Source organism: Ochotona princeps, chromosome 26 (assembly GCF_030435755.1).
Source record: "Ochotona princeps isolate mOchPri1 chromosome 26, mOchPri1.hap1, whole genome shotgun sequence".
NCBI classification, from domain to species: Eukaryota; Metazoa; Chordata; class Mammalia; order Lagomorpha; family Ochotonidae; genus Ochotona; species Ochotona princeps.
Genome location: NC_080857.1, coordinates 21,611,165 through 21,670,728, shown reverse-complemented (window position 1 = coordinate 21,670,728; position 59,564 = coordinate 21,611,165). Strand labels below are relative to the sequence as shown.

Genomic DNA, 59,564 nt, shown 5'->3' with positions numbered 1-59,564 from the left:
TGGAGAGCAGCCTGAGAGACTTCAGGGACCCTTCTTGAAGGCACTGTCTTATGTCCTTGCAGTTTTCTTGCTGGGTTGGTTTGACTCTGTTGCCACAGCCCTGACCATAAGCACTCCAGCTGATATTTTCCCAGCCCTGTGAGGTATCACAAACATCAAAAGTGAAGCCCTGAGGTTAGTACACTGTTTATCTTTATGCCTTAAAGTTCTGTTTCTTTTTAAAGTTTGGATTATGGCACTTCACTTTCACCACAGTTATTAGAAGGACTCTTGTTCTTCTAATTTTGATCGCTTGAGTTCCTATATTTTAATGACCTAGAGCGGGCATTATTTAAAGGCTCACTCCCTGGTTCCCTTTATTCATGCTTACAGATATCTCTTTAAATATTTCAACTAAGGACATCCCTTAAATCAGAAACTGAAACCAGAGCAGCTGCCTCACCTCCTCAGTTCTCCATAAGGCATCACAATTACACTATCAAATACACGTATGTATATGTACTTTATAATATATATTTGCTTTGTAAAAAAAATAATAAAAATGCTCTTTTCAGTCTCCTTTGTTTGATGTAGGCACCCACTTACACAGTTAGAATTAAAGGCCACAAAAACTTCCCAAGGAAGATCATTATGAAGAAAATTCCTTCCTTCCTTCCTATCATTTCATACAACTGGCAGTCAAGGCATGCCAGCTTAGAAAAAAGTTATCATCCAGGAAGACAGGACCTTCCCTCTTTGGGTGGCAGCTGAGAATTCTAGCAGGTCTAGTAAAGTAGGTCACTCTTCTTCTGTTTTAAGCAATCTTTCCTTCAACTTTCCTTCAAACACTACTTTTACTCTGCCATTAAAACTCAAAAATCTGAAGACTGGCAACAGCAAGGTTGTGAATGGGCTCTGGTCACTTTAGTGTTGACTATGTAGAGCAGGGACAGAAGGGAGGACGGGGAGAAGGGCTAGAGAAGTGCATCTTCAACGGGAGCACCGGAAGGAACAAGCTTTTTCACAGTCGTTGCCGGTATCTCATGAACGCCCAGGCTGCGACCACAGTGAGGGCAAACAATGGTGCCAGCACCACAGCCATGGGAATGCCGCTTGGTTCCCTTTCACCTCGGTGTCCAAGAGGTCCGTTCTGCGCCGGTAACTGGAAGAGAAAGAAAACGATTAACTCCAGTGATTCATCTGTTTCCCACAAGTAAATGTCCACCTTGACTCTGGACACCCAAAGCTCTAAGCCCAAAGCACCGCTCAGCACAAGGTCAATTTTTGTCCTGCTGCATCAGTTTTATACATTCTTCTGGAAAAAACGTCTGAAGGGGTGGTGGCGTTTCACTCTGCTGCACTACCGACCTAAAAGGGCTCCTCAGCGCAAGTCAGGTAGCCTCACTCAGTACTGCTTCCTTCTCACTACGTGTACGTCGTACCAGGAAAAGGAAGACAGGAGATGAAAGCTACTGATCATATGGGGGATGTGGATATTACAAGGAGGAGGGCTAGGAAAGATTATCTGGCATCAGAATGCAACAAGATCCAAGCAATGTCAATGTAGGTGTGATACGTTCACTTGGAAATGTTTTCAATTCTCAAAGGTACCCACTCTGTCCTACATAGGGTCCTGTTCTTCATTTCCTAGTCTATAACATTAGACAAGGTGAAACCTACATAGAACAGAGAAATAAAAATTAACATAAAGAAAAGAAATTAGGGCCAGTTTAACAGGTTAATCCTCTACCTGCAACTGCCAGCATCCCATAAGGACACTGGTTCTAGTCCTGGCTGCTCCACTTCCAATCCAGCTCTCTGCTTGTGGCCTGGGAAAGCAGCAGGGGATGGTCCAAAGTCCTTGAAACCCTGCATCTTCTTGGGAAACCTAGTGGTGGCTCCTAGCTCCTGACTCCTGGTTTTGGATTAGTTCAGCTCTGGCCATTGCAGTCAATTGAGGAGTGAACCAGTAGATGGAAGATCTTTGTTTCCCCTTCTCTTTGTCAATCTGCCTTTCCAATAAAAACTATAAATAAATCTTAAAAAAAACAGAAAAGAAATTATACACTGACAGCTATAACTTTCTATTATGTGAAAAGGAACTTGATTTTTCTTTATTTCAATCACTTTTTCCCAGGATGGCTTAATACCAATTAAAAAAAGTATTCTTATTGAAAAGTCAAATTTACAGAGAGACAGAGAAAGAGATTTAGTTCTTTTAGTTCTTCGGTTTACTCCCGAAGCTAAGCTCATCCAAAGCCAGGAGCCAGGAACGTCTTCTGGGTCTTCCATGCGGGTATAGGGTCCCAAGGCCTTGGGCTGTCCTTGACTGCCTTCCTAGGCCGCAAGCAGGGAGCTGAATGGGAAGTGGAGCAGCCGGAACATGAATCAGTGCCCATATGGGATCCCGAGGCACATGTAAGGTGAGGACTTTACCCTCTAGGCTATAGCGCTGAGCCCTAATAGACTTTTAATGACTAACTGGCAATAATCACTGTGCCATTATACTTTAGCAAAAGACTTAGAATTATGTTGCCCTCTATTCCATCTCTAGATCTTTCATTCATTTCTGGGTAAGATGCCCTAAGTTGGCATACTGAAAAAGAAGACATACTTGTTACAGCAGAGCCAGTTGCTTAACCAAAAGAATCTGTTTTGCTTATAGCTGTTTAAAGAAGCTTCCTAACAAATGAATATTGGAAGCCACTCCTATATACCTTTAAAATTAACTTTGTGCTTGCTTTGGCAGCACATATATTAAAATTAACTTTAATCATATTCAAGTGCATGCCTATAATTACTTACCTTATCTATTGCATAAATTCTCCTATGTTTTAAAAAATAGAGAAGAGCCCAGACAGAAACAGCTGATGGTTAACACTGTCACCTGGCAAAACATTCTGTAACCCATCACATCCAGATTCTGCTTGTTACTCTGGCTATTTTCATAAATATCCTTCTTTATTCCTGCCTTTTACATTTTCCCACTATTTCATCTCAATCTTTTTCAGCATCTGAACCTCCGCTTAGCCACGGAATGAGGCAAAAAGTGTACCAATTTGAGCAGGAAAAATGTTACAGGTACACAGAACCTGTGCTGTGAATACACTCAAGATCCTCAGTACCACATGAGAAACTGTGTCTATCCAGACTTCCTCTCCTATGAAGTCAACTCTAAAACACCGAAACATAAGATGTGGCTGCAGAGATGGATGAAGTCTTGATCGAGTTCTGAATTCCACGTTGTTTTACTTACGAGCTCCCCTGTTAGCACGGGAGCTTTGGTCAAGAGTGTGACTAAGCTGCTGAGAGAAGGATTTACAGATGGGACAGGGAAGATCAAAGGTCTGTGTTGTGGTATAGTTCATTAAGCCACCTGGGGAGTGAACCAATGGATGGTAGATTTCTGTCAGTGTGCCTTCTAAATCAATCAATCAATCATTAAAAAAGAAATCCCACCACTATTATTGGTAGTTTTAGCAATTATTACTATGTTTCAAGAGATGATCTTTCCACTATCAAAAGGTGAAGCTGCTTCTGTTTTTCCCCCCATTAATACATTACCTTGAGGCAAATACATGCATTTTTTTTTTTTTTTTTTTTTTTAGATTTTATTGTTATTGGAAAGCCGGATATACAGAGAGAAGGAGAGACAGACAGGAAGATCTTCCATCCGATGTTTCACTCCCCAAGTGAGCCGCAACGGGCCGGTACGCGCCTATCCAATGCCGGGAACCTGGAACCTCTTCCGGGTCTCCCACGCGGGCGCAGGGTCCCAAAGCTTTGAGCTGTCCTCGACTGCTTTCCCAGGCCACAAGCAGGGAGCTGGATGGGAAGTGGAGCTGCCGGGATTAGAACCGGCGCCCATATGGGATCCCGGGGCTTTCAAGGCGAGGACTTTAGCCGCTAGGCCATGCCACCAGGCCCTTGTTTGTTTTCTTAATTGCAAAGTCAGATACACAGAGAGCAGAGACAAAGATCTTTGTCTGTTGATTCACTCTCCAATTACCCAACAGCCAGAGCTGAGTCGATCCAAAGCCAGGAGACCACAGCCTCTTCCAGGTCTCCCATGCAGGCGCAGGGTACTAAGGCTTTGGGACATCTTCGACTGCTTTCCCAGGCCACAAGAAGAGAGCTGGATGGGAAGTAGGGCTTCTGTGATTAGAACCAGCACCCATATAGGACCCTGGTGTGTGTGAGGCAAGGACTTTAGATCTGGGGTTGGAAGCGAGCCTGGTAGGGAAACCGTGGGCACTCTTATTTGCTAGGCAAAACTCCTGCAGGTGAGCACAAGAGCCAGGGCTAGTGGCGGACCAGTCTAGGCAAAGTGATGGCACCCAAGGCATGTGTGTGGGGCAGGTCTGGGGGCAGATCAGGCTGAGCTAAGTTGTAGCACCTGTGGATTTTCACAAAAGCCAGATTGAATGTGGGATTGCACTGGGCTAGTCAGCAGCTCATGCTGGCCAATGCAAAAACAGGCTGGGGTCTGGCCTTACAGAGATTATTGGAGCTTCCTGCGGCACCCGCTGATGTGTGTGATGGGCCTGTGGTGGGCTGGCTGCGCTGGGCCACAGCACCCATCAGCCTGAGAGATGGGGCTGGAGGCAGAACTGACTAGGCAGATGTATTCACTCGTATATGCACTGGGTGGTACAGGTAAATGAACCAAACTGGATCTTGTAGTGGCTGGTGCACACAAGATTCAAGTCTGAGGTCGCCCCAGGCAAAGTTTCTTCGGGGACTCCCCAACTAGATCATTGGACTCAAACCCTGGTCTAAGGAAAAATCACAGTATAAGTGGTCTGACTTTGGAGAGCATGTATTGGGACTAGACTTCCTCAGTTGCTGATGTCTGTACAGTAGAGGGCATGCCCAGATGCACATGGGGGACATGACAGCCAGCACATCCTGGCCAGCAGAGGATGTTGAGTGCTTCATTAGAGGATGGAAAGTAGAACAGATTGGATAACTCTGCTGGCCAAGCTTTGCAGCAAGTGTCTGGATCTATGGATGCACTCAGTTGGACACTGTCAGCCAAACAACCTTCGAAAGATCTTCTCAATGCTGGAGCAATGAAACCAAAGCCTACTCAAGAACTATCAAAACTACTCAAGTAATACCCTCGGAACATTCTTCTCCACATGGGGGTCTCTAAGGCATAATGAAATGTCTGTCCTCCATCTCTGGGTGCTGAAGTAGTTTGGCAGCAAGGAGCAGTCCCTTCTCCTCACCCAGCAGACCAGGAGAATAAAAAGGAAAGAACTGAAACATTTCTCCACTCACCTTCCTCTGTGCCTCAACCCTCCCCATCCTCATTGGGGACTCACATGGGCGTGCATCCCTCTCAACAATGTAAACAATATTAAAAATAAAATTAAAAATGTAAAAGATTTTTAACTAAAAATAAGTATATTTTAAAAATGATAAGCAGAAGTACAGTAGTGTTAAGTTCTTCAAAAAAGAGGGAGTAAAAGGGAAAAATGAACACCTATACATGTGCCCCTGAAGATGACACCCATGGTGTTTAATCACAAGAATGGTGCAAAGGTCAGACGCCAGGTCTCCAGCTCCCAGTGACACTTACCCTGTGCTGCACTCTCAGGCACACGGCATAGCCTGCATTACGGAAGAGGTTAACAGCATCCTGATGCAGGATGTTCTTTAGGTCATGGCCATTTACCTGTCAAATACAGAAAGGGGGAATAGTAAGAGACAGAAGGTTAGTTAATCCCCGTAAGTCTACAGACCATTTTTCACGCAGTCAGACATTTAAAAAACTAACTCCCATCAGGCATGTTTTAAGAGTTAGGAGTACAAACCAGGGTTCCTGGAACCTAGAGTGACTTTTTCATTTTCAAAGCTATGTTTTCCTAGAACTGAGGTTCCATGGGCTAGCCAGAGGCATTCTATGTTAAAACAGTTTCTACTTTCTCTTAGCTTCTATGCCTTGACTCATTAACCTGTTGTTGTTTTTAATCTTCCCTATAGCTAACATGATCTTCCAGCTTACCATCTTATTCTTTGTGTTTTGAATCCCCTAACTGCCATTTTCAATTCTAGAAATGAACCACCACAAAATTTTCCCACAATTTACTCCAATGTGATGCACACCAATGTGGGCACCTAGTGCTTATCCAATTGTGAATTATTTCCCATAATTACATGTACATTTCTATCCTCCTCACATTTACTAAAAGCTATAGTTCTGTGATAATATAAATCCTTAAAAAATTTCAACGTAGGTCACTTCTATCATCACATAGAGGTGAGACATATGAAGGGACATGGATAGTAAAACTCTGTGATATTAGCAGACATTGCCCAGAGGTGGTAGTGATCCTATGCCACACTCGTGGATGCAACCAGCCATCTGGTGCAAGACTGCATATCTTTCACACATGTCAATGCTGTCATCAACAGGAACAGTAGCAAGAACATCTGATATATCTAAAATTTTGGTAGGATCCGTTGTACCTACATCATCTTATTTCTCACAATAATCCTATGAGGTTGACACTATTTTTATCTTGTTTTTAAAGATGAAGAAATTGAAGTTTAGTGAAATCAGTGAATGTAAGAGCTGGTGGGCCTAGGGTTTCTAAATAATGGAGGAAGACCAAAGTGTGCTGGCATTTCACTGTTCTGTCTACACTACTCTTTCACAGAGACTCAACAGTTATCAGTGCAGTTAAAACTCATGCCTTTGGCTTTTCCAGTCTTATTCTCCCTGTCATAATCTAACGTTTCCATGAGTTCATATGCTTCCCTCCACTCTTCTCTCCTTCTGATATCCTTGGTCTACCAAATGAGTCTACCAACATCTTTTACCTAATACACGGTCTTTCTTCTCAAATGGTTTTGAACTTCACTTCAGTCCACTAAATATGTTCTATCTACAGAATCAATCCAACTACAATTCCTATTCTTTTCACACTTTCCAAACCTCAATCAAATTCTCTTTTTATCCTCATCAAAGCTTTAATCTTTTTGTACTTCATGTGCATTCTTACCCACCTAGGAGCTCTGGTTGTTACTGCGACAAAGCCCTTGGTAAATCATTAGAGTCCCTTGTCCCCATGATTTTCTGCCATCTTTCCAGTGCTGGGCAATACACTGCATCTACTTTCTTTGTCGTCAGTGAGTCGGCTATTCCTGGAGAAAGATACAATCACACTCTCTACCATGGATTCAAGCTGACTCCAGCTTACCCTTAAAAGGTCTCCATTCATCTAAGAAACTCCCTACAACCCCATTAACAGCCGGCTCAGATCTTTTCCCATCATCCAATTGAAACCTCAACTCCCTCTTCCTTCAAGACTCCTCTGTTTCACTTTTTGAGATTGCTACTTCTGATGTCTTTCTTTTCCCCTTAGTTTTTGGAGTATCTGTGCACTGTTCATTTCGTTCTCCAAATCAGGAACTTTCTTTATCAAGAATAAAGTATCCATGGATGTTCTTCATCACATCCTTTCTATTCATCCTTACAGAATTCAATTTTTGCTTGATTACTTAATTATTCTTTAAAACCATCCTCTTCTAAGGAAAAAAAAACACAAAATTTTTTTGGAACCTCTTTTACCCTCTTCCCATCTTCTCTCCTTTTTCTCTATAAAACTGTTCATATGCGCTTTCACCTCCTCAGCACCCATCCACTCCTTACTCCCTTGTAATCGTACATTCCGTAGGTGTGTGGAAAGAACAGACACCTGTGAAGCTTAGCAGTGACGTCCAGTCACCAAACGGTATGCAGTCCTTTCTCAGACTCTGCCCCCCTCTTTTGTAATTTTCTGCTAATCTGGCTTATAACTGAGTTCTCTTAGTGTTTAAACTATTTCCCTAATTCCTCTTCCTTTTCCTCCTTCTTAGGCAAGGAAAAGATCCTGACTTGCCACTGCTTCATTTTCTTCTCTCCCATAGTGGTTTTCACATTCTCAATCATAATCTCTAAATTTATATTAAAAAACAAACAAAGCTTTTATTTGCCAATTTCTGTTGGACATCTACTCCTGAATATTCTGTTAAATCTTTTTTATTTCAATATATCAAAAGCTTCTTTATAAGTTCCCATAAAACCAAAACACGATGACTTTAGTTCCTATTATCATTCCTTTAGACTAAAATTTATAATTTGTAACACTTTATTCTGGCAATAATAATTGGGATACTACAAAAAAAGTTTGTGAAAAACAAAGTTAAAAGAGAAATTTTGGTGTAAAAATGTTGAAGTCCAAGCTAAAGGTTTATGAAAGATGTTGCCAAAAGTATGCATGGATATAAAAAATATTCTGCATCAAAATAAGCTAACCTTTTAACTACATTTTTTTATGAACCATGGACTTTTTTGGGGGAAAAAATGTATTCATTTACTATTTAGTTGAAAGGCAGAGGGACAGAGGAAGAGAGCTTGCACTTGCTGGTTCATTCCCCCAAATGCTTGCAAGAGTCAGGGTTGGGCCACGCAGAAGCCAGGAGCTGGAACTCAATCTGGGTCATCTACATGGGTGGCAGGGGCCTAACACTTGTGCCATCACCTCTGCCTGTCAAGGAAGCTGGGATTCAAACCAAAGGATCCTGAAATGGGAAGTGGGCATTGTAAGTGTTGTCTAAATTGCTATGCCAAAAGCTCATTGCCCCTCCACTGCCCTGCCCCAAAACCAGTTTTAAAATACAGTCTGCAGTGTCAACAGTTATATATAAAAAGACTTATTTATTTGAAAGGCAGATTTCTCTCATAGGGCATTTTCTTTCCTATTGCTTATCTATGAAAACAGCTATGGATAATCATAACTCGATCACCGATTTGTCTTCTCGATCTACATTCCTCAACATCTTCCTCCATTCCAACCTATCCTATCTACCACTACCCAGGTGCTGGTGTGGTTTCACAGCAAGAATAGGTGGTTTTGGCATTTCCCTGATGGCATTTTTGATATATCTGTTGGCCATTTGTACTTCCTCTTTGCACTGAAGTCCTTTGCCCATTTCTCAACTGGTTTGGTTGTTTTTATTTGTGTGTTATTTACAAGTTGCTGGTATACTTGCAATATTAATCCTTTGCCAGGTGGTTCACAATAAAAAAAAAGCTAAAGAAATGTCTGTATGTTCAGTATTACTGGAAATATAGCTATGTAAAAACTTCCACACCTTTATCAAACCAATGGCTAGAATGTTCTCCTACTAAAACTGTGACTGTGATTACTTTGCAATGCACTATAAATGGGTTAAAGTCATTTTTCTACAATTATTTATAGCCACTGTCTATATTCCCACTAACTGAGGTCTTTCTACTTTTACTTGTTAAGCTTCCCATTTGATTAAGTATCACGCCTTCCACTGTGCTGCACATCTAGAGTATCTCAAGGTTAAACACAAAAAACGAGAGTTGGGGAAGGGGAGAATGGAAAGAGGGAGCAGGGAAATAGCTTTGTGTTCTTATAATTGTATCTAGGCTGGTAAACATTCACTAAAAATAATATTAACTTACAGAAATTTAAGATACCCAGTGATAAAAATTTTCACTTTCTATGAGAAAAAGGAAACTGTATTAGTTATTTAATTTTATAATGTAAAAATCAAGATAATACATGGGCATTATTTAAAGAGAATGGGAAGACTGAAATGGTCACTGATAATGACTCACAGAAAATTTACAGATTGATACTTCTGTTTGTTACCTTAGATGGCAACTAACAGAAGCGATAAGGAAGAGACACATTTATAGATTATCTAGCAAAAAATTACTTGAAAAAAAAAGATATATTTTACAATAAAGAGAAATAGCTCATGTGAGGAGAAAAAGTCCACTTCAGTATGAATATAGGCTACTAAATAATTAAACATAATTTTATACGGACTTCAAAGTCAAAAAACGAATACATGAAAAGGAAATGAGCTAAATACATGGGGCCGTTTACTGTTTATAGTCTGACAGGTTCATTTAAAAAATAGATATGCTGTGGATGAGAAAACATTGGTTGTTTAATAACATTTCCTAAGGAACAGAATCTGTAACGACTAATTTTGGAGCAAACAGGCCTAATACAACAGACAGGATTTGTTTCTTTTTCACTTGCAGATACTCCACTTTTTACTTGGGCCATCTTCTGCTGCTTTCCCAGACACGGGAGCTGGGTATGAAGTGGAGTATCCGTGCATCGAACTGGCGGCCATATGGGATGCTGGCACTGCAGGAGGTGGCTTTACACATTATATCAGAGAGCTGGTTCGAAACTGAGGCTTTCAGACACTAGCTTTTTCTTCACTGACTTAAAGCAAAAGTATTTATTTATTTACATGATGGGCAGAGTTACAGAGAGAAGATGAGACAGACAGATCTTCCATGTGCTGGTTCACTCACCAAATAGTCACAATAGCTTGTGCTGGGCTACGGTGAAGCCAAGTGCCTGAAACTCCATCCAGTTCTCCCATGCAGATGGTAGGGACCCAAGTACTTGGGCTGTCTTTCGCTGCCGTCCCGGTGCATTAGCAGGCAGCAGGACTGGAAGCGAAGCAGCCGGATTCAACCAGTGCTCATCTGAGACTCCAACAATGCAGGAGGCAGCCTGACCTCTCTGTTACAATGTGTGCCCTTCAGCCTTGACATTCATCTTCTGCCATCTAACACCACCTCCCAAAATCATTTTTCATGACACGCCAAGTTTCCAACACTTGACAAGTCTTCCAAAAATTTCTGTGTGAGGCAACCACTCACATAATGCTCCTTATTTCAGTCCATATTTAATAAATTATTTCACAGTATTATTTATATCCTGCTTTCTTCTCTTTACATTTTTACATAAAAACTAATTACAGCTTTTATATAAAACCACGCATATAATCTACTGTAAAGTTGCCAGTTTGCCAGTCCATGTTCTTTTTAGAATAATTCTAGCTCCTCATTTACCTTTTAGGGGGCAGTATGATATACTGGTTAAAGGAAGGGGCTCCAAGTGCAAATATATCAAAGTTTTAGCCCCTATCACGTAAAAATTGTGTGACCTAATGCATGCTGCTTGGCTTCCGCGAGGCTCAATTTCCCTAGCTACAAAATGAATACAATAACCATACTAACCATATGAGGTCACTATACTATTAAGAAAAACAAATGGAAAATTCTTAGCATTTTACTATCTTGGTTTGAGTGCTTAAAACATTTCTTACTGGGCCCCGCGGCGTGGCCTAGCGGCTAAAAGTCCTCGCCTTGAAAGCCCCGGGATCCCATATGGACGCTGGTTCTAATCCCGGCAGCTCCACTTCCCATCCAGCTCCCTGCTTGTGGCCTGGGAAAGCAGTTGAGGATGGCCCAAAGCTTTGGGACCCTGCGCCCGCGTGGGAGACCCGGAAGAGGTTCCAGGTTCCCGGCATTGGATAGGCGCGCACCGGCCCGTTGCGGCTCACTTGGGGAGTGAAACATCAGATGGAAGATCTTCCTCTCTGTCTCTCCTTCTCTCTGTATTTCCAGCTTTCCAATAATAATAAAATCTTTAAAAAAAAAAATTTCTTACTATTCTCATTTTGCAAGAACCTACCTTCAAAGATTTTCAAACAATATGGCTCTCTTAACTCCGATACTATTTAAATCTTTTTTTCAACCAAGAAGACTCTTACAATGATCTAAATATACTGTGATTATATGCAAAAATATTAAAATGCATAGATCTTAACTATATGTTATACCTTTAACAACGGATTCTCTCTTTCCTTACTGTACCAGGGCCAAGTTGCCTTTCTCTTAGGAACTGTGGTAAATAATCTAACTCTAAACTTTAAAACACCCTTTTGAGATGAAAGCTGGACTGCCACTGTCTTCATTTCACAGATGAATGATCAGTAGTATCTGGGAGAAGTGTAGCAGACTTAAGGAAGGTAAAGCAGTCAGTAAGAAGTTCCGAAAATGCCCCTTGTTCTGTTTGCACTGTTTATACTCAGCTAGGACCCACTGTTAAGAAAGAGTTTTAAGTAAACTTAGGTAGCCCTATCAGCTACCTTTTCCAATTTTCTGTCTTTCCTAGAGAAGGTACTCAGAATCATGCTCCTGGGCGGGATCTCTCAAACACTGAGACACCAGAGGAGGAAAAGGTAGAAGTTCCCTCTGTGCTTTCCTACGTATCTCTGCCTTCATATACTCTTCCACATGGCCTGGGTGGCAGGGTGTCTAGTAAGCTGGCAACTAAGATGACCAGGAGATCTAACTAAACTGCATGAGAAACAAATCAAAATAAAACTGTCCTAGGAATATTTAAATGGATTATAGCTATCTGAGGGAGGTACTGCGACTACTACTTAATTCTATCAATCAGGACTTCTTTCAGTATGTAGGTTATTTACCTATTTTACCTTTATCCAATCTAGCCTTCCCATTCTATTCAATTCATAAGAAAAATAAAAGATGGGCCCAGTGCGATAGCGTAATGGTTAAGGTCCTCGCGTTGAACACCTCGGGATCCCATATGGGTGCCGGTTCTAATCCCGGCTGCTCCACTTCCCATCCAGCTCCCTGTTGTGGGCTGGGAAAGCAGTCGAGGACGGCCCAAGGCTTTGGGACCCTGCACCCGCATGGGAGACCCGGAAAGAAGTTCCTGGCTCCTGGCTTCAGATTGGCTCAGCTCCAGCCATTGCAGCCACTTGGGGAGTGAATCATCGGATGGAAGATCTTCCTCTCTGTCTCTCCTTCTCTCTGTACATCTGCCTTTCCAATAAAATAAATAAATCTTAAAAAAAAAAAAGGGAATAATTTTCTCCTTTTCTGACCACAGTTCCTCTAGAGAAGACAGAGCTATTGTCACGAGAACCCCTCACGCTAGTTCAAATTTCCTTCTGTTTGTCTTGCCTTTTGAAGTCAGCTCTAACTCCCAGAATAGATAATACATCACCCCTCCAACACTTGATCTTTATACCAATCATCTGTACTGTTGCCATTCAAGCTATCCAACTTCAGCAAGTCCTGAAGGTTAACAATAACAAAATATAAAATCTTTAGCTAATCCTCACCCCTTGCAACTGACAATATCATAGTGATACTATAGCCAATCATAAGTAATAGAAATGAAAGAAATGGGATAGTTATAAGTTGCCTTTTAATAGTTTTAAAAGTTCTTATTTTGCTTATATTTTGATTTACTCCAGACTTATTGTAACTTATTGTAACTTATTTTAAGAACATAACTTTGCGGGCCTATCAGTTAATTTTCCTAGGTTTGTCTGAATCTAATTTGCTCATTAAGCACTGCCCTAGAGAATAAAAGACTTTTAAAAGATCCAGTTCCTGCCCTTATGGAAATTCCAGAGAATAATATAATCAATGATTTTCATGTATCAAATGTCTTGGTACAAACATTAACCAGATGAAATGCGAGCAGCAGACAGACCTCAAATCAAATTGCATTTCAAATGTTTCACCTCCATAATGGGGAAAAAAGGGTCTAAATCTGAAATAATTCATTCCCATCATGGTTTCTTGCCTTTTCAGTCAAGTGAGGATAATATCTATCATTCATGCCCAATGGTAGGGTTGGAAACAACAACTGATCAAAATTTCTTTCATGCAACTACACAATTAGTGTTATTTCTAAATCAAAGAATCAGCAGGCAGGATTTTTCCCAAGGAAGGGGCAAGGGTAGGATTTATAGTCTGAAGGGCAAAGAAACAGTGAAGGAGGCCGAAGCCAGTTCTCACCGAAAGGATCTTATCACCCTCCTGGAGCCGCCCATCCAGGGCTGCAGCCCCATTCTCTTTGATGCGGCTGACGTAGATCCCACTGTCATTGGAGACATACTGTTGATCTGTCCCGCCGACGATGTTGAAGCCCAGCCCTGAGAAAATCATGGAGGAGTGAGGGAGATGGGGGTAAAGAAGAAAGGAATTAAAAAGAGGAGGAAAAAAAAAGAGAGAGAGAGAGAAATCCTAACAGGGAGGAAAGGCTAATGGACAGGGAAGACAGCTAAGTCAGATGTGATGGAGCTACCAAACGGACACAGGTAGGGTAAGCAGTTAACATCAGTAAAAGAGGGCAGGAGTATCAGGAAATGCCAACTCAAATCAAGCAGAACAATAAAAACACAGTGATCAGTAGGATTCATTAGATACATGAAGACTTACATTAGGAGTCAGTTAAAGAGTAACAGTGATTCTTGCAAATGCCTCCACTCACATTTGCTTCTGACTTCATTGATGGCATTCTGAAGACACCATTCCTGACCCTCTTGATAGCTGACATGACCATTTGTCTTTGTGAGGAAATGCTATGTTTTTCCAATTACATCTTATTTAGTAGAATAACGACACCCTCTGTAGTTAGACCTTGCCCTCTGTGCTTTTCTTATCCTAAGCTTCTGGAAAGTTTGTGATGGTAGTGTTTTCAAAGAAGTAGTCTTAGGAGTTTCATTCCTTTTTTTCCCTCTTTGAGAAAGGGTAGCAGTGGTGTATATTAGCAGGAAACCTCATGGTATAATTAAGTGCCTGCTTTTTTAGTTCAGTTGCAAATAACCACATGGTTAGTTAGTGATTGCAAAGTTTTACTCACTTTAAAACTATCATCCACCTTCTCCTTGTTTCTGTAACTCTATTTTAATTGAGTACTATATTTTAGTTATGCAAGACATGTAAGTTCTAGAAGTTTCCTGTAAAAACACCGTGTCTGCAGACAGTAACACTGTTCTGTACACTTGAAAACTATTGGAATGGGTATTTGGCCTAGCAGTTAAGACACCACTTGAGACTCCTACATCCTCTATCAGCGCCTGCTCCCTATTCCAGTCTCCTGTTAAGGTGCACCCAGGGAAGCAACAGGTGATGGCTCAAGTACGTAGGGCCCTGCCAATCAGATGGGTGACCCTGACTGAGCTCCCGGCTCCAAGCTTCAGCCTGGCCTAGCCCCTACTGGCCATTGTGGGCATTTGACAGTGAACAGGAAATGCAGCTCTCTTTTAAATACATAAAAAATAAATAAAATAAAAATCTCTTAACAGATTAATTTCATATCATCTTTCTGTAACAGAATAAATAAAATATATGAAATAAAATGGAAAGAGGAATTGACTTCCACAGCACTATCTGTATAGACTACCCAATTGGTTGTGGAAAGGAATTCACCCTACACAAATTGCTATTATAAACAAAGTTCACTCATGCCTTAAAAAAAGAACTTCCGTAGAGCTTTCTTTATGTCTGCTACTAGTAACGTTGCTAGACCATGGTGCAAAGTGAAGAGAAACTGTTTTGAAAAACTGAAAAGCAACATTTTGGTAATACAACAGGAAGGAATTAGACAGGAGGCTACTACTAGTTTCACTAGAAAACCACTGCTTAAAGAGAAATGTGGGCTTTTAAAAAGTTCTTCCCACTAAAGGAATGAAAACCCACAAGTGAGTATCAGAGTGTTAACATAAGCACTAGCAAATGTGGAGTGAATTGGCAGATGCTCGAGTTCTTTCTCTCTCATCCTGTTGCTTACAAACAGTAACATCCCCTCTCCTCAAGGAAAAAAACACAACAAAAAACCCTGTGATTTAATGAAGAACGTGGCCAAAATAAAATAACAGGAAACACCTAATGAAAATATCATACCTGGTACATGGGTCTCTGCAGCTAGAGGGTAAAAAGCATTTAAGATACAAAACAGAAACAACAATGCACAGGGACATGTATTTGGTGTACTGGTAAAGGCATTCATGTCCCCCATCAAAGTCACCGAGTTCAACATTCCATTCCAAGTCCTAACTCCACTTCCTTGCCAGTGAAAACCCCAAGAGGCAGTAGGTGGTGGCTTAGCGTCTGGATTTAGCAAGACTCAGTCCCGGCTGAGCAGTGAGGACTTTAGTGGGAGAGTCAGCACACAGCTCTGTGAAATACATAGACAGAACTCTGGAAGATGACTGTTTTCACTTCCTTGAATGGCAGGGTATGAAAACACAAGAGCTTTCTGTTTAAAAAAATTTTCTATTCTGTTTCTATTTGAAAGGAGGAGTCATAGAGAGGATAGAGATCTATAACTTCCTGGCTCACTCCCCAAATGGTCAGAGCTGGGCTGACCACTGCCAGGAGCTAGCAGCTTCTTTGAGGTCTCCCATGTGGGTTCAGAGGTCCAAGAACTTGAGCTGTCCTCTGTTGAATTCCTAGGCCATAAGCAAGGAGCGGGATCAGAGGTGGAGCAGCTGGGACATGAACTGGCCACCCACATGGGACATTGGTGCCTCAAGTAGAGGCTTGGCCTATTACACCACAGTGCCAGCTCCAAATATGAGGATTAAGTTACTGAACAATTTTGTCTCTTATCACAGAAAATGGGGGATATTGAGGGAAGGGATGATAATTAGATAAGATGGAAAATAAGATGGGGCCAGATTACGGAAGACTCTGAAATGACTTCAAATTGAATTGGCAACACTGGAACAATTTAGAGACAATCTTTTCAATGAAACAGCATTCTCGCTATAGTTGGAAACTCACTCAATAGTGGCTGTCTGGCAACCTTTGAAACAGAAGCCAACTGCTAAGCAGCTGAGGGCAACACAGATGACTACTGAATAATTTGGGGACTAGGAGTGCCAACTCCCACCATGCTATCACAAATCTGTGTATAACTTTTTATTTCCTGAAATAATAAACAAGAGGGAACAATTTTTTGTTTGTTTGCTTTTGTTAATACTACTTCTTAATGTGTGTTTAGATTTTCTCTGGACAGCATTTGGGGTCATGTTTGTGTAGAATTTCAATAAATTCTCCTTGTAATAGATGCATATAAAATTTTATGGTAGTAGGTATATTTTCCTATTCATTTCTTACACGTTTGTGGCATACCTATTTTTTCATTATTTCCAACCTATGTGGTTCATCTGAAATTTTTCACAAAAGAGAAATGTATATACCTAAGTGAACCTACAGTTCAAGCCTGTGTGAAGGTCAAGCGTGGTTGGCACAATGAGGGACTTTGCTACTGATTAAAGCTATAGAACAGTGTCTTAAAAAATCAAAGTGGATGAAATCTTGCAATTTATTATGAACAAATGTACTTCACACAGCCACACAAACAGGTAATACTTTTATTGCCCAATATCATTTGTTTAAAAGAACCAAACCATTTAACTTGAGTTTCTAGGTTGATCTGAAGCACTTCTGTCAGCCAGACACTAAGCTCGTTTCTAATTCAGTGTGTTGCTGTAACAAAGTGGAATCAGCAGAGTAGTGGCATGACAACTTCAACCAGGGCTCTATCTGAAGTTTATTTGCTCAACAGAGATAAACTGTCACTTACTATGTGTCAGGGACTATGTTAGATTCCGAGGAAAACAGAATTAAACTGGACAATCGCCACTTTAACCACAAACGAAAGATTACCCCTTTCCCTTTTAGTTACTGCAGAGTAAATCAAAATCAGAACTGGTTCCAAGTTCAACTCCATAACCTACAAGGTATGTGGACTGTACCAAGTCAGTTTACCTCTGATCCTCAACTTCCTTTTCTCTAAAATATGAATTACAGATTCTTCCCTCTCTACCTCAAAAGGTATATGTTGGGGGTCAAGAACACAAAATATTAAAAAAAAATTACAAGCTACATGGTAGTTACCTTCCATCTAGGTATAGCTGTTAAGGACTAGAAGGAACTATTACTAGAAAAGTGGCTGCTATAGTTCAAAACTGGATCATTCGGGGCCCGGCGGCATGGCCTAGCGGCTAAAAGTCCTCTCCTTGAAAGCCCCGGGATCCCATATGGGCGCCGGTTCTAATCCCGGCAGCTCCACTTCCCATCCAGCTCCCTGCTTGTGGCCTGGGAAAGCAGTCGAAGACGGCCCAATGCATTGGGACCCTGCACCCGCGTGGGAGACCCGGAAGAGGTTCCTGGTCCCGGCATCAGATTGGCGCGCATCGGCCCGTTGCGGCTCACTTGGGGAGTGAAACATCAGATGGAAGATCTTCCTCTCTGTCTCTCCTTCTCTCTGTATATCCGGCTTTCCAATAATAATAATAAAATCTTAAAAAAAAAAAAACCTGGATCATTCGATGGAGAAAAGATGAATGAATCTATAGTACACATGTGAAATTTCCTAAAAGATGGAAGGACATTGAAAGGCCATCTATGGGCGGTGCTGCTGCCAGGTCCGTGCTCCGTGCACACTGTCTCGCTGCCTGCCCATCGTCCGCCGCCGCCGCCGCCGCCGCCATGGGAGTGTAGGTGGAGACCATCTCCCCCGGAGACTGACGCACCTTTCCAAAGCGCGGCCAGACCTGCGTGGTGCACTACACCAGGATGCTTCAAGATGGAAAGAAATCCGATTGCTTCCGAGACAGAAATAAGCCCTTTAAGTTTATGCCAGGCAAGCAGGAGGTGATGCGGGGCTGGGAAGAAGGGGCTGCCCGGATGAGTGTGAGTCAGGGCCAAACTGACCATCTCCCCAGACTATGCCTACGGTGCTACCGGGCACCCGGGCATCATCCCACCTCATGCCACTCTCATCTTTGACAGGGAGCTTCTAAAACTGGAATGACAGGAATGGCCTCCTCCCCTAGCTGCCTGTTCTTGGATCTGCCATGGCGGGGTCTGGTGCTCCAGGCACGTGCTCACGAATCCATCAGAGCTTTTCTGCGGTTCCACTAAGCCCTCATGCAAACAGCAGCCCGAATGAATGTGTTCTGTCCCTCGGCTTTGCTTCTCACACCCCTATTTCCTCTCCCCTGCCTCTTTGTATGTGTGGTCACCTAAAGTGTACACCATAAACCTCAAGTGGCTCGTTTTATTTTGTTCTCATTTTGGGGTGAAGATGCAGTTTCCGTTTTGGGTCTAAGTTTCCAATTAAGAAGTGGTCAGGTATCAACAGCACAGTGGTGGGGTAACTTCAGCGCAGGAGTTGGTGTTGGGGGACAACATTTGCAAGCCTTTATTTTATTTTTATTTTTTGGATGGAATTTGTATCTATTATGTATTAGGCAGCCTTGCTGTAGCACTGCTGGGGCTGAACGAGCCTTCTGCGGAGACACGTCCCCGGGTTAGATTAACATGCTGCCCAAACTGGAGTGGGCCCAGGTGAGCCTTCGCCTGCACAGCCCCTGCCCAGCCTCCTGAAACACTCTGCCTGCCTCTGCCACCTGCCCCCATCCCTGTGATGCTGGACAATACAGGTACCTGTTCCTGGTCAGCAGGGACTTCTGAAGCCTTCTATGCGACCTGGCTGACTTTTTTCCCCTCCCATCCTGAGGTTTTTCTAGTGGATTTTCAAAACTTTTATAATCTCCGAAATATCCAGACTCCAACACTTGCTAAATTTTAATAAACGTCAACTGAAAGTTAAAAAAAAAAAGTCCATCTATGAAAAAGGAGCCTGGTGCTATAGTTCAGCAGTTAAAGTCCTCGCCCTCAACATGCCAGGATCCCATATGGGCACCGGTTCTAATCCGGGAGGCCCTGCTTCCCATCCAGCTCCCTACTTCTGGCCCGGCAAAGCAGTCGAGGACGGCCCAAAGCCTTGGGACCCTGCACCCACGTTGGAGACCCAGAAGAAGCTATTGGCTTTGGACTGGCTCAGCTCCAGTTACAACTCCAGCTGCAGTTGCTTGGGAAGTGAACCATCAGACAGAAGCTCTTCCTCTCTGTCTCTCCTCCTCTCTGTATATCTACCTTTCCAATAAAAATATATAAAGGTTAAAAAAAAAAAAACAGAAATGCTAGATTAGAAACCAACTTTACTAAAATTCAGTATGTCTAAAACCTGTGATCTAGAAATGCTCCTCATTAGTTTAGAGCAAATGTTATCTAACATCTGCAACAATCTTATGGCAAAAGCACCAGCCAGTTGGGACACATGCTTGCTGGAAACACCCAAAGGGAGAAAGGTATCTTACTGTTAATTTTTGGCTATATCACAGGAATATCTTCTCCATATAGGGACAATCACACATCTAGTATGACTAACAAGAGTACTGATATATAAATCTATTTTCCCACTGTAATTGTAAAATTGCCTCTTTTAATTTCAAAAGCACTCTAGTTGGAACAAATTTGGTCATCCTAACTATAAAGGATAACGTAAGAATATGTTCATCTTGGGCAGGTGCTCGGCCTAGAGGTTCTGATGCCAGTATCACATACTGCAGTGTCTGAGTTTGAAGTCTGGCTCCAGCGCCTGACTCCCACTTCCTGCTAATGATGCAGACCCTGGGAGGCTGCGGAGATGGCAGTTGGGTTGAAGACCTGGACTGACTTTCTGTCTCTAGGTTTTGGCCCCTGGACAGGCCTGGGGCCATATTGAGCGTGTGGGAGTTGTCTCTGTCTTGTCTTTGATTCTTAGATTTCTGTGTCTCTCAAATAAATAAGTTTAAAAAAAATTAAGAATATGTTCACTGCAGTGGATTTTTGTGGTAATTTATGAAATTGAGGGTAATATAGATGTGCAACATTTAGGGAACAGATTTAAATATAATTAATGCTGCTATTCACTGCACAGCATCTTCCTACAAACAGAAACATATCCATACAAAACAACCATATCTACTTAACACTCATTATCTACTTAAAGTTATTATCAATTTAGTTCTCAGCATTCAAGGTCCTAAACGGATGAAGAGAAGGAGAAAGCAAAAAGATTGGGATTGTCTTTTTTAAAAATGTGAGCAAATAAGTATTGCTTAGTGAACTCTTATTCTAAGGTGTCAACATTTTAAAAAGTGTGAGAGTTAAAGTAGGCTATTTAGTCTCTAATTCAGAGGAAGAGTCTAAATGCCAAAGAGTAAACGTGTGCATAGCAGTAAAACTGGAAGACAAAGAAAGTGTCCAGTAGAGGAATCCTGGCAAGCTAAACAAGAAAGGGCATTTTTCTGGACTCTCTGCACTCCAGGTCTGGAGTTTAAGCATGTTTCTGGGTAAGAGCAGCAGCAGCAACAGCTAACAGATACCAAGCACTAACACACCAAGTAATACACACACTCTGTACACAGCATCTCATTTAATCATCAACAAACATATGAAGCATTACTTTTTAGGGATGAATTTTAAATATGAGGCATGGAAAGATGACTAAGTAACTCTGTAAAAATGTTACATAATATTGGCTCTGGACAAAGCCAAAAATCTAAGTCCAGATATTTGAGTCCAATGTGAGTTTCTAAACATTAAGCTATATTGTGTATCTGCAGAAGACATGACCTGTTTTAGAGAAAACTGAAGCATTGTTAGCTGCCTTGGGAGTCAGCTGCTCTTTGTGCAGCCCATGAATAAGCAACACTGGGACAACAGTTGTAGAACACGGCAGAGGGAGAGTTCATCACCCTAAAATTCTGTTAAAATAGTGAGGGTCCTTCTTGTTCATCATTAGGCCAGGAAACATCCTTCATGTCATTCAGATCCTTTTCTACAAAATCTAAAATCCAGATGTTACAAAGTGCAAGACTAGTGTTACCTGTTATTCTGAGAATAATAATTCTGAAAACAACTAAAACAAAAGAGAACAACCCATTAATATCAAAGACTATAGCCATTTGTAGAGTTAGGAACATAAGGTGGACAGGCATCCTATTTTTCCTGTCTGTCTAGTGGCTTTTTCTATACCAAGAGCAATTCCCCTAACTTTTCCTAGACATTATCTAACACTATTGGACACCACAATGCCCTCTCTTACCTATCAGTGAGAAGGGGAGAAACTGAAATTCTCGTGCAGCACTAATGCAAATGCAAACTGGCGCAGCTGTTGTAGAAACAGCTCCTGAATGAGTAAAGTGAGAATTATCATAGAACCCCAAAGAACTGAAAATAGCTGTGAAAACAAAAACTTGCAGCAGCCTGATTCACAATAAGGCAAAAGACACAAATAGCCCGGATACTTATCACATGATGAATGGATAAACACGATATATTTTTCAGCCATAAAAGGAATGAAGTGGGCTCAGTGCAGTAGTCTAGTGATAAACTCCTCACCTTGCATGCACCAGAATCCCATGCAGGCTCTGGTCCTAATCCTGGCAGCCCCGCTTCCCATCCTGCTTCCTGCTTATGGCCTGGGAAAACAATCGAGGATGGTACAAAGTCTTGGGACCTTGCAGCCGTGTAGGAGCCCCAGAAGAGGCAGCATGCTCCTGGCTTCAGATCAGGGCAGCTCTTGCTGTGGAGGCTGCATGGGGAATCATCGGGTGGAAGATCTTCCTCTCTGTCTCTCCTTCTCACTGCATATCTGACTTTCCAATAAAAATAAATAAATCTTAAAAAAAATGAAGTAATGATAAATGGAGCAACATGGATGTACCTTGAAAACATAATGCTAAATGAAAGTTATATATAAATACAAACATAACAAAATTAACTGCTTGTATGATTCATTTACATGAAACATCCAGAACAGGCAAATCCATAGGCAGAAAGCAGACTAGCACTTGCCAGGAGCTAGGAGGAAAGGGGACGGGGAGTGTCTGTCTAATGGGTACAAGATTTCCTTTGGGGGAATGATAACTTTGTGGCATTAGGGGTGATAGTTGTACAACATTATAAAACGTACTGAACACTTTAAAATAGAATGAAACATGGTTAAAACAGTCAATTTATCCTACTAAGTGTAGTTTACTACAATAAAGCTCTGCAATAAAAAATGCTAAAAATGCTAAAAACAAACAAACAAACAAAAAAAACAACCTATGAACAACCTGGCTCTAATCATACTAAGAACATCTGTAAGTGCAGTATACGTAATTTGTATAAAAGCAGCAATCCTAATATTTATTTGTTTCATTTTTAAATAAAGATACTACTGTATTTCTCTGCTTTCCATGACCTTTATTTAAAGCATTACTAAGGTACATCTGTCACAACCAAGGAAGCAACACTGATGTATCAGTAGTAACTAATAATCCAGACTTCCTCGGATTTCATTAGATTTTATCCTGGTATCCCACCAAGAACTAGGTATTACATTGGACTGTCCCGCTCCTTAGACTTCTTAGACTTTCCTTATTTTGATGATGACAGTTTTGAAGGAACGTGACTAGTCAGGTGCTCTACTCGTGCTGGGGTTTTTCTGATGTGTTGCTTGGCTAATCCAGGGTTATTTGTCTTGGGAAGGAAGATAACCAACAGAAGTGTTATTCACCTGTTGACGCACATCAGAGCCAAACAGGGGAGTGGGTTGGGTCAGACTGTAGTGCTTGCTGGTGCATGTGGGTGCCAGCTCTGGAGGTAGGTCGAGCCAAGCTGCAGCATCTGTGGGTCTGTGTAACTGTGGGTACGGGGCAGGCCTTGTAGGTCACCTTTATCAGGTCAAGGCACATGCCAGTGAGCACAAGAGTCAGGTCTGGCGGTGGACTGGGTTGGGCCACTGGACCCACTAGTGCACACTGAGAACCAGGGCCTAGGTTTGGCTGAGCCAGGCGGCTGCACCTGCAGGCACACATGAGCATGAGGTCTGTAAATGGCCTACTAGGGATTCCAGCAGATTCCTTGACTGGTCATCATACTGGCTGGTGCATTTAACAGCAGGGGCTGGGTCAGACCATTGTACCCTGTAGTGCTCATGGAATCTGGGGTTAGGCCTGTGGACAGATATGGACAACCAATAGGACTTAGAACAATGTGAGAACAGATGGAATATGTCACCTCTTACACAATGACCACCCAAGGACACCCCCAAGACATTCTTAGCCTACTGAGGCCCCCAAGCTGGTATCAAGAGACCAACTCCTTTCTCCGCCTTTAATACAGTCCTGACAACAAGGAGCAGTATACTCTCTCCCTAAATGGACATCTCTCTCTCACCCACTCACCCCACCACTGACTCTCTCCATCTCTACCAGTGACCCATGTGGGTCTTTCACCCCCAACCCCTCACCTCTGTAATCAACATTAAAAAACTAAATTTTAAAAAATGAGAGAAAAAAAAGGTGTCATTTTCTGACACAAGAAAATTACTTGCATCTCCATGATGACTTCACCTCAATTCACAACAGTTATGGAATCAACTCAGATGTCCACCAATTGATGCCTAGACAAAGAATATGTGGCTATGTACACTATAGCATACTACTCAGCCATAAAGAACAGGATGAAATCCTGATCCTTGTAACAAAACAGATGCAACTGGAAACCTCTCAGTGAAACAGTCACTTTCCCAAAGACAAAAACATGTTTTCACTGAATGGTGGTGATCAAAGTGACAGAGGTCTATACCAGAGTGGGATGAAATCGTAAGAGGCAAGTATTGCTAGGCAACAAGATATAATCTCTGCGAGAACACTCACTCACAGTGCCAGCACTACAGCTATTGAAGGTCTCAGGCCATACAATTTCTCAGGTTCAATGAGTGGAGTCCAAGCATGGCATGGATCCTGTTGAGGTGAGGAAGCTGAGATCAAATTTGGGATGCCTGATACAAGTAGAATCCACAGGACAGCAGATTACAGGCACAACTCAGCAGTTCAGATAGAGACCGGAGTATGAGCTACGCTGCAGGCCCTCGTGTTCTGGCTTACCCTTAGCGAACAGATCTTGCTAATAACCAAAACATCTGTCCCCAGCCCCAGGTGCTGATGTACTTTAAAAGCAAGGACTGGCCTCCTCCCTTCTCTCTCCTGGGGACACAGAAGAAAAAAAGAAATTTAAAAATGTGTCCCACCCACCTTCATCCACACCAAGACCCTCTACACCCTAATCAGAGGCCCACATGGCCATACATTCTTTTCAACTATGTAATCATTATTAAAAATAAAACAAAGAATAAAAAAATTTTTTTTAAACTTTCATCCACTGATTCACTCTCCAAGTGGCCAGGAGCCTCCTCTGGGTCTGCCATGCGGGTGCAGGGTCCCAGGGCTTTGGGCCGTCCTCGACTGCTTTCCCAGGCCAAAGGCAGGGAGCTGGATGGGAAGCGGGGCCTCCAGGATTAGAACCAGTGCCCATATGGCATCCCAGAGTGTGCAAGGCAAGGATCTTAGCCATTAGGTTACCGTGCCAGGCCCAAAAAGTTTTTATGAAGGAAGGATAACCTCAGATACAAGCTGGGCCAGGCTCAAGTCAGTATTTTAGAACACCATGCAGGTCTCTCCAGGAGTGGCAGCACTGAGCCATCATTTGCTGCTTTCCCAGCACATTAGGAAGGAGTGGGATTGCAAGTACAACAATTAGGACTTCAGTTGGCGTTGATACGGAATGCCGTATAACAGGAAATGACTTACTGTGGGTGCCACAACACCAACTGCCATAAATTTATACAATTAAAATTATAGTCTATTCTAGAATAATCAAAACATTTTTTTAAAAGGATAAAATTGGGGCCCAGTATGGTAGCTTAGCGACTAAAGTCCTCGGCTTGCATGCGCCGATCCCATATGGGCACCAGTTCTAATCCTGGCTTGTAGTCTGGGAAACCAGTGGAAGACAGCCCAAAGTCTTGGGACCCTGCACTGGTGTGGGAGACCTGGAAGAAGTTCCTGGCTCCTGCCTTCAGATTGGTGCAGCTCTAGCCTTTGCAGCTGCCTGGGGAGTGAATCAACAGAGGGAAGATCTTCCTCTCTGTATATCTGACTTTCTAATAAAAATACAGTAAATCTTTAAAAAAAAAAAAAAACCAAAAGGATAAAATTGGAGGATTCATATCACTTTACTTCAAGGCTTATCACAAAGGCACATATACCAAACAGTGATATCAAGAAAAGACCCAACAACAAAAACAAACACAGATTAGTACTGGACACACGAATATAGGTCAATAGAATTTTTATACAGACAATAAGGTGCTTCAAAGGGAAAAGCAGTTTTCAACACATAGTTTTGGGACAACTGGATATCTACGTGAGGCACAGATAAAAATGAACTTCATAGTTTTCCACAAACCATAAGCAAAAATAATTTGAAATGGATCGGAGAAATACACATATAATTGAATCTATAACATTTTTATTAGAAAATAGTTTGTAACAACATGGTCCTAATTGGAGATCATCATGCTAAGTGAAATAAGTCAGTACAAAAGGGCAAATACCATATGTTCCATCTGAAATAAGACAGTCTTTAGGCAAATTACCAAATAGATACAGACAATCGGGCCCAGCGGCGTGGTCTAGCGGCTAAAGTCCTCGCCTTGAACGCACCAGGATCCCATATGGGCGCCAGTTCTAATCCCAGCAGCTCCACTTCCCATCCAGCTCCCTGCTTGTGGCCTGGGAAAGCAGTCAAGGATGGCCCAAAGCCTTGGGACCCTGCACCCACGTGGGAGACCTGGAGGAAGAAGCTCCTGGCTCCTGACTTAGGATTGGCTCAACTCCAGCCGTTGCAGCCACTTGCGGGGTGAACCATCAGACGGGAGATCTTCCTCTGTCTCTCCTCCTCTCTGTATATCTGACTTTGTAATAAAAACAAATAAATCTTTAAAAAAAAAGATACAGACAATCAAAAACATACATTTACCCTCACAGAGGAACAATATAAGGGAGATTAGCATACTGGGAAGTAAAAGTACGTTGCAGTATGCATCTCTTCTCCCAAATAAAAGCAGGACTCCCATTCTGAAACATGTGAATATACCCATACAGCATGATAGCAGATTTTCTACCTTTATCTATACCTACCGTGCCATGACACATTTAGATAGAACAAAGTTAATCCTCTAAGTACTACTAAGGGACTATATTACTGTGATAATTTGAAGAACAACAGCGGGACAGGGGTTGGGGAGGAAGAAAGGAGAAAAAAAGGGCAGAACCCCTATACATAAAAAATTGTATTGGGGTAAATAATAAATATATTAAAAAAAAAAAAAAAAGAAAAAGAAGAAACTTAGGAGAAGGGAACCAGGTTGTGGCAGAGTGAGTAAAGACACCACCTGAAATGCTGGCATTCCATACGGGTGCCAGTTTCTGTCCTGGTGTTTCACATGTGAGCCAGCTCCCTGCTAATGGCTTGGGGCATGCAGTGGCAAATGGCTCAAGTTTCAGGGCCCTGCCATCTATGTGGAAGACCTGGAAGTAGCTCCTGTCTTTGGCTTGGCCCAAACACAGAAGTTTGAGCCATTTGGGAAGTGAACTAATGGATTCAAAATCTCAAGTCTCTCCTGCTCTCAATAGCTCTAATTTTCAAATAACTAATAAATCTTAATAATATAAAACATTGAAGAAAACTTCTATACCCTGGATAATTAAAAGTCTTAGATATGACACAAATACCAATGATAAAGAACTTAAAAATCCACTGGAGCTTTAATATATATCCCTATCTCCTCAAAAGGAGGGCAAGCCTGACCAAGAGAAGATATTTGCCACATACACATGAAGAGGGACTTGTGTTTAGAATACAGAAAGAACTACTGCAGTTCAGTAAGGAAACAACCCAGTGGGAGTTGGGTGAGGGGTACAGATCCTGGCTCGGACACGGGCAGCCCCTGTCAGAGTGGCTCAGTTAGAGTCCCAGCCCTGCCCCAATCCAGCTTCCTGCTGATGAGCACCTTGAAAGAGGTAACAGCTGCAGTGGTTGGGTCTCTGAGTGACAGACCTAGACTGAGTTCTCGGCTTGGATTTGGCTGAGCCCTGGGTAACTGTGGACCAGCACACAGACCTCTCTCCCCACCTTCACCTCTCTTCTTGTCAAATAAATGAAAAATTAAATCAATTTTAAAAAAGAAAACAACCTAATAAACTGTGACTTCAATCTACACTTCAGTGTATACATGAATGGAGAATGAATACATAAAGAGATGAATATTATTAGATATGAGCTTCCCATTCAAATATCTAGATAGACTTCCCTTTGCCTGGTCTCTTTAAAATCATGCCTCCATTTGCTTCCTTGTTTTCCACAATGAAGTAATTCAAGTTCTTCACTTTTCCTTAACAATACAACCTATACCCTTTTCACTGATGGAACACTAGCAAACAAAAATCAGGATGTTCTACTCCATCCTCTGTTAACACCTAGGCTGGAGTAGGTGTATTTCATTTCTGGATTAAAGATTTCTTTTATTTGAAATGGAGACAGAAAGAGAAAGGGAGAAAGAGAGAGTGCTTCTTTTTTTTTTAATTTATTTATTTTTATTGGAAAGTCAAATATACAGAGAGGAGGAGAGCCAGAGAGGAAGATCTTACATCTGCTGATTCCCTCCCTAAGTGACCGCAATGGCCAGAGCCGAGCCAATCCGAATTTAGGAGCCAGGAGCCTCTTCCAGGTCTCCTGGAAGGTACCAAGGCTTTGGGCCGTCCTCGACTGCTTTCCCAGGCCACAAGCAGGGAGCTGGATGGGAAGTGGGGCTGCTGGGATTAGAACTGGTGCCCGTATGGGATCCCGGCATGTGAAATGTGAGGACTTTAGCCACTAGGCTACTGTGCTGGGCCCTGAGAGTGTTTCTATCTGCTGGTTCAAGTCCTCAATGGCAGGGAGGGTCAGTGCTCAAGCCAAGAACTCTACCCAGGTCCCTCACATGGGTGGCAGGAGTCCTAGGGCCACCTGCTACAGCCTCCCAGACACATGAGCAAGGTTACTTTATAAAATGGGGACGACAGCCATTTAATGTGTTCCTTATTAAATGATACAAATGCTTCTCTTTGGCAATGGTCACTGTATAAATGGTATATGACATTGTTCACACTGGCACATCCAGCTTGGCTGAAGGCAGCATCCTAGAGATGACTCTCGAACAGTGAATTGGAAGAAAAGAGACTCAAAATGGAACCTTAGAGAAAGGTCAAGTTCCCACATTGATACTAAAGACTATATCTAACTACCTTAGCAACGTTGCCTTACTCTTTGACCTCAGAATATGCTTCCTTATTTTCCGGTATTACTTTGAAGGCCACAGCATCCATGGTCCTAGCACTAGCCTAAAGCTATTCCATTCTGTGTGACAAAAATAAGTTCCACCTCCCTTAAACTGACCAAGCTGGTCTTACAAGGAGATCCAATCTGAATTTTTCTAATACACGGTCAAATTAGTGCATTCCATTTCATACTTCACATTCCTTTCCCCCTCCCAGTAAACGTATATTCCTTAAAATCCTCATGCTGGGCCCAGTGTTGTAGCCTAGCACCTAAACTCCTCGCCTTGCACACGCTGGGATCCCATATGGGCACCAGTTCTAATCCCAACAGCTCTGCTTCCCGTCCAGCTCCCTGCTTGTGGCCTGGGAAGGCAGTGGAGGACGGCCCAAAGCCTTGGGACCTTGCAGCCGTGTAGGAGCCCCAGAAGAGGTTCCAGGCTCCTGGTTTCAGATCAGGAGATCAGCTCAGATCAGCTCAGCTCCAGCCATTGCGGTCACTTGGGGAGTGAATCATCAGATGGAAACTCTTCTTCTCTCTCCTCCTCTCTGTATACCTGACTTTCCAATAAAAATAAATAAATATTAATAAATAAATAAATAAAATATTTTTTAAAAAGATGGCTCATATCCTTCTGGGAATAAAGCCTTTAGAACTTGGATAAATCCTTAATTTCACTTACAGAATTCTCTAACAATGGAATTAAACATCTATCAGTCAGAATTACTATGAAGATGTAACTATATAGACATAAGCTAGTACAGTATCAAATATTTTTACTATATAGTTAAATATTAAATAGCTCTATTTTACTATATATATAGTAAAATATTAAATAGCTCTGTTTCACACAGGCCACTTGACAAGTGAACCAGCTAGTAGCTATTAGCTTTTTACTATACAGACATAAGCTAGTACAGTATCAAATGTTTAGCTATATATTGTGAAAACACTGTGCCAAACCTTCATTTTATACAAGGCCTTTAAGGGAGCAAGAAAACAGGTTCTCTTCAACACCTCACTGAAACCCACTGAGCCTTTAGGCGTGAAAACAGGAATCTTCATTTTAGTTCCCACAAGTTGTAGATATGCCTTTACGATCCCACCCACATCTATCAACATGAAGGAAAGCTAGATTAGAGGATTCTGATACTTCTTAGAGTAACATACTCTTTCCAACATGAAAAATTCTCAGCATAAAAAAGGGAAAAAAAAGGAGTCTTAAAGAATAAAGTCAACCCGTACTCCATGAAGGAGATTTCCACAAATAATGAAGAGTAAAGTATTCAACTCTTGAAGCATTTGATATTATTATCATTATCTTCGCCAAGTCTTTAGATTATCTAATTGGTCCAAAATGGTGAGAATCAGAGAATCACACAGGGCCTGGGCCAGAGAATCATTAACTTGGAAACATAAGAGCCCTTGATAGTACTGGGCCCCAGCCTCTCCTTCCAGAGTGGAGAAAGCAGACACAAATGAGGGGGCAATCTATGCACCGAGCTTCATTTGGCCACCTCAGTTATTCGTTATAATCTTGGCAAGATGTCATTATTTCTCTTGCAGTAAGCAGGATCAGATGGAATAGATTAATGTGTCTTGCAAAATGGACCGAAACAGTGGAACGATCCCAAAATTCTGGCACAAAAGAGGAATACTCCATGCTTTCTTGCAGTTAACTTCACTACATACTGAGGTCTTAGAGCATAAAAGAAAAACCAGGCTGCCTGCAGAACACAAGTTTTTCATATTCCTCCTACGGAAGGAAAGTTTCTTAGGGGACTACCGAAATGACATAGATAGGACTGACGGCAACTGGCTTCTCTTTCTTTGGCTTACCTCCATGACAGCATCGGGAAGAAGAGCCAAGCTAGATCTGAGACAGAGCTACCACTCACCACTACAGAACTCTGGGAAGTTAGAGACTCCTGCAACCTCGTCTTCCTACGGAATAAACCAATTTCAAATGACTGTTTTTATCCACATTCAATCCTAAGATTGTAATTTGACACACCTTGTAAATTCCTTGACTCTGTGATTAAGATAAGATGTTTAGGAAAATGCAAGAAATCTGTCTGCGAATAAACCCTTACACAACTGCGAAACTAAATCACTTTTGGATGAAAGTGAAATATATTCATTAGATAGAATTCCTTTTGATTAATCCCTTGAGGCTTGCCCTAACTTCAATGCTTCTGAAAAATGAAAATACTAGAAACACTAAATCAGCAGGACAGACACATTCAGAAGCTGTGGTGAGTGGTGAACTCAATCTTAGGCAAGAGGACTGTGCAAATGCTGAAAATACTGAGGTGATATTATGCTGAATTCTCAATTATTCAGTTCCCAGAACAAGACAGACAACAGCAGGGCTCTGCTTGGCCAGGAGATTCCCTGAAACACCACAGGTACCACATGAACTCAAACATCACAAAAAGTAATCTCACAGCAGGATAGACTCGAGTAGGAACTGGTAAAACAGGAGCAGAGCTACATGCATAGTACAGAGAGTCCAAAAAAACAAAACAAAACCAAAAAAAAAAAAAAAAAAATTAGGAGTGAGACTGGCATTTTGAGATTCAATTACTGTTTCCGGCCTTTGTCTACATTCCTGAGGAATGCTATTTTTTTTTTTCCTACATACTATTTGCTGGGTTCTTTACCTAGTGAAGCGTTAAGCCTGTGCTTCTAAAATAAGCTGAAAGTATGTCACCATAATTATCAACAACAACAAACACAGGAAGGAGGAGGGAGATGGCAGTGCAGACAGAAAGGAGGGGAGGGTGGGAAGCAGCACCGTCTATATGCAATATTCATGTATTTCATCCACATGTTTATCATTCATCTGTACATATGAAATACATGAAATCTGTTCACCTGACACAAATAAAAATTTTTTCAAAAGTATGTGTACAACAGGCAGAAGAGGAACTAGAATGGCTTTTAACTGGCCTTATGAGAAGAACCGATGGGTGAAAGGTACAGAAAAAACAGATTTTGGGTTAAAACTAACAAAGTCCAAAGAAGGCAGTATGTAGTGAATGAGAGCCCAGGCTAGCAGTGCAGGGTTGGGGAGCGGGGACGTGGTTGTGAGGCTCTGACTGAATTAGAATCCATGTGATTGTTAAAAAAAAAAAAAAAATCCAAATTGAATCCAAATCTCTATAGAGAGTAGGAGGAGGAAATCAGCATTTCAGTTTGCTGCTAGCAATAAAAAGCAAAAACGAAAACAAAAAAACCCTGATAATTTGGTAGCAGCAGCAACAAGTCTGGAAACTTAGAGAACATCTCTAGAGTTGGTCGCCCTACTTTACAAGATGGATTACATTCTCAGAAACGAAAGGATAGCAGGGGCCCGGTAGAGTCCCATTTTACCAAAAGTTTCTCCCTTGGGTAACGGTAAGCAGAGTGTGGCGTCCAGACAAGACTGGCTCGAGGCAGGGCTTCTTCTAGGGTTTGCTAGCACCACTCGGCAGGAAGAAATCAGAGTGGTAACACTTCTCGTCACCCACGGACGGCTCAGGATTTCCTCCCGCAGGACGGTCACCTCCGCCGGCCTGCTCCGGGGGCGCCGAAACGAGTGTCCGCCCAGCCATGTCCCCTCCTCCCACCAAGGACTCGTTCTGCGTGTACCTGAGGGCCCTCTCGTAAGATGAATCTCTTCCTCAGTAACCAAATAAGCCCCTCTTTCGTTCATGGTTTCCTCCGAGGGTCGGCAGGAGTCGCTCCAGGTGAAGGTGAGCCAAGCTCCGCGCTGACTTCCCAGCCGGAAGCGGAAGTACGCGACGCTGGAGGCGCTCAGCCTGCTGGGAGTTGTGGTTCTCCACACTGACCGTTGGGTTTTCCGAGCGAGCTTGTGAGGTGAGCCGGCTGCAATGTGAGAGACCGACGAAAGCACGAGAGAGGAGCCGAGCCAAGGCGAAAGGGAGGTTGCTGAAGGTAGAAATGGACATTTCTGGGGAAAAGCAAAACTACCAGAGAAAACTTATCATCTAGGAAAGGCTCCACGGAAATAGCCAAGAGACTTTTGAACTAGAACGGGGGTAGGGGATGTCACGGGCCATCCATGAGTGAAATTGCAGGGATAAGAATCTCACCTAAGTTAAGCAGATACAATCATAGAATGTTTGTCCTCACCCAGAAAAACTTCGTAACACCGTTTGCTGTTCATTCTCTGGTAGTTTACTTTTGGGATGGCCTTCGGTGTCAATTAATGCAAGTTACCGAAGGAAAAATTGCAAACAAGTACTTAGAGTTTGGAGTGAACAGCTTAATAATAGGAGACCGGAGCGCTATCTTCCTGATATTACCAACTGAAAGAATTGACTCCTGGGATCTTAAGAGAAAGATTCCTTGGTTGTTTCTGAGACGAGCCTGATTTAAGAAAGAAATGTATATAAAGAATCATGCAAATTTCAATATAGTGCTTCTGTCTCATTTATTAGAAACATATTACATCATTATGCTTAACTGTGAGAGGCCTAGAAGATGTTTTATTTTAGTGTAGTAGAAATGGATATTGGGAGGCCATTAGACAATGGTAGAAGTAATGCTTCCTAAACTGGTCTTTCAGTTTAAGGGTCTGTGATTTTTAGGTCAGTCAGGTACTGGGATCTAGTCCTGCTAGACAGGCCCCCAGCCCTAGCTGTCACATGGCCTGGTGTGTGTTGGTCAGCAGTGTTCCACGCTAGCAAGCCCAACTCCAGATTCTCATGTGGGCTGGTGCATGAGTCTGACCCATACAGATCTTCCAGTCTCTCCCCTCCAAAAAACCTTCAGGTCTCAGTCCCTTCATTTACCTGGAAGTACAGTTGCCCTGTCATTGAGTCCTCAGGATTCATTCCTCACCTACATGTACTGTGGTCTTGTCCATGGATGTCCCTAGGCAGTAATTCCATACCCTCAAGACCCCAGAGCTCACTGCTGGGTGGCAGCGAGCGAAGTCCAGTGCTAGTTGGCCCTGTGGCCACCCACGTGCCCAGGACCCTCCCCTGCCCAGTAGTAGTGGGTGGGGAGCTATGATCCCCAGCAGAACCTGGCACAGGTTCCGCAAGCCATGTGGGGGGAAATCCCACGGCTAGGGGATCAAGACACCCACACCTCTGAGTAGACTTACCTGCTATGTAAGTATTTTGTTTCTTGCTCATATAATCCTTTACACCATTTCATTTCTGTTTTAGCTACCTAACTTGTGAAAAAGTATAATTTAACATGCACTTGAGATAAACTTTTAAAAGAGTTTTTGATGTATTTTTGATGATTTATTTATTTTCATTCAAAAGAGTTACAGAAAGAGAGACAGACAGAGAGAGAGAGAGAGAGAGAGAGAAATCTTCCATCTGCTGGTTTACTCCCCAAATGGCTGCAATGGCTGGAGCTGGGCTAGTTTGAATCTTGGAGCCAGGAGTTTCTTTTGGGTGTCCCATGTGGGTACAGAGACCCACAGCCTTGGACCATCCCCTGAGCCAGGGACTCATTGGTATGCACAAAATCTGCCATTGGGAGGAGACTGGATAGAGAAGTTTGGTGAATCCCTTTGTCAGGTTGAAGTCCCTAAAGGTAAGCACAAGAAGCAAAGCAAGGTTACAGTACCCGCTGGCCTACATGTGTGTCAAGTCATTGGGTGGGTAGGCTGGGCCAGTTTGTAACATCCATTGGCAGATCTGAAAACCAGTGTGGGGTGTGGGAGGGGCAAATCAGGCTGCATCACCAGCCAGTTCACACTCAAGTCGGGACTAGGGGCTGCCTGGGAAAGGCTAGGCTGCATCACCAACCAACACAAATGAACTGGGTGCAGGTTGTATCAAACTAGGATGAAGTACCCACTGGTGAATGTCAAGGAAAGATGAGCTATGTCAGGCTGGGGTGGGGGGTCAGATATATGAACCCCAGGGTTAGGGGGTCTGGCAGGTCCAGAGTCTCCTGGCCCTGATCCTAGGTCCCAACTACATATAGGTGTTGGGTCCATGAACCTCGGGGGTGGGGAGTCTGGTATTTTCTGGGTTGTATGTTCCAGGACCACCTCTATGCAGTGCCTGGTGGATCCATGAACCCCAGGGGTGGGGGACCTGGAGGGCCCTGGGTTTCCTGGCCAAGGTCCTAGACCCCACCTACATAGTGGGTGTCAGGTTCATGAATCCCAGCAGTGGCAGATCCAGCAGGGCCTTGGTCTTGGCCCAGGTGCTTGAGCCCACCTGTGTGGTGGGTCCTGAATCTGTGAGCCCAAGGGATGGAGGCCTGGAGGGTTCGACGTCTGCTGGCCCAGATCACTGAGCCCACTTTTGTGGTGGGGGCCATGTTTGTGAGCCCTGGGTGTGGGGTGACTTGTGGGTCCTGGGTCATGTGGCCCAAAGTTATGAGCCCACCTGCAAGGTGGTCACTGGATCCATGAGTCCCATAGGTGGGGGTCCATTGGGTCCCAGGTCTCATGGCCTGGGGCCATGGACCCACCTAGGAAAACTAGTCCTCCACAGTGTAGAAGGTGGAATGCTGGATGGCACACCATTGTGCACATTTAGGACATGGTAACTCATTGTGACCTGCAGAAGACATATGGTACCATAGCAGAGAATGTAGAACAGAACATATGAACAACTACGCTAGCCAAATGATGACAGCAAGTATCTGGGTGATTGGAGACTATAAGGTCAATGGAGTGAGCCAATGGAAATTGGAAGGGATTCCTCATATATAGATCAGCCATCAACAGCATTTTGAAACTATTGCATCTACCTGGGCAGAACCTTTGGGACATGTGCCATTGTGACTCTGGGTTAATATTGGGTATCTCTTTCCCATCCTCAGGTACTGGGATGGTAGGGAGGTTTGATACAGTCTATCCCCTATCTCCACCCTCCCCCCAGAAATGGGAAGATGAAATAGAAACAATTATCACACTCACTTCTCCCTATCCCTAGATCCTTTCCACCATGATTGACTATGTAAACATCATCTAAAATAAATAAATAAATAATAACCATAATGGGAATTGTGCAATTATCTTAGAGTAATGACATTTGCTGTATACATTATTTCCCAGTACGCTAATATAAATTTCTTAGTTTCTCTTTGTGTGTGTTCCATACACTACTGTTGCATATCAGAATATATGATATTGATAATTTGGGGACTGTCATATTTCACTAAGCATATTGGTTTCCTCTTGGGTCCATTTTGCTGCAAAAGGCAAGATTTCACTCTTTTTATGTCTGAGTAGTATTGTGTGAAATAAATATACCGCATTTTCTTTCTCCATTCCCTTGTTGATGGGCATCTGGGATGTTTCAATGTCTTAGCTATTGTGGATTGCTCTTCTATACATAAAGAGTTGCAGGTACCCCTAGTATGCAGATTTCATTTTGTTTGCTATATTTGCAGGGGTGGGTTGGCTGTGTCATATGGTAGATATATTTTTAGTTGTCTGAGGAATCAAAGTGGTTGTACTAATTTACATTCCAACTAGTGATGGATTAGGGTACGTTTTCCCCTGATCCTTACTGGCAATTTGTTGATTTCTGTATTGTTGATCATTCTCACTAGAGTTAGGTGGAACTTCACTGCAATTTTTACTTGCATTTTCCTGATTGCTAGAAAACCTGAGCATTTTTTTTTTTCGTATGTCTACTAGCCTTCTGAATTTCATTGCTTGAAAAATATCTGTTCATGTTCTTTGCCCATTTCCTAATAGATTTCTTGGGGTTTTTTTCATTATTAAGTTTCTGGAGTTCTTTATATAATATCTTTGATATTAGTCCTTTAAGTTTCATGTAATTTGTGAATATTTTTCCCAGTCTGCTGGTTGTCTCTTTGTTTTATTAATCATATCTCTTGCAGTACAGAAGCTTCTTAGCTTGATATAAAATCATTTGTCTATTTTTATTTTAATTACCTATGTTTTTGGGGGGTCTTTTTCTGGTTGGTCTTTGCCTAAAACTGTGTCTTACCAAGTGTCCCCAATTTTTTTCCTAATATTCTGATGGCATCTGATCATAGGCTTACATACTTAATCCTATTAGAGCTGCTGTTTATATATGCTGAAAGATAGAGGTTTTGCTTCTCAAGTACATATCCAAGTTTCTCATCATTTATTAAACAGACTGTCCTTTCTGCCTGTGTTGATTTAGGTTTGCTTGTTAAAAATTAGGTGGTTATAAATGTGAGGGTTCATTTCCTGGCTTTGTATTCTGTTTCACTGCTCTTCAGGTCTGTTTCTATGCCAGGTTCAAGCTGTTTTGATTACCACTGCCCTGTACTATGTCTAGAAATCTGGTATTGTGATGCTGCCAGTTGTGATTCTGTTGTTGAAGATTGGTTTTGCCATTGGGAGCCTCGTGTGCTTCCATATGAATTTTAACATCATTTCTTTATCCTAGCTCTGAGAAGAATGTCATTGGATTTGCTATTGGAAATAGCATTGAATCTGTAGATAATTTTCAGCAATAGGAACAGTTGATGATTTTGATTCTACCAATCCATGAACAAGACAGATTTTGCCATGATTTGATGCCTTCTTATATTTCCTTCTTTAATGTATTGTAGTATTTGTTGCAGAGACCGATCACTACTTTCTTAGGTTTATTCCAAGGTGTTTGAGGGTTTTGTTTGTGTGTGTATGTGGGGTGGTTTATGTGTGTGTGTATGTGTGTGCATGCATGCTACTGCTGTGAATGAAGCTGATCTTGCAAGTTCTCTCTAAGCCATGATATTGTTTGTGCATATCAAGGCCGTTGATTTATGTGCATTTACTTTTGGTATTCTGTGGTTTTTGCCAAACTCTCTAGAAGTTCCAATAATAGTCTCTTAGTTGTGCCTTTTGGTTCCCTATATGGAAAATCATGTCATTTGCAAACAGGGATAATTTGACTTCCTCCTTTCTAATTTGTATTCCTTTAATTTCTTTTTCTTTCCTAATTGCTCTGGCTAGTACTTCCAGTAGTATATTGAACAACAGTGGTGAGAATGGGCATTCTTGTTTGGCTCCAGATCTTAGTGGAAATGTGTCCAGCTTTAACCCATTCAATCTGATGCTGGCATTGGGTTTTTCTTATATTGCCTTGACTGTGTTAAGGACTGATCATTCTATGCCCTGTTTGCCTAAAATTTTAATATGAAGGGATGTTGAATTTTGTCAAATGTTTTCTCTGCATCTGTTGAGATAGCCATTTGTTTTTATTCTTCAGTTTGCTGATGTTTTTATCTCATTTATTGATTCGCATATGTTGAAGCTTTAGTGCATACCAGGGATAAATCCCATCTGGTCTGGGTGAGTGATCTTTCTGCCGTGTTGTAGGACTCAATTAACTATTATCTTGTTGAGGATTTTTGCACTTACTTTCATGAGGGATATTGGTCTATAGTTCTGTTTCTGTTGTATTATTTTCTGGTTTAGGAATTAAGGTGATGTTGGCCTCATACTAGGAATTTGGAAGGATTGTCACACTTTCTGTTGGTTTGAATAGCTTGTGAAGGATTGAATTTACTTCTTGGTTTCATAGAATTCAGCAGTGAAGCTGTTCAGTCCTGGACTTTGTTTTGTTGGGAGAGATTACTGATTCAATCTGTCCTAGTTATTGGTGTATTTAGGGTTTTGATGTCCTCTTTTGTTCAATTTTATTTAGTCTCTATTTCTTTCAACTGATTTTGGGTTTAATTTGCTGTTGTTTTTCCTAGATCCTTCAGATACATTGCTAGTTTGTTTATTTGATGCCTTTCCAGTTTCTTGAGATAGGCACTGATTGCTATGAACTACCCTCAGCACTGCTTTTGCTGTGTATCATACATTTTGATATGCTGTGTTAACATTGTCATTCATTTTCAGGAATTTTTTTACATTTCTGTTTTGATTTCTTCTAAACACCACTTTCATTCAGAAGCATTTTGGTAAGCTTGCTGGTGTTTGTATACCTTCTGGAGTCAGTTTCCAGCTTTAATTCCCGCGGTGTTCTGTAAGAAAAAAAATGCATTGAATCACTTCAATTCTTTTGTATTTTCTGAGGCTTCTTTTATGGCTTATCATTTGATATGTCTTGGAGAATGCTCCATGCACATTGAAAAAGATGTGTGTTCTGTGTTTGGAGGAAGAAATGTTGATCCTACATATCAATTAAGTCCATTTGATTAAGTTAAGTTAGCTGTACTATTTGTTGAGTTTCTGTGTGGTCATTATGTCTATTGATGACAGTGGCATGTTGAAATACCCCACTATCATTGTTTTGGAGCCTCTGTCCCCCTTTATATCCATCTACATTTTTTTTTCACATAGCCAGGTACACTAGTGTTTGGTGCAGATGCATTTACTATAGTCATTTCTTATTGCTGAATGGATCCTTTGATCACTATCTGATGTCTTTTTTCATCTCTTTTAATAGTTTTCGTGTTGGTGTTATTGTATATTTTGTTTGATAGTATATGGCTACACCAGCTCGTGTTTTCTTCCTTTTGGCATGGATTACTTTTTTTTTTTTTAACCATCCTTTCACTTTTAGTCTGTGTGTATCTTTGTTGATGAGATGTGTTTCTGTAGGCAGTAGATAAATGGATTTTGCTTGTTTGCTTGTTTATTTTAATCCAGTCTGCTAACCTTTTGTCTTTTGATTGGAGAAGTTGGGCCATTTGTTGTCAGGCTTATTATTAAATGGTAACAATTGTTCCCATGATTTTTACACAAATTTTCTTGTCGTTTGCTTGAGGGTTCCTTTGTGTGGCTTTGCTCAGATGTCCTGCGCTTCTGTCTTCTTCGATTATGGTGGATGTCATTCTCATTTCCTGTATGTAGCTCATCTCTAAATGTCATTTATAGGGCTGGTCTGGTAGCATCAGCTTCTTCCAGTTTCTGTTTGTGTTGGAAGTTTATTTTGTCTTCATATAAAAATGAGAGCTTTTCTGGGTATAGGAATCTGTTTTGGCAGTTTCTTTCTTTTAGGATCTGGATTATGTCTCTTCATTTTCTTTGAGCCTATAGCGTTTCTGATGAGAAATCATCTGTGAGTCTGATGGAAGATTCTCTGTAGGTTATCACTGATTTTTTTTTTTCATGTGCACATGTAAGTATGGCTTTGTTATGTTCAGCTTTAAAAAGCCCAACTACTCTGGCTCGGTGGCCTAGCAACTAAAGACCTCGCCTTAAACGTGCCAGGATCCCATATGGTTGCTGTTTCTAATCCCGGCAGCTCCGCTTCCCATCCACCTCCCTGCTTGTGGCCTGGGAAAGCAGTTGAGGATGGCCCAAAGCCTTGGGACCCTGACCTGTGTGGGAGACCTAGGATGATTTCTGGTTCCTGGCTTCGGATCGGCACAGCACCAGCCGACGCGCTCACTTGGGGAGTGAATCATCGGATGGAAGATCTTCCTTTCTGTCTCTCCTCCTCTCTGTATATCTGCCTTTCCAATAAAAATAAATAAATCTTTAAAAAAAAAGCTCAACTGCAATGTGTTGTGAAGATCATTTCTAGCTGTGTATTTAAGGTTCTCTGTGTTTCCTTGACTATCTGTTTCTTTCTCCATATTAGGGAATTTTTTGGTTATTATTTTCTTTAATATACGTTTCATTCTATCATATCCTTCCATGTGTTCAGGAATGCCTGAAATGCATATGTTTGGCCACTTGATTACATCAAATTATTCTTAGCCTTTTTGTTTTTACTCAGTTCTTCTTGTACTTTTTTCTCCAACTGTGTGTTCCCACAAAAATTATCTTGCACCTCAGTTTCTTTTTTCTGTCTCACTCACTTTGTTGTGAAGGCTTTCCATTTTTTTATTGGTGATATGGAATTCTTCATTTCTAATAGTTCAGATTGATTTTGTCTCAATATTTCAATTACCTTTGAGAAATATGCCTTCTTTCCTTGTAAGGGGTTTTTAAATTCCTGCATCTACTGCTCATTGTTTTTGAAAAGCTTTGTGATATTTTTTTAAAAAATTATTCATCGACAATCCTCAATGCCTTCATCTTCGAATTCTAAGACTGAAATAATTTTGTGCTCCTTAAAAGGTGACTTGTTTTCCTCACTCATGATGCTTGCATATTTTCTTTTATCATTTGGCATTACAAAGAAGATTAGTGGGATTCCTCTTTTGGCAGATTTTAATTTGAGCTGTTGTCACTTATTTTTAAGGATGTAATTAATCCTTTAGTGAGAATCTGATGATGTGTGTTGGAAGTGAGCCGTGTATTCTGGTCAGTGCTCTAGTGCAGGATGAGAGACCAGGATTACTCTCCAGTTGGACGTGATGAATCATCTGCTTTGTCCTTTACAGGTTTGTCGGCGGATATTTTTGTTGCCATTAAGTGTCTAATTCCCTGATAGTTCCCTAATCTAAGCCAGATCAGTGTAAACACAGACCTATTTGCTTGCCAGAACCTGCAAGAAGCAAGATCAGTGGGTAACCTGGACTTATTCTTTGATGGAACCCTCAAGATGCTAAATCAGTGGTATTTTCCTTGTGGGACCAGTGAAATGCATTTGTGGCATCACACTACACTGATGTCCCTTGGAGAGCCAGATGTGCATTCTCCTCAAACCTGGCACCTGCCCATATTGTTGTTTCTCCAGGTGCTTTGCGATCCCAAAATGGTGATTGTAGTAGTAAGAGGTTACTGGGTGTGCACACTCCACTTTGCCCCATGCTTTCCCACAGGAGCTTTGCTGCTGTGTCTTGGCTAATGTTAACACACAGGATTGTGAACCTGCAATTCTATGACACGAATCATCTCCTGCCTCTCATTGACTTCCTCTTCCCACCTGTCTCCTATACAGCTCTGGTCACTGGTAGGAAGACTGGCTACTGCTGCATTACTCAGATGTCTGCTGCTTTCCAATGTCCTCAGGTCCCCAGCACTTTCTCTGCTGCTAACTTGTCCACACCTGTTACCTGGGTTCTCGCTCCATCTGCCTTATTCACCCACTAATCCTCACCTGCCTTAGCCAGTGTGTTTTTACCCTGTATTGCCATATTTGATCCCAGGAACTGCTACTTCATGTTTTACTGTAGAGAGTGGTGGTACTCTGACCAATATTCACATATGGTGTGACAGCCCAAGGTGACACCTAAGTTAGATGTGGTAGATCCCCTTGTTTCTCTGCAAGAAGTAGGAAATAATTATGATTAGCATACCTACTGCCTTAACTACTTCCTTTCACATTGATCAAATCTGAAGCCCACTGTGGCTATGATCCTCATCCACACCAGCACATGAAATAGAGGATATCAGTGGAGTCCTTGTGAGCTCAAAATGCTATTGTAATATGCCTTGGGTTAATTGTAATCTCTTCACACTTAGTGAGTTTTCATACTTCAACTCCCTATCATCCAGTCACAGAATTCTCAAGGGAACCAAGGAGCTGCTGAGCACTCTGATCCTGCTGGGCTGAGGGAGACAGCACCATGCAACAAGTGCCATCTAGTGAAGAATGCTTGGTCTTGAGAATGTGAGTGCAGGTGTATTCCTGCAACTCCATGGAAGTGCAACCCCTGTCAAGCCACCATAAACAACTCAAAGTCCATGGAGAACACAGAGGGGGCCCACTTTTACAATTCAGTGGATGTATGTGGGCACAAATGCTGGTGGGTGCTGAAGCCAGCAAGTTACTTTAAAGTATTTATTGCAGTTGGTCTAGTTCTCTTCAGAGTGGTGGAGATAATAGAAGGGGCTCTCCCCTCAAGATGATTTGTGGACTCCCTGCCAAATTTGCTGGTTCAAATCTGAGCATAAAATCACTATGGTAGCAAGATTCTTGTTTTATGATATTTTTGACAATCTTTACATAGTTAATTAGGGTAAAAAAGGTTCAAGGGCTAAAGAAAAATGGGTAAGACTAATTATTTCCTTCATGTTTAAAGGGGGGTATTAAGGGAGAAGATTCTTTTATGATGATGATGATGATGATGATTTTTTAATGATACAATTCCATAAGATTCTTTGTCAGGCAAATTTGCCAGGGGCCCTGGTTGGAAGGTTGGCATGTGAAAAGCTGCTGTAAATTACATTGATTGGGGTTTTTTAAATTATACATATATATATTATTTACGTTAAATTTTTGAATTATGTCATACAATTACATAAAGACTGGAATTTCCCCAACAAACTCCTACCACCCAACAGATTTTCTCCATTTTACAGCAGTGGTATAGTCCCTCATAAGGAATCATAATTATTCAGCTATTAAGAAGAATGAAATTATCTATTTACAAATAGGTGGTCCCAACTAGAGACCATTATGCTCATTGAAATGAGTTAATCACAAAGAACAAATACCATATGTTCTCTCTTATGCAAGGAAACCAGCATGGAAAGTGTAACATCTTCAAAAATTCGATCCATACTTTTTATTTACTATTTTTTTTTTTGCGGCATCCCATGTGTATTGATGTTTTCACTACCCTTACTTTGAAATGGCACTGACTCTTCCCTGGTCTGTGCACCTGGGTCTGGGCATAGAGAAAAGACCTGTGATCCTCTTCTTTGATGTTCTGGCAGCAACCCACCCCAGCTCTAGCACCAGTCCAGCCCAAAGTCTGTTGTCTGCAAGATTCTAGGTGGAAAAAAATCTCATCAGTGACCCAAGCCACAACAGCCTGCCCCCCAGTGCACTCAGCAAACCACAGTCTTCTCCAGCTCTGGGTTGGGGGAGTTGCCGGTGGCATTTGCTGGCCTCTGGTAATTGCTGTGTTCGCACGCTTCTCTACTGTGTCTCTCCACTATCCGTAGTGTCTCCCTTGCAGGTTTCACTTAGACTGTCCCTTGGGAATGCTCTTCCTCTGCTTCTCCTCCACCAGCATTCACTGGTAGGAATCCACAAGTCTATTCCTGATTCAGCCATCTTGGAATCTCATAAATAGTGTCTGAAGAGAGGAAGGAAGGAAAGAAAGGCTATTGGCCCACAGTTACCAATGCTTTGGCAAGCAGCTTACAAAAAAAAAAAAAAAAAAAAAAAAAAAAAAACACCAGACACAAAATGTCTGTCCCCATCAACCAGCATGTTCTCTTTTTTGTTGTTGTTCATTTTTTTTATGAATTACATTGCATTCTGTGACACAGTTTCATAGGCTCTGGGATCCCTCCAGTCCTTCCCCGTGCCCTCCCCCCATGGTGGATTCCTCCAACTTGTTGCAGTATTACAGTTCAAATTCAGTTAAGATTCTTTCATTGCAAACATATACCAAGCATAGAGTCCAGCATCTTATTGTCCAGATAAATTCAATGGTTTCTTGGGGAGACCATCTCTGGTCTGAAGGCAGAGCTGGCAGAATATCATCCCGATCAATTAAAAGCCACAACATAACATCAACAACAATTTACAACATTATGGAATTATTTGACATGGTATTGAGTAACCAATATGTTAAAAACCGCAAGTTCTTAACCACATCCTGTGACTACTTCATTGACATTTCAATTTTAATTTATATACACCAGCTTCTATGCACCTTAAAATGGCTATAGGTTACTATTCAGCTGTCTCGTGTCTATTTTCATTTTAGTATTTAGCAGTTTATAGTGTTGAGGCATAACTTTGCTGAACTTGGCAGATTTTAGGATACTTTAAACTGGCTTATAACCCTAACAAGGCATACGTCAACAGTTGAGGTGCAGAACAGTTTTAGGAGGAGTGTGCAGAGAAATCTTCAATACCTTAGTGAGGAGTAACTAATTTTTGTGTCCTACCTAGTTAGGTATGTGTGAGTCCACGCTGACTGTTTCCTGTCTGGTTCTAAGCTTTCCTTGTTGTTCTCTGTCTATTCTAATTTTTTGCTGCTGTTGTTTTTAGGGGGGCGTCCGGAGCGACCCTGATGGTCATTGCAAGAGAGGGTGGGGTTACAAAGTTGGAACTAAGTAAGAACCAGAGAAAGCTGCTGTCCCTAGTCCGAAGGAAGTTTACTGTTCTTCTGTTTCTGTGGACCGCTCAGGGCTCCTGGCTGTTGTTCCAAAAACCTTGGATCCTGCGAGGAAGGATTTGGGCTTATTCCATCCCAAGTGGTAGATCCAAATGGGGGTGGATGACCTCAGAGTTCTCAGCCTCCTAAGTTACTCCAATCCCCTGTGGTTTCCTTGGAGTTGGAATGTAGTCCTTGGTGCCCGTACTGATAGTCCTTGGTAAGGAACCAGGAGTCTCCAGGGTTGGGATTCAAGCCTCCTCCTGTCCACCTGCTCCACTCCGGTGTCCCCCCCTTCTGCTCTGTGCATATGACCTCGCACTAAGAGATTGTCAGGATTGCTCGAAGAGCATGTTCTCATTTCAGTAATAGCCTTTCTATGGCAAATAAATAGCCCTGTTTATTAAGCGATCAACCAGCCTTGACTTAACCAATTTTGCCATCAGATACAGAAGCAGCAAACAAGCCTTTTGGAAGGCTCAGTGAACAGGGACTCGGGTCTGTCAGGCCATGAACGTCCTGGTTTCCCCACTAGATGAGCCACTTGCACTGGAAGTGCTGGCCAACAGAGCTCTACAACCCCGAGTCGTAGGTGGCACACCTGTTGATTCTCAGCTTCTGCTTCCTTCTCCCACCTCGTGTACATTGGCTGTTTTCAGATGGACCAAAACCAAGCTATTGAAACAGGAGGATTGTCATCCTTACTGCTTATCATACCCTGTTCTAGTTTACTTTTTTCCGAGTGAATGTATTTCTGCCGACATCAGATAAATTTTTGTGTTTAGACATGAACCGAAGTTAGCTAATTCCTTCCGTGAGTATGGCCAAGCAATGTTTTGGTAATTCCTGAGATTTTAAACGTGAGATCTTATAACATCAATGTACAGAGGCCCTATGAAACAATTGATTGGCAATCAATGGCTCCTTTGTATGATCATTTTACAATAAAGATAAATGGGAAAACTGATGCTGGAAATACTGTAGGCTTAACTCAACTGAGGAATAGCAATGACTAATAATGAAGCTGGTTTCAGTATGCAAAGATGCAATCCCTAAAGTTCTAGGCCTTTCTTGCTTTCTTTTGACCATCTTATAACTATGGTGAAGGCATTCTCCCCTGATTCCCGACTATAGTGTGATCCTGCAAACTTTAAAAGTAAGATTTTAGGGGCACAGAAAGAGATGTTGGTAGAGCCTATGTTGAAATTTAACCTGCCTATGTCAAGAAAACTTTCCTCATTCTGTGTCACAAACAAATGTTGCTTATGCTTGTTGTTCAGCAGTAGCAATAAAAGAGAGAATGAACGAATGACTATTTGAAAAGCTTTTGTTAGACTCTGTCTACTGTGTTTAACCGAGTCTGTGCTAAAGCAGACAGAAGTTGCAACAGGTGCTTCTAGAATATCTTAAACATGAATTTTTAGTAAGCCCAGTTGCTCTTATTGAATCTAAGATTTTCTGGCTCACCTGCAAAAGTAAAAAAGCATGACCACATCATAAAATATGTTGCGAGTGACAGTGTTCACTGTCTTTATTAAGATGTGAGTTTATTTCAAGGTTAATCCCTCCAAACGGCTAGAGGACATGGGGGTTGTCAGTGTAGAATTACTCCATGTGAGGATGCCCAGTGATATTTACAAGAAGTCATCACTTTCATATTCATCTTTCAATATTTTTTTCTCTATGTGCCGTTTTGCTGTTGTAAGGGCACCAATGAGTACTGTGAACAAAAATGAGCCTGAACGAGCAAGTGTTAGAATCAATTCAATGTTGTAAGTTTCACGAATCCTGGATTGAATACCGGGGTCTCTGTCAGGTATAGGGCCACTGTCTACACTACCACCTGTTCCGAGTGTATCACATTTTGGTGGTTTCCAGCCACGCATGCAATGACAGTTTTTGTTGCTGTTACACACTCCTTTGAAATTGCATGTCTTCACATCACAATCAAAATGTAAGTCCTCGTGAAAAGTGCAGTTCTGGTTTAGACAATATTTAGCAGGACCACATGTTGCCCCATCAAGTACAAGCCCCATTTCTGGCAATTCTGCCCCTTGGTGTGCATCGTAACCAAAGCATTCTTCTTGCTTAACATCTTGAACTAATAAGCGTCTAAAAGTAGTGTGTTTCCCTCCACCAGGTATTCGCTTGACTCCACCACAGTGCAGCATTCCACATAAAACATCATCTTCTTCACATTTAAAAGGTTTGGTTCCCCCTCTTTGCAACTTAACCCCACAGTTTCCAAATCGGTCACCTATGATATTCAGTTTGTCATAGCATGCTTGTGGGGCATCACCTATTTGGTATCCAAAAAGGGCCTGGCACTGCATATTGCGGTCACTGCAGTTTCCTCTGATACAGACGGCTACAGGTGAACATGGGGTTCCATCCTGGATGTAAAAGTCACGTGGACATTCTTCTGATCTCCCATCACAATATTCTGGCAGATCACAAATACCACGGGTGTCTCTGCAAAGCACTCCAGGAGAAGAAAGTTTGCAGTCCTTATTGCAACAAGAAGTGTGGTCACAATCACTGCCAAGGGTGAAATAACAGTTAGTATCACAACACATATTTGGCGTGCACTCTTTAAAGGAACCGCAATCACATTCCTCATCTTCATTTATTATCTTGTCTCCACAACGAGGAACTACATATGGAAAATTACCATATGGGACATTTGGTTCACTCAAGCAAGGATCCCAGAAAACAATACGTGTATATACATGCTGATAGGAGCAGTTACTCATTGTATCCTGAAGACCAGGCTTGGGAGACATGACACAACTAGTTCTTCGGAAACAGCGGCACTCCTGTCCATCATGCTCCATTCCAATGCTGTGACCTAATGTATGTGCTGAAATAGTCGCAGCCACAAATATGTGGTAGTGTGCTACAAACACGTATCCGGCTCCCCAGTTAGGATTGCATATTCCACCTTGGCTCGCATAATAATAAAGGTGTGCAATGCGGTGTCCTGTGTAAAGTAATGAAGTCGAATGTGGAATAGCATCATACATGTTATACAGTTTCCATAAGCCAAAAGAGTGTACGGTAATGGTAGTACTTATGGTAGAATATAGGTTCACCGGATCCTCTCCAGTCCAAATGCATAAAACACGTATGGCACAATTTAGGGATGTTGGCCTATAGATGGAATGTATAATATTATTTATAAGGAAAACACTCTCTATTGCTCGAGTTTGATTACGATCCTTAATCCACAAAGAGTTGGAAATAGTATAGTGCAGTCTCATGAGCTTATAATGTATCTGCCACAGATAAGCAGGACCTGCTCTAGGAGTTCCAGCAGGAAGCTCCTCTTCAAAGGCTTGACTGATGTCCTCTGATTTAATCTTACAGTGTTTATCCTCTTCTTCTCTTTCTTCTGACACAAGTATGGAAACCACATGCTCAAATGTTGAAGAAGCTTCCAGCGGTTTGATTTCATAGGTGACATCATCTACCTGCAGCATGCCACGCAGACCTCCATGGCAGGTGTCCAGTGTGGCCATGGACCCAGGAACCTCTTCCAGGTAGCTGTAGTAGTAACAGTCTCGGGGGACAAATGGGTAGTCTTCCTGCATGGCACCCTGGTCATCGTTAGTAACAATAGGAAAGTTTCTGGGCACCAAGTTCCTCTTGAGCTTCATGTGGAGCACATGTCTTCTTCCCCGGAAGCGCATGCTGTAGGAGAGTTGGTCTGGTTTCTCAAATGTATTTGTCCTTTGGGTCACCTTCCTCGGGATCACAATTTCAGAAGCAGCAAAGCGCCATCCTGGGGGTGTGTGGGAGCAGCTGACGGGGAACAGGAATGCCCAGAATACAGGTAACCAGAGAGCACCTTTTATGGGGGCCTGAGTGCGGGCAGGCCCCATGAGTGAGGCAGCCAGTGACCAAATCCAACACAGTCACGTGGCAGGTGGACAAGACTATCCCTAAAGCATCACCTTTCCCAGCAGGACTGTTGTGAGCAGAGCAGAGCAGAGTGAGGCCACAGCCTGAGTGGTGAAGGAGAATTGTCACTATTACATAACAATCATGGGGCACACATCAGGGGGACTTTATGAACAGTGAAGTAGGGACCTTGAGGCCAGAGGTGTTAGGAAAGAGGCCCAAATGTGGGGAAATTGGGAAACATTGAGTCAAATGATTTTGAGAAGGACCTGTACATACTGGTGAAATTGGTGACAAGTTTTTTTTCTTATACGAATTCTTGAGGAGAGTTTGTGCTTATAGAACTGGAATGATTGGGTAGTGATAGATGGAAAGTAAGAGTAAACAAATGTTACAAGTTGAAAATTAAGCCACACAACATGTTTTTCCCCTCTTGTTAAGCCAGTGTTATCAGTAAGATCAATGTTTTTCAGTTGCAGTCTTTTTAAGGTACTTTCGTGATGTAGAGAATAAACATCCAACTTTAATATGAACAGATAGGACCCTGACTGAAGGTTCATGGTCTAAATCCGCACCTTTGTACACATCCCATATTGGTGCTGCTTTGTGTCCTGATGCTGCATTTCCCATCTAACTTCCTGTTTGTGGCCAGGGAAAGCAGTATTGGATGGAATTGTGCAGCTATGTGGGAGCCTGGAACAAGTTCCTCACTCCTGGCTTTGGATCACCTCAGTTCCAGCCACTGAGGTCACTTGGAGAGTGAACCAACAGTGGAAGATTTTTCTGTCAGACTCACCTTCTCTCTGTAGATCTGCCTTTCCAATAAAAAGAAATCAATCTGTAACCAATGAATGAGTATACAATTCACTCTGTGTATTCAGTGGAATTATTCTTTCTAATAAGATGAATAATCTGTCACATCAGTAAGAATGAGTCTCATAGACATTGTGCTATAAAAAAGATGTGGCTGAATGAGAATAACAATGTAGAGTGGTCTCAGCAAATGTCTGGATTGATTGTGTAATCTCTGTTCCTAGATGTCTGCGTGGGGTACTGGTGCAATGGTTCAACTAGCTAATCCTCCACCACCAAGTACAGCATCCCTTATGGATGCAGGTTCTTTCCCAGCTGCTCCACTTCTGATCCAGCTCCCTGCTTCTGGCCTGGGAATGCAGGAGAGTATGGAGCAAGTTTCTGTGACCCTGGACCCACATGGGAGACCTTGAAACACCTGGTTCCTGGCTTTGGATTTTCCCAGCTTTGGTTTGAGGCCATTTGGGGGAGTGAACTGGTGGATGCAAGATCTCTCTGTGCCTCTCCCTCTGCCTTTAATGAAAATAAAATTTAAACAATTCTTCCTTGTTATTTAAAAGAAATGAAATTTTAAAATGATGTTTCAGGGTAGGGGAAGTGAAGGACAGAAAGGTAAATATTCTTGGAGTAATGGGAAATATACATCCGTTGCTTTGATTAATCTGATACTTTCTAGGCAAAACTCACTAAATTTGTGTGCATAATTAAATGGTATAAAGGAGGGCACTTCAAAGAGTTTGTGGAAAATAAATCCAACACAGTTTACTTTTCTACAAAATTACTTAAGCCTATGCCTATTTGGGGTCTTATAATACATGAAAACTCATACTATGAAAAATCTGTATTTCAACCTCACAGTAAACTCATTGTTTAATTCCATTTTCCACATACCTTTTGTTTTATCTTTGTATATTGTGAAAAATGTCCTTATGTGTGTGTGTTTTTTTAAGATTTATTTATTTTATTGGAAGGCAGATGTACAGAGAGGAGGAGAGACAGAGAGGAAGATCTTCCATCTGATGATTCAGTCTCCAAGTGGCCGCAATGGCCAGTGCTGTGCCAATCCGAATCCAGGAGCCAGGAACTTCTTTCCGGAGTTCCCATGTGGGTGCAGGGTCCCAAGAATTTGGGCCGTCCTCGACTACTTTCCCATGCCCACAAGCAGGGAGCTGGATGGGAAGTGGAGATGCCGGGATTAGAACCGGCACCCATATAGGATCCTGGCGCATTCAAGGCAAGGACCTTAACCATTACGCTATCATGCCATGCCCAAAAAAGTGTCCTTATGCATTTTCATAAAGGGTTTATCTTAACTGTAGTGAAGCCCTCAATCTAGCTCTCAGTGGCAGGTAGGATAGAAAGTTCCAAAAACCCTGAAAGAGACCAATTGTTTAGCTTGCTTGGAAACCTTTCATCACTTGTAATCTTTGTCTCTTGTTTAGTAATTATAATCTGTAACTGCTGCATGCCTGTTGCCTGCACAGAAAAACTGATCTCCTATCCCCCAACCCTGTTTTAGGCACTCTATCTGGTTTAGATTCTATCTCCCAAGTTCCTCATTGGTTGAAGAACTTGGGAGAGGAACCTCTGTGTAGTATGGATACAAAGAGCTGAATTTGTCTCTTTCTTGTTTTCTTTTTCAGACTTTTTTTTATTGAAATTGTTTATTGTTCACGATACAGTTCCTTAGGCTCCGGAATTTGCCTTTAAATCCCCTTCCCTCCCACTGTTTCCCCCTATATTGTAACCATAGTTTAGTCCCTCAACAACAATCACAGGTGCATCGTTCTTCTCTTTAAGTGCATCCTGACATTGTAGGCATAGAGAATGGTCTAAAGTCCAGCATCCTAGTGTCAAGATATATTTGACAGTTTCATTGGGAGTCCGCCTTTGATTCAGAAGTAGAGATGCACACCACAGTGTATCTCCACTTCATGGTACACTTGCCTTCAATACACAGATCCTCTAGATAAATATAAGTATGTACATGCTTACTTATTTATCTGTTGATCTTTGTATTTTGCGTGAAGGTTACCTTATATCAGAGAGAACATATGATATTTGTCCTTTTAGGATTGGCTGATTTCAATCAGCATAACAGTCCTCTAGTTGGGACCATTTTGATGTAAATGGTTGGATTTCATCTTTTTTAATGGCTGAGTAGCATTCTGTAGAGTAGATGTGGCAGAGTTTCTTTACTCCATTCCTCTTTTGATGGACAACTGGGTTGTTTCTATGATTCTGTCTAGTGACCACTCTGCTGTTGCTTGTGCCACTCCAGCAAGATTCAGTCCCAGGCCCGTGAACCCAGCATTGCTGAGGCAGGTAGCCTTTCTGCAGTTCCTGTTTCAGGAGACACCAAGTGTCCTAGGTCACAGGGTTGTCAATTGTGCCTGTTATAAGCATTTTTCCCTTCCCTCTCTTGCCGGAACCTGCTGACAATTAGGTCTAAAGGCAACCTGGACTTATTTTGGATGCAGCTTGTGTGAGGCGGAGTTGTCATTGTTTCGTTGGTTGGGCTGGCACAATGTGTTAAGCCAGGAGTCAAATCTTCCCTGGGTTAGCACATGCGCAGCTCACTATTGTCCTTCCTCCAGCACCATTGCCCCAGTTCAAAAATGGCACCCGATGTTGGGCTGGTGGGAGTGGGCCTGTAAAATCCACCCTTTCCTACAGCTGACTTTCTGGGCTCTGCCACTCTGCTTCTACCCGTGTTAGGAGCAGGGAGAGCAGCAGGACCCACAGTTCTGTTGCTGGGTTCCCCTTCTGAAATCCTGATGAACTCCCCTTCCCACCTGCGTGCCCATGGAGCTCTTCTTGCTGGTACCTACTGGCAGCTAGGTCTGGATGCTGCCCACATCTGTTTTGGATGGAAATGATGGGATGCCGAGAAAGTATTACCAGGAGTGAATTTTCTGCTGACTTAGCAGCGTATGAGCAACTCTCTATTGTTGCTATTCCAGTGCCTTTGCCCCAGTTCACAACATGGCTGCTGCTATGTTTTTATTTTTTAACTATAGAGCAGAGGGGACAGGGACTGGCTCACAGAGCAGAAGATTATGTCAATTTCTCTGGGCCATATCTGTTTTCACTATCTGATCCCTGCTCTCAAGACCAGACAATAATGAAAGCTTCACTTTCTGCTTCCTTCAAGTATCTGAGTCTATCCTGTGGTAGGTAGGTAGATGGTCTCCAGTGGCCTTATTTGCCACAAAGCTTCCAAGTGATGTCTTTTTGATAGAGTCTGACTTCAATTTCTCTTTGACGCTACCTTAGACATTATCGTCTTAATATTTCAAAACAATAACAAATAGCATTGTATGTAAACTGTTTTTTTTTTCTTGGACACAGGGGAATCACCAAGTTAAACTTCATCTCCTTTTTTTCTCCTCCTGTCTTAGTTTTTGACCATTAAAATACCTTTAGCTTTCTAGCAGTCCATGGTGACATCTTTGGCGATATTCCAACTTTCTTTATTTTTTCATGCTTTAACATTTGTTACATTATAATCAGTTAACAAAAGGCTGTTATTCATCCTTTGATAGTACAATTTTAAACTGTGCTGAATTTTACTTTTTAAAACTGTAAAGAGTACGTGGCACCTCGTGATGGATTAATAGTAACCTAAGATATACTATCCATTATGTTTTCCAATCATGATACCGAGCGTTAACATATCTGAATCCTCTCAATAAGTGAATAAGATGTTTTACTTTTCCAAGTGTGATGTGTATGTTTTTATTATTGTTATTTTGTTTTTTAAATCTATTTTTCTTTATTCTGGCAAATTTTGCTTATACCATGATACAAATCTAGCAGCTGAGTGATGCTTCTCATACCTTCCCTCCTGCCCACTCTCTCCACCTACCCTCTTCCTTTTGTATGTTTTTCTAATGTTTCCAATAGCGTGCTTCATTTCACTTTTCAATCACAAGTTTAACACTACATTAGGTATTGACCTCAGCAGCATGTCATGTAGAAAATAGTACTGGCAAAGAACAAAACAAACCAAAACTGAAAAAAACCTGCTATCATTGGAAGTAAAAACGGAGGCTGTATGCAATAATCAAATCCCAGAATGTCACTCTTGCATCCATAGATTACATTTTTGTTTGTAACCTATGAATTAGTTTTCACAGATTAGGGAAAACATAGGATATTTGTCTTTTGAGGACTAATTTATTTTGTTCTGCTTAGTGGTTTCCAGTTGAATCCATTTGATTGCAAAGGACAAGATTTCATTCTTCCTCATGGCTGAATAGTATTCTCTAGTGATGACTCCAGCCGTCGTTCCTTTGGTAGTCCAATTTTATACTGTGTTGGATTTTACATTTTAAAACTGTGAGAATGAATGGCACCTCATGATGGATTAATACTCTTTTTTGTTTGTTTTATTTCACTTTTATTTTATAATATAATTTTTATAATATAATTTCATAGGCTCTGGGATTTCCCTTGTCCCCTCCCCAAACTCCCTCTCCCTCACTGATTTCCTCAATATTTTAACAGTAGCATAGTCCTTCACAAGGTTGTGAATATAGGATTACAAATTCCTTTCTCGTATGCATATCTCATTTCCTTTGCATATATTCCCAGCAGTGGGTCATGTGGCAGGCTTATTTGCAGTTCTCTTAGCACTCTCCATACTGACTTCCATAGTGTTTGTACTACAAACAGTGGAGGAGGTTACCTTTCTCTCCACATCCACGTCAGCAAGTGTTGTTAGTAGAGTTCTGAATGTTGCCAGTCTCATCATTGTTAGGTGGAACCTCAACGTGGTTTTCCTTTGTATCTGCCTGGCAGCTAGGGAGCCTGGCCTTTTTCTTGTATGTCTATTAGCCATTTGCATTTGTTCTTTTGAAAAAAAAAAAATCTGTTCAATTCCTTTCCCCATTTCATCACTGAGCTGTTTTTGTTGATGTTGTTGTCTGTTTGTTTTCTGTCACTGAGTTTCTGAAGTTCCTTGTAAATCCTGGATATTAGTCCCCTAGCTGTTGTGTTAGGGTGCAAAGATTCTCTTCCAGTCTGTTGATTTCTTCTTCACTTTGTTGATTGTTTCGCTTGCTGTGTAGAAACTTTTTGGTTTGATTGTAGTCCCATTTTTTTAGTTGTCTTTGACTACCTGTGCTTTTGATGTCTTGTTCAAGAAGTCTTTCCTCACACCTATATCTTGGAGAGTGCTTCCCATGTTTTCCTTTAATCGTTTGATGATTTCTGGGTGCAGATTTAGGTCCTTGATCCCTTAGAGATGGTTTTTGTATAAGGTGATGGATGGGGATTTCGTTGGTCATGTTGGCAGGCTGCTATCCAGTTGTCCTAACAGCATTTATTGAAGAGACCAGGCTTTTTCCCTGGATTGTTTTCCATTTTCTTGTCAAGGATTAGTTGGCTATACCTGTAGTGTGTATTCTTTAAAAATAATTATTATTTTATGATACAGTTCCATAGGCCCTGGGATTTCCCTAACCTCCTCTGTAAATCCCTAAGCCCCTCTCTAAATCCCCTCCACCCACACACCGATTTCCCGGATATTATTATAATACTATTATTCTTCATAAAGAGTTGTAAGTCCATTGTTCCGGGCCTGGACATGGCACAGAATCCAGCATCCTATTGTCAAGATAAATCTAACAGTTTTATTCTGAGTCTATCTTTGGTCTGGAAGTAGAGATGCATATTGCATTGTATCTTCACATCTGGATATGATAGTCTCCATTATACAGGTACTAAATACAGCTTCTCTTTCTGCACCTTCTGGAACTCTTGTAACTCTTTATTTGGCCTTTTAATAGAGCCTCTTAATTCTTGAATTTTTTTTTAGCTTGACCTAGCTCTGCTTCCAGCTTTTTGATTGTTTCTCCACTGTGACAAGAACTGTCTTCCAATTCTGATATTCTTTCTTCTGCCTCCTTCATTTTATTATTGAGACTCTCCACTGAATTTTTAATTTGCTCTATTGTGTCCTTCCTTTCCCATAATTCGGCTTGATTTTGTTCCTGTGTTGCTACTTCCTGTGTGACATATTCCTTCAATTCCTGCATGTGCTCCTCATTGTTGATAAGAAGCTTTATAATGAGTTTTCTGAATTCTATAACCCCCATTTCCATGATGTATTCCTCAGTTAACTCTGAGGTTGGCAAAAGCCTTTGCTCCTTTGCATGGGAGTATTCAGTAATATTCATTGTGCCTCTGTCTCTTCTTTTGCTCTTGGTCATTGTACTTCTGGTTAGCAAAGTCTTATCAGTGTGCTGGTTTCTATGCCGTGTCACTCACAGGTCTACAAGTTGATTTTACTCATTGCGGTTGGTACCCAGGTCTTTGCACTCACTGTGCCATTCCTTCCAATGAGTTTCAGGTCTGGGCTCTTGTGTTAGGCTTCCACCACGGTCTTCTCACCACTCTCCACCTCTTGTGATCCCATGCTGAGACTGCACCATTGTCTATACAAACTTTCTCCCACTTCTGATTCAAGCAGTTACCAGGATTAGGGAGACACCAGGTGTCCTAAATAATTAGGTTGTTGGTGGGACTGATCTTCCCGTAACCTGCTGGCTGTTAGGTCTGAGGGTCATCCAGACCTATTTTGACGCATAGGATGCCAAAGTCAGTATTATTTTACCTGTGGGGCCAATGCAGTGCACCTGAGCTGAAAGTGAGTTCACTCCCAAGTTAGCAAATGCCACACTGTACAAAAAGACGCCAGGTGTGCACTCGTGGAGTTGTGGATCTGCTGACCATTAGGGCTTGAGGCTCCCTGGACCTATTTTGGGTAGAACCTGTAGTTTGCCATGTCAGTGCAATGTACTGAGCCAGAAAGAAGTTCACTCCCAGTTCAGTGCATGCACTGAGGCTTTGCCCAAAGCCTTTGCCTCCTCTACAAAATGGCATCCAATGCACTCTTTTGGGGTCTGGACTATGAGTCCCACCCTGTTCCTCCACCACTTGTTTGGGATCTGCTGCTCTGTCTGTTTTCCTGGTTGAATCAAATAAATCAGCAGAACAGGCAGTTCTTTGTGTTCACCTCCTGAGCTCCCAGTGAACTCCCCTTCCCACCTGGCTGCTAGTGGAGCTCCAGCCACCAGTGGGGCTCATTGCAACTCAGATCACCACTTGGTGACTGTCACTGAGGTATCTGGTCACTGCAACACCAGGCCATTGTCTCTGTTGCTGTCCAGTGTCCGTCAGTCTCCAGGTGCCGCTCTGCCAATGGCCTGTCCTTTCCTATTTCCTGGAATGTGCCCTCTCTGCTTCATCCTGGGTAATGATTCTCTGCCTGTTTAAATGTGTCCTTACTCTGTTCTACCATCTTGATCTTGAAGTCTGGATTTGTGATTCTCCTGCTTGGTTTTTATTCTTCAGGTAGCTTTGGCTTTTCATGGTTTCTTGTGTTTCCAAATGAACTTTTATATCTTCTCTATTTCTGAGAAAAATGTTGTGAGTTTGATTGGGATTGCATTGAATCTGTATATTACTTTTGGCAATATGAACATGATGATGTTGATCCTGCGGATCCGGGAACATGGGAAGTTTCTCCAGCTTTTAACGTCTTTTTCTAGCTCTTCTTAAAAAACGTTTTGTAGTTTTCATCTACTCCAACCAGCAGAGCAAGTAACGTGGACAGGGAGAGGGTCTGGGGATGAAGCACCAACAGGAGACCAGTGATGGTGGAAGTCTCTGCAAAGTCACACTTTATTGCTCCTTCATCTCTCCTTATATACTCTCCCCCACCCCCGTCCTAACTCAGCCAGGAAATTGGATACAGATGAGTCCAATTAGTCTAGGCGTTTTAAGCCACAAGGCCAGTTCTTGTTCCTGCCCAGCTCAATGAGCACTAATCAACTCCTTAGCCCACACCAGGTCCCCAAAATTTGTTTTAAAGCAGACTTGAATGCGCCTGTCTTATGTTGTGGACTCTCAGGTCATCAGCCTTAACCATCTTCAGGAATCTCCAAAACATGACGGAGCCCCTGTCTTAGGTTGGTCAATACCTGGTACATCTCACCAGTCACTGGCTGCCGTTCAATGCGTTGCCTGTAGCAGCTGCATAAATGATACTTGGAGAAGCTGGTAACTCTGTTCCATGGCTAGGAGTATCTTTAGCTCGGTAGCAATAAGCAGACAGCAGTTCCTGGGCTTGGGAAACATTTTGCACTTGCACATGTGTTACATACATAAAGACATATGATGGGGAACAAGAGGCCCTGACCATATCCCACAACATCTGCTGCTCCTCTGCCAACAAATCAACCTGCTGTTACAACGTAAACATGCCCACCCACATGTGTTCATTAATAAAGTTCTGTTGTTCCATAGCTCAGGCAGTCAGTTCTGCAAGCTTGTTCATGGTCTCAGCAGTAGCTGTAGGGTGTCCTAGGGTCACTGCTGCTGTGGTGGTGGCTGCTGACGCCACAGCAATGCTGGCTATGGTGGTCAATGTTATGCTAAAGTCTTTTTTACGCCTTATCAGGCCAACAGAGGCCTTTCCGTTAGCCCCGACAGGCACAGGCAGGATTCCGGGAAGGCACATGACAACAGCAGTATCACCATTGCCATTCCAACATGCTGTTAGGGTGCAGCTGGCCCCGGTGCAATTTACTTCAGAGACGTTTTCTGTATGTAAGAGAGAAAAACGGGGATAACACAGGCGGACACAGGTTTAAAATTCAAGGAGTTAAGGTTCACCCACGTGAGTGAGTCCTCAAATCCAGAGGAGTGATTGGACTAATAATTTCCACAGGAATAATTGCCTCCCTTAATAAGGAAAAAAAGGGTGTGTGTGTGCAGTGCATGCCCATTCCCCACAAAGTTGCCACATGGAAAAGGCGGGAAACAGGACCTCGGTGCTCATAGGAGAAAGAAAAAAAAAAGTGGGGAAGTTCTTAACAATATACTAATATACTTATATATTGTATAAAGGCCTAATATACTTGCTTATCCCATCGATCTTCCAACTCAAATACCACCACCATGTCGAGTACCCAAGTTTTCACAAGACTCAGCAACAGGAGCTTGCCGGACAAGCCTCTCAGGAATTCATCGTGGACCGTTTTCATTTTCTGGAAAAACACAAACCAATCCTCCCCCCCACATGAGGACAGGATCTTGGCTTTGCCACTGACCATCAAGGGAGCCTTCCACATGATAATAACCCTTCTGCTCTCGAGACAAATTCCAATGAAGATCTGCAGCTGACCATCCTTCAGCATCCAATGCTAGAAAACTTAAGATAAATAATACAAGGTTCAGATGTTCTTGGGGAGTGCTGTACTCCTCCTTTTTTGTTTTAATAAGTTAATCCTTAATAGTACGATTGGCACGTACCACAATACCTTGTCCTTGAGGATATTAAGCGGAGGGCCTTGTATCTAAGCTACCAGGTTGCTTACGCTTATAGGGACAGTGTAAAATGAAAACTGCCAAATAATAGCTTTACAAAACATTTATCCCAAAGGCCTATTGCCTGTATAAATGAGACAGTAGTTAGTTAACAATAAACTTAAATATAAATATATTAATGACTTAACATTTTAAAAACAGACTATCAGTAATTTAAGTTACATAAATCAAAGAAATCTGTCTTAATTAGTTATCTTACTGCTGGATAAAGTAAATCAGTCTTTATTATTACAAACCTATCAGAAAGCTATGCAAATTATGTGCCCTGTGTTTGCAGCTGAGGATCCAGATCTATCAATGTAGGTACAAGGAAGATTTTTGCCACATTTTGGTGTCTTCCATTTCTTTCTTTATTGTTTCAATTTCCAACCTAGAGAGTCCTCACATACTTGGGTAATTTTTTTCAAGGTATTTAAATGTTTTGCAGCTATAGTGATTGGAACTTATCTTACAAGTTCTTTCTCAGCTGTATGCAAAGGCTATTGATTTTTGTGTACTGATTTACATTCTGCAACTTTACCAAATTCTCTTATGAGTTCCAGTAGTCTCTCTTAAAAATTTCAGATAACAATTGTTATTTCCTTTATCTTTTTTTTTTACTAATAATAGGTACAGTTCTTAGCTAATCATATTCTCTTCCCATCCTCAGTATACCCTGCTTCCTTCCCTTTTTCCTTTCAATATTTGTAATAGCATATGTTCATTTTACTTATTTTTAAAGCTTGATTGATTGATTTTTAAAGGCAGAGTTAGAGAGACAGAGAGAGAGATGGAGGAGGAGGAGAGAGAAGTATATTCCTTCCTTGGTACACTCTCCAAACAACTGTGATGCCCAGAGCTGGGCCCAGCTGAAGTCAGGAGCCAGAATCTTTTTCCAAGTCACCCAAGTTGG

At 41.9% G+C, this 59,564-nt stretch overlaps 2 protein-coding genes and 1 pseudogene across 2 annotated transcripts; 1 reads left to right on the top strand and 2 right to left on the bottom strand.

Annotated features, from left to right (window-relative positions):
• Positions 1-486: 486 nt before the first annotated feature.
• On the bottom strand, positions 487-33,563 carry SYNJ2BP (synaptojanin 2 binding protein). The gene is made up of 5 exons (XM_058655103.1): positions 33,539-33,563; positions 32,324-32,560; positions 13,655-13,791; positions 5,564-5,659; positions 487-1,141 (listed from the first exon to the last, which is right to left on the bottom strand). The coding sequence occupies exons 1-5, from the start codon at positions 33,561-33,563 to the stop codon at positions 1,001-1,003; spliced, it is 636 nt and encodes a 211-aa protein (XP_058511086.1). The 3' UTR covers positions 487-1,000.
• Positions 18,116-18,713, top strand: LOC101516176 (peptidyl-prolyl cis-trans isomerase FKBP1A-like; annotated as a pseudogene).
• Positions 33,564-46,192: 12,629 nt separating the features above from the next.
• Positions 46,193-48,578, bottom strand: LOC131478006 (disintegrin and metalloproteinase domain-containing protein 20-like). The gene has a single exon (XM_058655102.1). The coding sequence runs from the start codon at positions 48,442-48,444 to the stop codon at positions 46,198-46,200; it is 2,247 nt and encodes a 748-aa protein (XP_058511085.1). The 5' UTR covers positions 48,445-48,578; the 3' UTR covers positions 46,193-46,197.
• Between the last annotated feature and the right edge of the window lie 10,986 nt (positions 48,579-59,564).

Bases quoted from the DNA above. Each gene is read 5' to 3' on its own strand.
- SYNJ2BP (XM_058655103.1), bottom strand. From the start codon at position 33,563: ATGGACAAGACCACAGTACATGTAG. The intron at 32,561-33,538 runs GTGAGGAATGAA...CTCACATTGCAG, and splicing joins CAAGACCACAGTACATGTAG to CCGGCTCACCTCACAAGCTC. The intron at 5,660-13,654 runs GTGAGAACTGGC...TGTATTTGACAG, and splicing joins AGGGTGATAAGATCCTTTCG to GTAAATGGCCATGACCTAAA.
- LOC131478006 (XM_058655102.1), bottom strand. From the start codon at position 48,444: ATGGGGCCTGCCCGCACTCAGGCCCCCATAAAAGGTGCTCTCTGGTTA.